General features: G+C 26.0%; 3 protein-coding genes across 3 annotated transcripts in view; 2 read left to right on the plus strand and 1 right to left on the minus strand.

Annotated features, from left to right (window-relative positions):
- Positions 1–666: 666 nt before the first annotated feature.
- Positions 667–13,913, plus strand: LOC145836023 (akirin-2-like). The gene is made up of 4 exons (XM_082943811.1): positions 667–799; positions 1,479–1,637; positions 7,721–7,923; positions 12,548–13,913. The coding sequence occupies exons 1-4, from the start codon at positions 679–681 to the stop codon at positions 12,794–12,796; spliced, it is 732 nt and encodes a 243-aa protein (XP_082799937.1). The 5' UTR covers positions 667–678; the 3' UTR covers positions 12,797–13,913.
- A 5,361-nt stretch (positions 13,914–19,274) lies between these two features.
- On the minus strand, positions 19,275–45,619 carry LOC145835959 (uridine diphosphate glucose pyrophosphatase NUDT14-like). The gene is made up of 7 exons (XM_082943730.1): positions 45,501–45,619; positions 39,052–39,095; positions 32,884–32,948; positions 32,301–32,345; positions 22,350–22,506; positions 21,564–21,627; positions 19,275–19,738 (listed from the first exon to the last, which is right to left on the minus strand). Exons 1-7 carry the CDS (start codon positions 45,579–45,581, stop codon positions 19,556–19,558), a joined length of 639 nt encoding a protein of 212 aa, XP_082799856.1. The 5' UTR covers positions 45,582–45,619; the 3' UTR covers positions 19,275–19,555.
- A 14,375-nt stretch (positions 45,620–59,994) lies between these two features.
- The window catches only part of LOC145835677 (claudin-1-like), a 15,105-nt gene continuing 3,010 nt past the window's right edge, over positions 59,995–72,089 (plus strand). Inside the window, exons 1-3 of the mRNA XM_082943368.1 lie at positions 59,995–60,160; positions 60,747–60,849; positions 63,135–63,238. Of these exons, the coding sequence (XP_082799494.1) occupies positions 60,029–60,160; positions 60,747–60,849; positions 63,135–63,238 (339 nt within the window). The 5' untranslated portion in view covers positions 59,995–60,028. The remainder of the gene's footprint in view (positions 60,161–60,746; positions 60,850–63,134; positions 63,239–72,089) is intronic.

Consider the following 72,089-nt stretch of genomic DNA (forward strand, 5'->3'; position numbering starts at 1 on the left):
GCTGATTTTAGTTTTCTTACTGGTTTAAAAGTTTGTGAATTTTGAAAAAGTTTTTTGTACAATTTAATTTTTTATTGTTGAGTTTTACCTAAGCTACAAGTTGCTTTTTACAGATTTTCAAAATTCAAAATAGTTTTTAAGATGTAGCTGCTCATAGTCTATAGTACAATAGGTTCCTTATAGGAAGAGAAAACTAAAATGATAAGTAAATAAAATTCATAATATTCATTTTCCTCCTTAGTTTATTAAAAAAAAAAAAGTCTGTTAAAACTGTAAAAGGAATTGTTGAACCTTATAGTTATAAATGTAAATAAAAAACAGTGTTGACTGATATCTTTAAATACCACAGGAACATTTCATAAAGATTAAATGTATATAACTCAAAAAACATAGGAGGAGATAGATTTTTAGTGATTTTTATTTACTCACAGTTTTAATTTTTTCCTTCCATAAGAAACTTATTGTACTCTTTGACTTGAACTGGCTATGTCTCAAATATTAGTTTCAATATTATGAGGGCTGTAAAAAGCAACTAATAGCTTAGTTTAAACTTAATAAATTATATTCAAGTTCTAAAAAATAGATTTACTCATCATTATACTTTAATTTACATTGATAAAAAATCATATTTCCTAATTTTCAAGACTAAACTTTTTTACAGATTAAATAGTTCTAAAAATGGCCACATTGGCAGTAAAACGCCAGTCTGCATTTAAATATGATAGCTCAGATGACATAAATGACTACACTGGAATTCCCATAAAAAAATTTAAGACCATAGAGGGGTGCTATTCTCCTCGTTAGTTCTTTTGGTAAATTTGATATTCTAATTAACATATTTTACTTTTCACTTATGTATTTTCTTGATTAATAGTTAAGGACAAAGCATTATCATAACCTGTACATTTTTATATTATCTACAAATTATTTTTCAGAGTAGTTAAATAAGTTGAAACAATAAATTAAGATACATTTAAAAAACTTGAGTGTTAAACAGTCTCTTAAGAGAAGGAGCTAGCTAAAAAGATAAAAAAAAGCAGTACAAAAAACAAAGATAAATTTATCTTCTAAAGATACCAAATTTAACATCTTACAAACTATTTAGTTCTTTTTTTTGAATGCAGATGTAAAGACTTTTGTTTTGTAAAAATAATCTTGAAAAACAATAGTTTTTATGTATTTGTGCACATAAAAGGTTTAATTCCTATTGTTTCTAAAGCTATAATAAGTTATTTAGATAAAACCTATTCTATAAAGTTTAATTATCTAACTTTAAATAGGTATAAAGAGTGATGATACTTTTAGTTGAATTTAAAAAAATTCAAGTACAAAATATAGCTAATAATATTTAAAAAATCAGTCAAACTTGTTTTTTTCTTTTAATGTAGTAACTTGTGAAATAATATTTATAAGTTCTTTCAAATGAAAAAAAAAACATTTTAAAGTCTTAAAGTTAAATTGTGGTTTAAACTAAACAGGAGGAATTGGTGGTGCTAAGATGAATCTTAATTTAGATAAAATGTCTATAGCTTCCAACACACCATCCAAGAAATCACCTGCTCTTTATAGAAAGTATAGAAATGCTACAAGAAAGCTTTCAAATGGTTCAGATTCAGATGTATCTGCTGATAATCCAGGTATATATAAATAATAACCTACTTAAATGAATTTGAGTAAAACTTACAGAATATTTCATTTCAATAACCATTTATAAACTGAGGAATGAGGCCTTAGTCTTAAACTAGCTATTAAAAATTAATTTTCTAAAAAAAACCTCTTAATTATTGTCTTTTAATATTTATTAAAGTCATGAATTAATTGTTTTGTTGTAGACCAAAACTTGAGATTCATAAAAATAGAATTTATTAATTAATTTTTTTTTGCTTAATAAAACCTATATAAAAACGAGTATAAATTTAATTATATCAGTAACAATTTATAATGATTAAGTTCAATGTTTATGGTAATAAAACATAATTGAATTAAGAAAAAAATAGCATCATTTTCCAAATATATTGTTTGAAATTGTATTCGAAATAGTTTTTGAAGCATAATCAGTTCTTTCTCTAGAATATCAAATTTTAAAAATAGGGTTGCCAAAAAACCTGGAATTTGACAATTTAGGCTAAAAAGCCTGGAAAAACCTGGATTTTGAGAAATTTTAGAAAAACCTGGAATTTTGAACAAAAATCAGTAAAAAACCAGGAATTTTAAACATCTTATTCATTTTAAGTAGTAAAATTTCAATTTGACACATAAAGTATATTGTATAGATTAAAAGTTTTTAATCAATTAAAACATTTATTTAAAAATAAATCTACACTGTTCATTGTCTATACTTAAAGGATTTTAAGAACTTGAGATAAAAATGTTGTAGTAAGTAGTTGTATAAAGTATCTTGTTGCAAATCTACACACAAGTTTGGCTACACATTCTCGCATACTTCATTTTAAAATTCTCAAAAGAAATTAATTATGTATGTAAAAATTAAATTATTTGTATGTATTGAATCAACAAGATAGTTTTTTATACTAAATTTCAAATGCTAACTTACCTCTATATCTTTAGACTTGGTGAACTTATGTTCCTTAACCGATTGATTAACATTTCATTTTAGTGTAAATTGTGCTTCAGTGTACCCTAAATATCCCATAATAAACCTATTGAACTCTAAGGCTTTGTCCTATATATCTCAAGTGTCTAAACTCCCTTTTACCTACCCCCCTTCTACATTTTTTACTACTACTCAACTATATAAAATAAGATAAAAACCAAAAAATGGTGTTTACCCCCCTATGCCCTTAATTGTTATTGTATTTAATTATATAAAATGCTCTCAATAGTCATAGTTTCTAATAACGGAAAGTGATTTAAAATGTATTTAATATATATATCAAAATGCAATTGAAATGACATTACGTCAGTAATATCTTTCTGCAAAGCTGACTTAACACATTTTTATTCTCAATCAAAAAAGTAAAATTAAAACGACAGAAGAGTTTGCTTTTTATCTTAGAAAAAAAGTACAATTTTGGAGACAAAATTTGCATATTTGGTGTAATAGTGACGTAATACAAACTAAAGCAGTTAATATGTCTTTAATTTATGCCTATAATTATAAGCTTTCATTTAAGACATAAATTATAAGTCTAGGAGATGTATAAGTGATTTTATTACTTTTAAGTCAAAAAATCGAAAAGTATGTGATTTTTGGGGATATAATTTGTTTTTTTTGGCAGCAGCTTTTTGTTTTTGCAAAGTTATAATTATTTTTTTAAAATTTTTCTTAATGAAGCAAAACATATCTTAATCATATGGATTTGAATGAATATTACAATTTGACCAAAAAAATGTGCTGTACTTCCTACTCCTATACCTTTCAAGACAAGTTTAATCTTGTGTTGGCAAGGAACATATTATACAAAAAGGTACTTCGTATACACATAAATAGTTTTTATTGAAAAACTGTATTTCATCATTGATTTTTGAACGAAATACAACCCTTCAGCCCCAAACTACATTCATATGTACAACTTAACTGAAAACTAGTTAAGTAAACAAATGATTAAAAGTAAGAAAGTACCCTAACTGTTTCTAATCAAATACATTACCAGAAAACAGCCAATATAGTAAATATATCTGCTACCTCTAATTTAATTACGCACTTTTACTGTGACACTTTTACTGTGAATGCAATGTGCTTAGATTAGCAAGAGGTTGTAGTAATTTTTAATATTAAATCAAGTTTAATTTAAGAAAAAATAGAAATTGGTTAAAAAAACAATTTTTTAAGTATGTTTCATAAGTTAAAAAAGAATAAAACATAGCACAAAAATATTGAATACGGATTTTCAATGTAAGCAATTTAGGGGGATCCGAATTATGTTTTATAAAAATAAACATTAGCCTTTTAAAAATAGAAATTTTATTATTTTTTCATATAGTCATTTATGTAAAAGTTGTTCAATACAAATGTATGTTATGGAAGTTTTTTTATGACCAGTTTCTAAGAATTATAAAACAAACTAACTTGTGTAAATTTTTTTACCAATTTTCCTCAAATTTTTTTGAAATGTTCGTTTTATTAGATCATTTTAACAATATATTTTACCAAATTGATTTTAAATTTAATAATAAGATAAAAATTTCATTAAAAAACGAAGTATGTTTGTATATATATTTTGTTCAGAATATATAAATGCAAACAATTTAGAGCAGGGTTTCCCAAACTCATTTACTAAATCGCCCCCTTTTCAGAAATTTGAAAAAAATCGCCCCCAATGATTTTATAAAGAATTTTTTTCTTCTTGAGTTCGCACTTTTGAGCTAAAAAAGTTGCATTCTTGATATAATCTAGTCTGGAACTTCTTATGCACGCACTTTTGTGCTATGCTTAAAGTAATTTACAGGGCTTGAAAAAATAATTTACAGTTGTATGAAACTAATGAAACCTTTAGGTTAGTTGTGGACAAGTTTTGTAGTCACCAAGTCAACTAAAAAGTCCTTTCTAGTGTCGACTTGTTAAAAAAATGTACTTGCGGGCTGCATAATTTTAAAAACTAACATATAAGAAAGTTAAAAAACTCAAGCAAATTTGTAATAAATTGATTTACTAATATTGTGATCTAGGAAGTACAATTGTGAACTGAATACCAAAATGAAAGCGTATTTTAAAGTTTTAAGTATCAAAAAGCTAAATTTTATTTGTTTTGCAAAAGTAGTTTTCAAGGTTCTTAGCGGGCCGAAATTTTACTGGATCTGGACCGTACGTTACCCATCTAAAATCTTAACTGAAACCTGACATTATAGTAGTCTCTTATATAACGAATTTCAGACATTTTGAAGTGAATGCTAAGTAACTTATTCAAATCGCACAATACAGTTAAATTGTTTTATAAATAGGCATATTATATAATTACTTTACCTTAAGTTAAAAAACTACAAAAGAATAAACAGCTTATTTTACACATAATGAAATAAATATTAAAACATCATTGCTGATCTAGTTTTAGGAAGTTTGACCTACTGGTTGATTATCTCAAATGAAAAGTGGTTTTATCAATAGCTTCTTTAATGCGGAAAAATTATTAATTTCAATGCTAAAAGATATTATAAGCAAGTTAGTTGTGAAGTTAAAAACCTAATTTTCAACTTTTTAAACTATATGTTTCGTAGTAGAATACCATAAAACAGTATTTGACTTGGAATAAGCTTTAAAAATCTAAACCTTAATCCTAACACTAATTTATTTTTTTATTTTAATTAAAAAAAGATGAAGGTTTTACAGTTAATTTTGTGAACAGAAAGAAATTTCGTGAAAATTTAGTTTTGTAACTGTAGCAGTCTTTTCGATGGCTTATTTAATTCTGTTCAAAAATGAATTTGTTTTCTAGCTATCAATTTATAATAATTTAACAGAAGAAAATAGTAACAAATTAATAGCTTGGATTGAAATATTAAAAAAACAACATATTTTAATTGTCAAAATTTTTTGAATTTAGACAACTTCATAGCTAAAAGGAAAAGCTATAAACAACAACTTAACTTCCTCCCAAATGATTGGATACTTTTGCCTTAGTTTTTGTTGAGTCCAAAAGCTTTCATAGCTTTCATATCGTTCTTTGGAAACATTTACTTTAAGCTCAAGGTCAGTTTGTAAGTCTGAGAAAGTTTCCTGTAAGTCAACGTCTACTTCAAAAAGATCTGCTTCGAAGGGATCCATAATCCACTTCGGGACGTTTAATTGAAAAACGTTAGTAAACAGCTTATCAATGTCACCTTTAAGCTGTTCCAGATAACATGAAAATACTTCTACTTCACCTTCACTTATTTGAAGTTTTAAGTTTTCCAAACTTGCAATCTGTGAAAACTGATTATTTTTGAAATATTTTCCATACAGTTCAAGTTGGTTTCTGAAACTGGTTGTTTTACTTTTGACTTTAAGAAGATTCAAGTTTTTACCTTGTAAAGTTTTGTTCAGATTGTTGATCTTACCATATAAGTCTGACATGTAAGCAATGTCTATTTTTTTCTTTAAACAAGATTGTCTGCCAATCCCAATACCTTATCCTTTTCAGAAAAAAAATCGGTAACTGAATTAAAAACAGCCAAAAACTTATTTAACAGTTTCCTTTTGATAACCATTTCACTTCTGTATGTATTATCAACATATCAAAAACCTCATCATTGTCATTGCACAGCTGTTAAAAAAGACGACTTTGTAAAGCATGCCTTTGTATTTTGTTGACAGCTTTTATCACAAAGTTTAATGAGTCATTTAGACGGACGCTCAAATTTTTTACAACTAAATGTCTGCGATGAATATCGCAATGAATAGTAAAAATATCAGGGTTTAACTCTTTTCATAATTTTATCACCATAGACGTTGTACCATAAACGGAGCACCATCTGTTGCAATTCCTATAAGAGGTTCTAAAAGTATTTTACATACTTTAAAATATTTTTTAATTTTTCAAACAAAAACCTTACTGTGCTATGCGTTTCCATTAGTTGGGAAAACGCTAGTTCTTCGTATGTTGTATCATCAACTATTAAACACACGCAAACAAGAAAATTAAATTTAATTTCCGGCAAAGTTGACTCGTCAACCTGAATCAAAAAATATTATTGCACATCATTCGAACTAACTTTTGTTCAACACATTCTGACGTTTCATCTGTACGTCTTTTCACAGTGTTTTTGCTTAAACGAATAGAACGAAAAACATTACTGGTGTTTTTATAATGATTGACTCTTTCCAGATCTGTTTTTAAGATAGGAATAAACGTTTTTTTTCTCAAGTGGTGTGAGGCAGTCATTGTTTAGCAACTATGAGAGACAGATAATAAGAAGCTTATTGTCCATCAGCAATACTTTGTGTAGATTTCTTGAACATGCTTGTGATTTTACACTATTTTGTTTTCTCATCTCGACGTTTTCTGAAAAACTCTACATTCTTATCTACATGCTCAGAATAAAATATATACTTTACATGAACAAAATGAACTTTTTTGGTTTTAGTTTTACCTCAGGCTCAAACATTTAATGGCAAGCTAAAATTATTAGAATAATAAGAAAGAAAGTAAAAATGTTATGACAGCCCAAAATTATAAAATTGCCCCCCCCCCCTTTCGCCCCTTTACTAAAATTCGCCCCCCAACTTACTAAAATCGCCCCCAGGGGGGCGATATCGCCCACTTTGGGAAACCCTGATTTAGAGTAACCATTTGAAAATTTTCCCAGTTTAATATTTTTAAAATAGAAATTTTTTTTAGGTATATGTTTATTATTCAAAAGTATATATCTAAATATTTTTTAATTTAAAAAAGGTTAGACTGGGCTAAAATTTTAGAAGTAGATAATATTTTTACTGAAGTAGTCTTTTAAGTAAAAAAATAACAAGAATTGGAATTAGTAACCGCTTTTATACGAGATGATTTTTTTTTGTTAGCAAAAATAATTGTGATAAACTTAATAATCATTTTTATACGTTATTGTTGTACTTACTTAATATTGATTTAAAATGTATTACATATATTTTCGTAAAAAAAAATGTAGTATAATTATTTAGATAAGTGTATTTGTTTATACTACTGATAGTTTTGTATATAGTACTTTTTTATAAATATTAATAATTATTAGTAATTTAAATATAGTTATTTTAAATAACTCATAACTCCATCAGTTTAACCTATTTCTTGAACACTTTTTGTTTTTCTAGAAAACTCAACACCTGTAAATATTCAAAATGTTTTTGAGCCACCAAACAAACCTAAACTGAAATCGTTGATGAAAAAAAGAAAAGCTGAAAATGTCTTGCAACAGGTTTGTCAAGAGTACACAAAATTGAAAAGAAGAAAATTCCAAGACTCTTCAATTAACAAAGATGAAATTGCATCTACTAGCCAAGAAATTTTCAAAAAAGTTATTTTTGTTAAGCAAATATTTAAAAATATTATTTGAAAGTTCGTAGTAAAACAAATTTTGAATTAAAAGATTACAAATCGTTCAACTAACGATTATGATAATAATACTATGCAAATATAATTTTCAGTCCAGGTTGTATTTGCATAAAAAATGTACTCAAATACATTTTACTAATTTTTATATAGAAAGAATAATTCAATATAAATAAAAAAGAATAACTCAATATAAATTTTAAAAATAGAATTTTGCATGTGATAATGATATTGTCAAAAGTTTCTAAAGATTGTTTTATAAAATAAAAACAAATTATACAGTAATCTTCCTTTATTGTACCAACATATGTTTTCTGTGTGTTAACGAATCAACACACTTCAACTGGGTTCTGTAAAAAAATAATACTGTAATGTAAGAATAGAAGCATAGAATAAAGTAGGTGTATACATGTTTTCATTAGAATTAAAATAACATAATTTCTAAAGATTTTTACTGGTTAATAGTTAATAATATGTATAAACCTTAAGTTAAATCCGACTGTTATAAAACTCTATAATATTCATGAATCATTAGGTACAATTTAGTTTATATTTTTAGTTAGGTTTTTACTGATACTTCTAGTTATAGGTCTATTATTATTGTTTTTATTAATTAGATTAAAGCTATCATTACTGTTTATATTAACCATTCTCCTTCTCATTCACCTTTCACATAAACACACACATTCACTTAAAAAATATTAATATAATTATATATCCTAAGTTAAGTATAGTATTATTTATTTACTATATATATATTTACTTCACACATGACACTTTCTATTCTCCGACATTTCATATATTCACTTTATCCTCCGACTATAATTCTTTACATCTTTATCTGTTAAGTTCCAAGTTTAATTGGAAGCCTGTATTCAAATCACAGATAAACCGTGCTTTTTTACTTACTATGCCCAATAGAGCTAGTGACCTTTTAACTGCAGGATTATACTTAGCATATGACCACCTTGTTGTTTTATGTTTTACATTTTAACTTTGATATATAACACAGTTTAATTATTAAATACTTAAAATATCTGTATGGGATCTATAGTTTTATTTAAACACCCGACTGCTACTTTATAAAACAACAATCGATTATTTTAATAACTATTATATAAAATATATATGTAATTTAAGTCATTGTGATTTTATGTATGTCGCTGTAACTAATTAGTGCTTTGTAAGCTTAATAACAAGTTTTTTGTGCTTTGTTTTCTTAAATTTTAAATTTTCAATTTTTACATTTAAACTAAATCTGCTTTCTAATTGTATCTAACTTTGATTTTGTTATAGTTTTAGATTTAATCATTACAAACATTTAATATATAAAACACACGTTATATCAAGTTCCTGTGATTTTTATTGTCTTAACAGTTGTTAAATTTTATTGATTCATTAATTAATGGTTGTTGTTTCATTTTCATTCAAAATAGATTACACGCTACTTTTCATATTAAAGCGCTTTACAGCTTCCCCAAATATAAAGACTAAATTAACTAATTTAATAATATAAATTAAATAACTGTCTTAATCTTCATATATATTGTGACGTAATTATTGGATGTATTTTGCTCAATCATTGATAACAGTAAAATAAATTTGAATTAGTATTTCTTTCCATTAAAGTAAGTAGTTTGTTTATATTATGATTTGTTGTTTTATTGTGTATCTTAGTTTACTTTACTTAGTTTAGACTTATAATTTCAAATATTATATAGTTTTATAACAGTCGGATTTAACTTTAGTATTTTACCTATTATTAACTATTAAACTGTAGAAGTCCGTAGAAATTATTTAATTTTAGAAAACGTGTATACACCTACTTTATTCTATGCTTCTATTCTTACATTACAGTAATTATTTTTTTACAGAACCCGGTTGATTCGTTAACCTACAGAAACATATGTTGGTACAGTTAATGAAAATTACTGTATAATTTGTTTTTATTTATATTCCAGTGAACTTGTTTCACTAGGATCTTTGTTAGCAAACGATTAAATCTATATTTTGAATAGTTAAAGATTGTTTTATTAAGTATATTGTCAAATAAAACATGGATCGGCAGCCTTTTATAAATCGCGGACCAGTTTCCTTATAAAAAGTTGCTGGCGAACGTTTTTTAGAAAAAAGTCTTTGTGTAACTCTGTCTATGTGTAATTTAGACTTGTTATAAGGAAATTTATGAATTAAAAATAATTATATTAATCAACATTAAAATATTAAAATAAATTAAAACTGTGATAAAATAAGCAATGATAGGACACTAATGACGTGTAACAATTAGATTAAGAGCATAATTGTAAGTTTTTACCATAAAAACTGTTCTTTTTATTGATTTAAAAAAGTATGTTTAAGCTGAAAAATAAATCTTTAGCCGCAGTTTCCCAACCTCAGAAATAGTCATTTGTAAAAATTATATTGACAATTATAACTTAGAAAATTGCTAAACTTTGCTTACACCTTGCACTTACAAATCAGATTATATTTGTTCTGTTTTTTCTACAGTTTTATGAAAGTTAATATATTATACCAACTATAAAAAATCTTTTTTAATCTACAATAAATACTGTTCTAAAGTTTAAGTGTAACAGCTTTACGCTTAAAGTGGTTTCATGAGTATTTGGAATGCTTTACATGAAATGATTGGGTTTTAATGAATGCAAAAACACAGTCACAAGATCTACTTTATTTTTTGCTTAACTTAAAAAATAGTTTAAGATAATTGTGTGAAAATATGTAATGTGAATGTTTTAAGTCTAATTTTCATATTAAGTTTTTGATCACTGTCATCATCAGACTACAAAGTTTTATAATAATAAAACCATGATTTTATTTTTATTAGATTTTAACAATCAGTCACAACTTAATCTGTAGTTTTAGCCTTTCAAGACTCTGTTGTTTAAAGCATTGGTCTTCAACCTCTTCGAAAGCAGTCCACACTAGACTAGAAAACATGTAATTATTATTAAAGAACACTTTTTTTAATGTTTTGAATGTCTTAGTATATAACTAAGTGTTCAAAAAATGTTATTTTGTGTTATAATTTATTTTTCCTATAGAAACAGACAAAACAAACATTATCTAAAAAATATTATTTCACATTACAGTGCTTATTCACTTATCCGGACACGTTGGGCAAGATTTTCTTGTAAACATGTTCGGATAACTAAAATTCGGATAAAAAAAAAACATTTTTTCTTATAATAATATAACTGCTGAATATAATATAATGCAATGCATAATAAAAGTTTTATGGTAAAAACAAATACATAGTCATTGTGAGTAATATATAATAAAGTAATAAATAATAAAAACTAAACTTTATGTTAATTATTTTTTTTAAGATAGAAAACATCAGACTTACTAACCCTCTGTAACGATATACGTTTTTTAAGTGAAGCTGGTAAAATTCATCATTTGTAATTCTACCTGTCCTAACTACTAATTTAAAAAAAGAAGATTAGTTTTTGTATAAAAAAAAGAAAATTTGAATTTATTCTTAAAAACAAAAAAAACATAACTCCAAATGAAAAAAATAACTTTTTAATAAAAAAAAAAAAAACAGACATAAAGAAAAACGAAAAAATTTGACTAAGTTTAAAGTCAATTTAACGGAAACATATTACTCCCAACAAATTAGTTTTTATCGGAAATTATACTAAAATAAGAAAGAATAGAAGTTTGTTTTTATAGTTAGTTTAATATTGAAAACTTTTTTAATTTTCTTCTGACCAAAACTAACCGGAAAAGTGAAGTCAGGATAAGTGAATAAGCACTGTACTAAGTTTTCTTTGCATAGTAGAAAAATTTATACACACCATGAAGACCAATGGTATAAAAATAATGTTTGTGTGATTATAATTTATTTAAAAGATTGGAGAGTTTTGCTCATTACAACTAAATTCCTTAACACACTGGACTGCAAACTAAAGATAGAAAGAGTAAATTTAATAATATTCTTAATTTTTCAAAAAATCTCAAAGTTTTATTAAGGAATAGCTTCAAACTAATATTCTGTCTAGCTAGAACTTGTAATAAGACTAAGTAGCAGTAATTCAACATGTTTTTATTAAATAAAAACTATTGCATATTTTATATCTACTAAGCATTTACAGTAAGCTTGAACATAAAAATATTATAAACTCAATGTAAATCTGCTTTATTTTTAGTGTAAATAAATACAATTCGACTATTTTTTTGCGGACATTATCATTGAGCAAAAATTGTTATTGAAGGTTACTAAAAGTTTGACTTAAAGTTCTAAATACAATTTTTTTATTTATTTTGAAGCATTTAATCGGTTGTTAAGGCTACTTGAAAGTTTAATTTTCAAAGGGTTTAAAATAAGGATTTTTTTCCTGCTTACAGTTCAAACTTAATTCTAGTTTATCAGGAATGGTTAAAGTTAATGAGAAAAATCAATTTTGATCTCTTTCAGCTCATTTAAAAAAGTAAAATAATCTTGGTATTGTAATATTCTAGTTTCAACTATTGCTTATTTAAACAATAAGTCTCAAAGTGTTCATAATATGTATTAAATAAATTATTAACACTTTGAAAAAATACTTTTTTTAATTCTTAAACAGGGACTGAGAACAGCACAATTTCTTTCTAAAGACGGAGTTGAGCCGACCATAGAAAATGCGACTTTGACAGTTTCGCAATGCGCTGTGATTTGTAAGTCATTGTTGCAAAAACAAGAAGACAAGTTTTTAATGGAGTATGAACAGTTGTTTCATCAGAAACTTAATGAACAATACGAAACTTACTGCAGGTTTTCACAGGACCAATTGAGGAGCTCCTCTGCTGATTACTCACATTCTTATATATCATAAATACATCTTGTATTAAAAGCCTCGGTGTGTTAGAATTTTTAGTTGTTGGTGTGCTGCTCAAGCAGTCAATTTTTTTGTACAACACCACGTAAGTTTTTTGATACCGAAATAACACAACATTAGCTAAAAATACTATAAAAAAAAGTTTTAACCAAAAGTATAGTTTTTGTGTTATATGAGAGACAAATTTGAGTTTCTGCTTAATAAATTTGATGTTTCCACATTCTTTATAAAGTTTAATTTATCAATATTGAAGTGTTAGTTTTTACTGAAATTTATTCTAGCTGTCAACGTTTTACTTGTATATTATTTAATATACGTTTCTATTTTGGTTGTAAAATTTGTTTAACTTAAAAGCTTTAAATTGTTTATACTTACCGAACGATGTGAGTTTAAATTTCATAATTGAAATTAGACATTCTATAAATTGTTTGTAAATTATACTCCGATTAAAAGTTTGTCCGATTTTATTTCACTATTATTTGCTTTAGAACCTAATGCTACTACCTTTGATTAATTCATTACTATATAGAGTTAGTTTTAAATGTGTGTAAAAAAAGATTCATAGTTTTTGTAAATTGAAAAACCGGTCTTTTTTGTTAATAGTCCGTTTCTAATTATTGCTGGAATAAATAAAGAATGAACTTTTATTAGAATTAAGGTTGTTTAATACTGTTTGAGAGCTGTTAAATTGTCTTGACTTTTTAGTAAAACAAATATAGATTGTTAAGAAATTTATATGTTGTAAAAATCTTATAATTTGACGACTAAAATGAATACATTTACTTATTTCGGTATGTCTTACAGTTGTTGCAAATATAAAAAAAAGTGCCTTATCTTGAAAAACTATTTATTATATCCTTAATGTTTTTATGAAACAATATTATTAGAATACATAATATTGTTTTATGGTTAAGGCTTGATAAGTTGCTTAAAAAGAATAAAAAAATGCTTAGCTGACACTAATTTTTGCGTTTTTAAGCAGATACTGTAAACAATTTTAAACCATCAGCAGACTAATCGTTATAAAAAAAATACGTGTGCATGACTATTTATTTTTTAGTGTACGTTTTGTGTTAAGATTCGCATACTTGTATAAATTTAAAGTTATATGCAATTTATGTTTTTATATATTAGCATGTTTAAATTAAATTTTAAGTTAACAGTTTCAAGTCGAAAAAGGATTAAGTTTAATGGTAGTGTTCAGTTGGTTAAGAAAAACATTGAATCGTCTTTGCTATTTAGTAATACCCAGTATTTATTACGGCTATCATCAGCAAAGTTGAGATGCTTCGCGCCATCAATAACAAATAATGAAGTTTACCACACGACCATTACAACAGTATCCGAGACAACCTACGACCAGTTTTGTCCTTGTTAGGCATCATCAGGCAGGCATAGTCGCGGAAACGGTGCTGAGATCAAAACCAAGCGGGCTTAAATGCACTGAAGCGACCGTTTGTGGGTAAATTCCGAAAAAGTTGACGCAGCCAAATCGTTCACAGCTTAACGTCTCGGACATTGTCAGCTTATTGTAGGATTTTAGTCTGCTCGTTTGTCAGTTTTAACCAGTATTTATTACGGCCATCATCAACAAAGTTGAGATGCTTCGCGCCATCAATAACAAAAAATGATCTTTACCACACGACCATCAACAACAGTATCCGTTCATTATTTGCTAATTAATTATAATAAATTACTTGTTTCATCGCTTAACAAATTTGTAATCTACATTAAATACTGCTAGTTAGTTATAAAACATAAACTTATATAAATATTTAAATTAATATGTAATTTTATCGACGAGAACAAATAAAAATAATAGAACAAAATGCATATTTCGATAGTTAAGTTTTAATTTTGTTACACAATGAATTCTTTAATTTGTAGTAATACAGTTAACATCAATATTTATATACTTCAGTGAATTTGTTTTCTTCGGATCTTAATAGCAAACAATAAATAATAAAGTAACATGCCGCTTAAGTACTCTCTTTCTTAGTACAGGGATGCTACTTTACCTGGATTTTGACAACTCAGGCAAAAAAAAAAAAAAGAAAAAAACCTGGAATTTTAATAATTTTCACATGTTCAGTAGTAAAATTTTGATTTCATCAAAAAATCTATCATATGATAAAAAAAAATTTGTCATCATCAAAATTTTTTTAGTAAAAAACATATTTAAAGTAGCTCCACAGTATCTTTTTTTTCATATTATTTAACACAGTTTCTTACCTTAAACTTAACTTTAAACTAAAAGTAGACTCAAAAATGTGTACTTATAAAAACCTGGAAGAAATAAAAAAAAACGTGAGGCAACTATGTAGCTATCTACTGCCGGTATGATATATTTTTATGATATCTTTTAGACCGAAAAGTGCTATGTTCAAAGTGCAAATTTTTTTACTTCGAAGTTTAAAAAAAATTAGAACAGTGTAAATAAATAAAGTGTATTAAAATTAATTAAAACTAAAGAAACTAGATAAAAATTTAAACTTACAAATTCTATGTCATGCTAATATTTAAAACATACATAATAATATTATTTATTTTTTAACGAAAATAACGAACAGTGTAATTTACATGCCGCATGATCAAAACATGAATAAAAATGTATTTAGAAATAAGAACAGTTTAATTAACATTTATAGACCAAATTATTGAAACATAAGTAAAAAGTGAAATTTAGATAAACGTAAGTAGAGAACATTCAAATGATACTGAACATCGCAAGTACTCCTCCTTAAATCCATTACTGCCAACATTGACTATAGAAACTTTAGTCTACTATAAGCACCGCAGTTTTTACCAAGACAACCCGTTAAAATAGAAAAACTACTTAATTATGAGTAAGCTGGAGTTTACTTTTATTAACCTTAACTACCTTTTTTGAAGAGATACAATTTAATAAAGGCACGATCAATGTTTTCATAAATCTTTATTCAATTTAAAATTGTAATTAATTTATGTACCAAGCAAATTTTAGTGTTACAGGGAAATACAAGATATATTAAACAACTTTGTGGGTTAAATAAAACAAAAAATGTATTCATAAATAAATACTCAAGACTTATAATATACTTTCAACAAGTATGTTTTGTTTTATTGTTGGATTTTTTTTGGGGACTTTCTTTAATAGCTATTTGTAAACTTAGGTGGCTTTTAACATGTTTGTATTAGGCCTAATGTAAGTATTAAAGACCAAAATTCCCTAGGTACGCACTGTCGTTTGGGTACGCAATTTTGCGCGGTGTTCAAAGTGCTTACCTAGGTAGCAGGTTACTATACTGTGTATGAGAAAAAACTAATTACATAAAAAAAAAATAATATAAAACTTACTTTTTACAACTGAATATTAAAAATCTATAATTTATAAGTATACTTAAGATCTCAGAGCAGATATATTAAAAAAAGAAAAAAGGCATTACATAAGAATCTTTCTGAAGTCTAGCGGTACTACATGTTACACTGTTTGTAATTAATTCGTCAATGCTAGAAGCATGTCGATCTAGTGCAGGGGTTGGCCCATTTTAACGGAATGCGACCCGCAAAAGAAAAAATCTTCATGTGGGACGCCTAACACAAATATTTTTTAAGTCTATTTTTTCGGTCTAATGCAAAGTATTAGTCACTGGAAAACGTTTAAGACCCATTAAAAATTTTTACTGCTTAGGCTTAAAAATATGAAAAGATAGATTGACTTTTTTACAGTGCTTTTTCTCAGTTAAGATAATTATTTCCTTCTTTCAACAGCAGCTGGTGAACTAAAAACAAGTTTTAAAAATGCTTCGATTCAGAAATTATTTATGAAATACATGTAAGATAAATTAACTAAATGCGAATGTTTTCTATTTTGTACAAAAGTAATGAACTAAAACTTGATATCTTTAAAACTCAGATGTTTTGTTAGGAATGTTAATTAAACCTAAGTTTTTATAATAGATATTTCCACTTTGTAATATATTGAGTGCACATAGAAACATTTAAAATACTATAATTAAAAGACATTAGATAAAATTGTTTGTTTTTTGATTTTGAGTCGTTTTAATTTTTCCACATAAATTTTCTGTGCTCTTTAAATTTATTACTATGCACACTATAGTGCTTATAAATACGGTGAGTTTCCACTTATTTTTTAGTATTAAATACAACAAAAACACCCTGTGTAAAATTTCAGATGATTTGAAGAAACTTTTATCTTAACGAAATTTGATTTTCTAAAAACCACCCAGATGCAAACTGTACGGGACCCAAAAATGCCACCTTAAATATTTTAGTTTGATTTTTTTTTACATGTGGCAATTATCACATAAATACTTGTACCCAATTTAAGACGAAAAGAAATATACAAAGTGTTCTAATTTGTTCAGGGAAGTTCTTAAAAGCTTATCTTTTTAATGGAATTCATAAAAAACGTTTAATTTGGAGAGTCACAGAAAATGTTTAATTTCTTATTCATTCAAACACTTTATAAATTATAAAAAATATACCAATATGGCTTAATATGAACAAACATTATTTTTAAACTTGATTAATTGAGGATATTTCAATCTTTTTATTTCATTTTAAAATATTTAAAGTAAAAAATCAATTAATAACTAATTTTTATATGTAGTAAAATAGCATACTACTTGGTACTTTTGCTAATACATGGTTTTTAATTTTCTACTACATGTAATATTTCGGGGTTGGTGTCAGAAAAGCACAACGTCACCTTAGCACGGAGTGTTTATTTACCTTTGTAGTAGTCTATATAAAAATTTTATAATACATAGACGAGCACAAAAAAAGTTGCGAGATGTGTGCATGTAGAAATTAGAGGAACTTAATAATCTTTCTGTATGATGATGTTTAAAGCTGTATGTATTTTAAAAATGAGATAAGTAGGTTTTTAACCTTTATATATCTCACCTCTTATTTAAAATTTCGCTTGAAGTTTTAAAGTTAACAAATATTTAAAATTTTGTTTTGTTTTAACTAACTTGTAATTTAGTTAAACTTGTAACTCATTTAAACCTTGTTAACTTTTAAAACATAATAGTACAAATGTTATTTAAGCATCGAAAAAAAATTGCAAACTAATTCTGTGCGAAAGTGTCACTCCGTGCTTTTCTGAACATTAATGTTACTTGAAATTTAGATTTTTTTTTGTGTTTAGAAATTTCATTTTACCACACAGCCATATAAGATTAAACAAAAGTTTACATAAACAATTACGAGCTAAAGTAATAAAAAACTGATACCAAGCAATTTCGTTTAGCTTTAAATTTTTGGATAAAGGTATTACAAATTAGTTAATTTAACTCTTTTCATTTCGATCCCAATAAAAACAGTTAGACACTAGCTAAAAATTTATATATATATATACACGTATTAAAACTAAATATTCCGAAAAATAGTATAACTAATTTTAAAACTTTTTTTTTCGTTTATGCTTTTTTTAATTTAGTACCAAACCATATGATTTCAGATAACTTCAAAAAACACTAACATGTCAATTTCAAACAAGACCAGTCTGTAAGGGGTATGTGTAAAATATGCACGAAAGGACACTTTTGGATGGGTGAAATTAATATTCTAAACTATTACTGTTATTCTTAGTCAACAAAAACATCGGCCAAAGTCTGCAGAGCAGAAGCCTGGACTTTCGTATGCCTTGAGACAAGCTCAATTTTAACAAAAAGTTATCGAATTGGTATAATCAACCCTTTTGTTATCCTTGGTCGATAACTTTGTTTTCTTATTATATTTATTTTTTACTATCACTGTTACCTCTAACCCTTAGTCGGTATATATAATTCTTTTTTATTAACTATATTTTCTTATACTATCACTGTTACCCGTAACTCTTACCTTAGTCAGTAGTTTTTTTTAACTTTATTATTATTTTTTAATCTCGAGTAAAATGACCTTTCGTGCAAAAGTGACCCCTCGTGCAAATATGTCTTCATGCATATTTGATCCGTGCCCGTCTCTAAGGTCTGTTGTTAATGGGTCATGCGATAGGCCTAAAATTTTGCATGGATAAGTATGTTTTAGAAATATGTAGCTTATTAAAACGAGAACCTCTTTTAAAAAACAGTTGTTAATAAGTTTTAAATAAAAATATTTATAAATTATATAAAATTTTTCTGTTAAGACTTCGGTGCTTATAGACTTATTACTGATAAAATAATGATTATCTTTAATATACGTTACAAAAAAGTGTTTAAAGCTTTTTCAAGTTTAAGAATCACTGTTAAAATCATAATGTAGTTTTTAAAAAAATTTTAATTGCTTGAATTTTTTAACAACTGTATAATAATGTACGTACTAGGAAGCATAAAAATAATGCTAGTTCTGTAATGCAGTCAATGAATCAATTAGCCTTATAGAAAAACTATTTAAAAAATAAATATTTTATTTAAAAATAAGATAAACAGTAAATTAGTTAAAGAAGGTATTAAATTAAAATAACTTAACCTAATGTTTTTTTTTAATAACTTCGAATTTTACTCTTTACCAAAACTGAAAAAAGCCAGCCAAGTAATATCAACGAGTATATAATGTTTTAAAAGCTTCTATAGAACCTTGAAAACCTTTGATACAAAAATAAAAAGGAAGAGCACAGTAACTAAGATTTATTATAGAATAAACTTATATTACACTTGAACTAAGAATTAAGACTAATTTCATAATGAATTAACAATTTGTAAACAGTTTGACATAATTACAAAGACTAATAACTTAAAACTATTTAAAAGAAAACCAAAAACTGTATTAACAGGTAGATTTTAACAAATCTTTCATTTTTCCGTGAATGAACCAGGTAAGAGCAAAGAGCGCCCCTGCTGGTCTGTTTTCAACAGATGTGTCATTAGTAAATTGCACTAGCTGGTTAAGCGGTATCATGTGCAAGTCTATCAATTCACCTTCATCTGCAATACCCCCACCTTCTGACATCTATTTAATTCAGGAAAAGTAAATAAAGAAAATAAAAAATATTTACATTTGTAAGTTTTTTATTTAACTGAGCAGGAATTTTTATAAAATAGAAAATAGATAACTAATTGTCCTTTTACAAGTATAAATATTTAAGTTTTTATTGTTAATAAAGCACAATTATATGGAGAAACAAATAAAGACGATTGCAAGCACAACAGCTTCGAATCAAAATTCCGACAATTCATTACTTTAGCATTTCGTACTAAAAAATTGAAACTTTTTAGTCTAAATTGCGACAGCTCAAACTGAGATAAACCAATTTAGAATTACTAAAACTTTTATATTTAAAATTAAAACAATTCAAATAAAGATATTGCAACCTGTGACAAGTCTTCACAGCTATTTATTATACGACAATTTAAATTCCTAAAATCATTGGTACCACAATTAAGTTTACGTCATTTTAAAAATAAATAAAAAAAAATTTTGAAACTTCAAAGTTAAGACGACTCAAGCTACAACAACTCAATTTCCTATAATTAAAAGATCGACATTTTAAAATCCGACAATTCAAACTAAAAAAAATAATTTTTTGACTATTCAAACTAAACGACATTTTAAATTATGACGATTAGCTGTGATAACTCAAGTTCTAACTTTTAAAACTATGACAACTGAAACTGCACCAATTCAAATTCCGACAACTTGAATAACAAAAACTCAGTTACAACGACTCAAGTTACGACATTTAAAAATACGACAATTGAGATTCAAGTATGTCAAAATTTTAAATTAGGTTCAAGTTCTAGTATTTAAACTAAAAATATTTGAATACCGAAAAATTTAACAAACATATGGTTGTTATATTGTCGCTTTAATTTATCGGTCTGTTTAACTTAATGTTATTTTAACTATAGTCGGGGTGTTTAAGTTTATTGAAAATTTTCTTTATTTAATGAAATTGAACCTAACCTTCAACCTTAACAGGTTTTTAGCTTAAATTTATATTTAAATTCAAAATTTAATGATTAAAAAAGCCTAAATTTATTACAAAAAAAATCCTTTTTTTTTTTTACATTTAGTCATAATAGAGCATTCAAACTTTAATTTTGTCAGAATTTAAAATTTTGTTTTTGAAACTTGAAATGTTAAATTGTCGTAAGTCGAATAGCAAGATTAAAGATATTTGAAATTAAATAGTAGATCACCTATAAAGGGCAAGTTATAGAACACCATAGTGTGATTAATTACATATTTAGTTATGACTAGTGACAAAAAAATGTGCGTCTTAAACTAACGAAAACAAGTTGTCTAAAATTTCCAACTAAAATAAAAATCTGTTAATTTTTTTTTTGGTAAAACAATCTATGTTTTATTTTATAGCTGAAAAATATTAAAAAATCTAAACCATTAATTTACTGGATCCGGATCCTATATAATTTAAAAATTTATCTGTAATATTTAGTGTTGGTTTCAAAACTTCCTCAAATACGCCTAAAATATTTTTTTAAATCATCCTGTGAAGACAATTGCTTTAAAAATTTCTAACCGATATAATAATAATTGGAAGAAGCTGGAACGAGTAAAGTGAATTGAGTGACATACTAAATCTATAACATTAGGATCTGGGTATCGAAAAAAAAAACCTTGTATACGGATCTTTTTTTTCAAATTAGGATTCGGTAGATCACTACTTTAAAATTGTCGGCAACCATGAGATAAAGTAACAAAAATTATTTACAGTGTTTATATATATTTTTAAATACCAAACACAACATTTTAAAAAGTTACACAAACTTAATTTAACTGAAGTTAAAAAAATATTATATAACATAAAACTTACTTTCATTGTAGGATCGACTTCAGCATAGTAAAGATACTGAGTTGCTCCAGAAACCCCAACTGATCTGTTATATTTATGAATATAATTAAAACTCTGTTAATGAAAAGGTAAATATAAACATTAAATGAGTTTAAATTATATTTATATACACGAAACTACTATAATAAACTACAATTACAGCTATTAAAATTTTGAAATTTCTTATTCTAACTATGCAAATTATAATATTTCAAAAAACAAAAGTTAAAATTCGGACAATTGAAATTGCGACACTTTAAACTTAGATATTTTGATTTGCAACAATTCAAAATATTACATTTCACAATATGATAATTAAAATTTAGCACTTTGAATAACGAACTAAAAAAAAAAGACGTTAAAAGGAGGAAAATACCTAAAACTAAACACGAATTTAAAATTCTACAACATTATATTTATTTAAAAGCTAATGACGTCAACATTACAGAAATACATAATAATCCCTACTAATTTATTGATAACTACTACATTAAATTTACACACTAAAAATAACAATATTAACCAGAATTGAAAATATACTAAGATATTTTTCTGAAACAACGCCTATATGGCCAAAAGACTGTTAACAGTTTTGTTTAAAAAATATCGTAAAATCTTCGAAACAGTACAACATTAGAGTTTATATCTATCGGTATATCTGTATAGTTTACCCTTAACAATTCCCTATAAATCTTTTTGAAATACAACTAGGTAAATTGTAAATAAATTCGTTTTTATGTGAAAATTTTTAAGTAATATAATTGTTACCTGTATTTAGTTATAAACTCAAGGTTTTCTGGGCTAATTTTGTAACCAGTTTCTTCCCATACTTCAGCAGATGCAATATGTGAAGGAGGTTCATCTCTGTCAACAATACCGGCACAAAGTTCATAAGTCACCCCTTCTGATGCTTTCAATGAAGTAGCTGGATTTAAAATAAATACTTATACTAAATCTGATTTGATAGTTCAACGACAAGCACATAAACAGTACTATTTTTAATTATATATATTATACCATCCTAAGTTTTTTTATGAATTTATTTATATTTATTATTTATATTTTATTTCATTAGTGGTTTTGCTTAGTTTCATTTTACAATTAGTTAATTAACTTTCTTTATATTTACTTAACCACGTAATTACATCTACTAATTAATCACTAATTAATTACTTTCTCATCACCTGATCTCATTATATATATTTGTGTGCTCCGTTCATTTTATTGTCACTTAAAGCTCTGAAGATCTTATTAGGAGAAACGGTGTTAGCTTGAGTGACAATCGTTGAATAAAAAATACTTTGATAATTAAGCTCTTATTAATTGAGCACTATATTTAATACACTTTTATAACTTATGTATCTTTAATAACTTTTCAGTAAACTATTACAAATGTAATGTTCAGATACAAATATTTTCATATTTACAGTCTATCAGCTTTGTTGTAACTCAGTACAAGCGTTGTATAGTAGTTGACTAGTCTATTACCATTTTATAGTCTGTAAGCATAAAAACTTGTACAAATTGTTCTACCACTTGCAAAGACCTGTTTAGATAATGGAATTAAAACAAACATTAAACTATTTAGAACAGTTTTGTTTTATTTAGTTGAAAATCATTATTTTTAGATATATACACTTAAACAAATTTGTTAAGTAATGTAACAAGTCAAAGGGTTATCAAATTTCGTCCAGTTAATCTTCGTAAAAACTTTCACTTAAGTTTATATTATATCCAAAATATTTCAATTACGACTTAAATTATTATTTAATTTGATATATTTAGTTTTTTACAATTACATTTACTTTATAAAGAAGAGTTTTTTACGATCTTTTGCTCGTAATTTTATATTACTAATAAGTATTTTTTACTTATATAAAGCTCTTTTTTTCGTTGTTATTTTGTTTGTGCATGTGGTTACGTTTTTTTAACTCTTTTAAATAAAGTAAATAAAAAAATATCAAACTAAGTTTTAATATATTTGTACTTATAACAATTAAAGTCAATTAAATGATAATAGTTTTCATATATAATATAAACTTAAAAATATTTTAAGAAGATTAATTAGACGATATTTCATCATCCTCGCACATGTTGTATAAACCTACAATTCTGATTAGGTGTCATTGATTTTTTTCGCTCTAGGTCTAGGTAGATATTTAACAATGAATAAAAGGTAGACGGTCAGTTGACATTACATCAGGGTTGCCACGCAAAATTTTGTAAATTTAGCCTGACTTTTACCTTCCTCTAAGGTACGCGTATTAAGTACTCACTTCCAATAAAATAGACATTCTGAATACTCATATTTTGATAAGTACGCATCTAGTACGCACTTCTTATTCAGTACTCATTTTTGAAGTAAAATAAAAACTTTCTGTCAGTTTCTTTTTTATTCAGACTAGTAATTCTTAACTTAATTAACTTTCTATTTAGTAGCTGCTGTGTTCAGAATGTGTACTTCAGCGAAATATAACTGTAGTAATAAGTTATTAGAACGCAAAAATAAATAATATAAACTCTATTCAGGGTTGCCACTGGTTTTTTCAAAAATTTTCCAGGTTTTTCAAGTTTCTTCCAGGTTTTTACACATTTTCGGGTCTATTATAGTTTAGAGTTAAGTTAAAGGTAAAAAAAAACTATGTTAAATAGTATAAAAACATTGAAAAGATACTGTAAAGCTACTTTAAATATGTTAAAAAAAATATTTGATTATGACATTTTTTTTTTATTTATATTTTTCAATTATATTAATTATTATTGTATTAATTATAATTATATGTTTAATATATATAATTATAAGATGTAACGTTAAAAGGCGTTAAATCCTGGAGATCCTGATAAGCTAAGCTTATCGGAATAAATACCACAGATGTTCTTGTGCTAAAACTTTATTTCAACTAACGGCGTTTCACTGCTCTCAAATAAATTTAAGAACAGATCTACGGAGTCTATAAAATATTAACTATTACTCGATTCTACTTTAAATAACTCTGTCTACTTATGTACTAATTTATTTCACAACACTCACATTACAATTACATACACTTGCAAGCTTAATACTTCATGTTTTTAAGCTGTATAAATTATTGACCAATTTGTTAAATTTATTATGACGTAATATTTCTGCACAACTCAATTTAATTTTCATTTTAAAAACTTGCCTATTTTTAGAGCTTTTTGAGGTTAGTGCCTACTTTTATTAAATTTGAATTTTTTGTAGACAATTTTATAATTTTATGTTTTTACCCCAAACTTTGTTTTTAAACCATAAAGTTCATTTATAGTTACTACCTACATAAACACTATACATAATTTTACATGCTTTTTTTGCTTTTTTTCTAATGTGTGTTAATATTTTATAGACTCCGTAGATCTGTTCTTAAATTTATTTGAGAGCAGTGAAACGCCGCTAGTTGAAATAAAGTTTAAGCACAAGAACATCTGTGGTATATATAATTATATTAATATTATAATTTCAATAATTATTAGAGCAAAAGCTATGTGGAACAGACTACCTCAGGATATAGAATCTTGTGAGGGGGTTGAACAATTTCGTTTAAAGCTAAAAAGATTTAATTTAAATACAATAAATACCAGTAACATTCACTTATTTTCCACTATAAACAAAAGAAAAAAATATTATTTTCCCTACGCCTCCCTTCTACAAACTATTAGTTTACTTATTTATTTTGTAATTATGAATTTTGTTTTATAAGCGATGATTTTAGACAAACTTCTTTATTGTGTGTACTTAGTAATATATAAGTTTGAATTTTTTGCAATGAATTTTTAATTTAGGTAATTTGTATATCATATTGTGTTTAACTTTGTGTTTTCATTTAAATTATGTTTATATATATATAATTTATCTTAAAGTTTTGAATATAAGTTTATTTTCTTTTTCTCTTTTTGTGTGTCCTGTTTAAGTGGCTCAGGTTTTGATGCCTGAGTCCAACATTGCACAATATAATAATAATAATATGATAAATTTTTTGAGTCAAATCGAAATTTCACTACTGAACATGTGAAAATTCTTAAAATTCCAGGTTTTTACAGTTTTTTTTCAAGATTTCTCAAATTCCAGGTTTTTTGCCTAAATTGTCAAATTCCAGGTTTTTCAAGGTTTCCAGGTAAAGTGGCAACCCTATTAATTATAAAATTTTTTGCACTGAACTAGGTATAGTTATTTTTCACTGTTTACCTCTTTGCAAATAATAAAGTAAACCATACATCTGTTTTATAAAATATTTCCTCTTATTATTTGTTATGAAATCTTTAAAATACAAAAACAAATAACATAATATGCTTTTATTTATTTTCAAAATTTAAATAACTTTGAAAAAATTATATAGCGGTAAACCACACACATAAACTTGTTACATAAAATACTAAACTATGTGCTTTATTATAAAGATCTTAATAACTTACTTAAACAAAAAAACGGTCTGATTCTTAAATTTTGCAAAGTGTAGTTAGTTTTATGTATATATCAAAGTTTCAATATAGAAGTGTCCTTGCCACAGATCATCAATGCTAAAATGATTACATACAACAACTACTTGTTAAAGTAGGGTAACCGTTTAACATGTTTCTATGAAAATGTTGCAATTTTATTCTTAATTTATAAAGGATGTGTTTATTTAATGTTATAATTTGAAGGCTTTGGTATTTGATTATTTTGTAAGTAAATTTCTAGGAACATTTTGCAAATTTAGTCTGACTTTAAATTTTTTTTGTTTATTTTATACCATTTTACGATTTTGAAAACTAAGGAATTTTGTAAATTATAACTGATAAATTCTGACATTTTGACCCCAAAAACTGACTTAGCCTGACTTTTTACAATTTTTCGAAAAAAAAACTGACTTAGTCTGATTTAGCATGACCCGTGGCAACCCTGTTACATGCTTTTTCGGTTTGTTAAATTACATTAATATTTTATATGTTTTATTTATGAATAGATTTTTTAATTGAAAACAAAAATATTCAGGTTCGCCTAACCTTTGTTTTAATTCTATTACCCAAATAGGTCTGTGCAAGTTGTAGAACAAATGTGCTAGTTTTTAAGCTGAAAATGGAAAATAAATGACTATAATGTAGTAATAGATTAGTCAACAACTGTACAACGTTTGCGCTAGACTTACAGCATAGCTTATAGACTGTAATATGACGATTTTCGTATCTGAATATACATTTGTAAATGTTTAACTTTTAAAAAACTATTACGTTCAATGTTAATAAAATTTTAGCTACGTAATTGATAAGAAGAATTTAATTACAATAGATTTATAACAGCTTAATTTTAGAACTTTACAAAGCAGAATTTTTAAAAGTTTTCTAACAGTTTATTAAATACACAAACATTTTAAAATAAGGGAATATTTAAGATATTTTTCTTTACTTAAAATTTCAGCACACATCAGTTTTTTTGTTCAAAAAGTACACTTTTTACAGAATTTAATATCTAAATGATGCAGTTAAAACAAATAACGTTTTTTTTTTCGATTTCAGGTTTACTGGGTCGATAATGAGCCCATAGAAAAAGTAAAACATTTTTGCTATTTTTTAGTCTGGGAGCATATTTCAGAGAATAAAGATAAATTTTATTAACTTTATTTTCAATATTTTCCAGTGTTTCAATTACAATAGTCACTTCAATTTAGTCATTTTTTATATAAACTTATAGTTTTTTGGTATATTGGCCATTTTTGTTTTTTTCAGTTTATTTAAATATTTAGGGTTTTCTTACTTAGTTAAAAAAAATTAAGAAAATCTAATTTCACTAACGAAAAACAATATTTTTGTTAAAATAAAAGGAAAAAAGAAGCTAAATAAAACTTTTTATTTTTAATATTAAGGAAACTAAAAATTACATTTAAAGACCCTTTTAAGGTTCATAGTTTGCGTAGCATATTTAAAAAAATTATTAACATTAAAAAAAAATGTTTAACAAAGATATTTTTATTCTTCAGTGAATTTTGATTAAGATAAAAGTTGTTTAGCAAAAAGACCCTAAATTCTCCTTATTTTAAAATGATTGTCGTGGGTTAAATCTTATACAATCAAAAAGTTAAAATAAAGAAAATAATTTGAATGTAGAACAAATTGAAACTAAATTAATATTAAAAATATATTTTAAGTAGAACAATATAAACACTAAGTTTTGTTTAAGACAGAAAACTTAAATTTCAATAAAAGAACATTTTGTAAAGTTTAGTTCGTTTTAAAGAAAAATTCTGATTAAAGAAATCTTTTTTTTTTACTGATTGAATTATAGATGATCTGGTTAGAAAGGATTGAGTTAGAAATGATCGGCTCCCGGTATTGATAAACAAGCTGCATGACAATTCAAATTATAACAGTTAAACTCTTCAAACAATGCAATAGTTAAGGGGCCATATCACAAATAAGTAAGAATGCACTTGATGTACAAATTATTAAAACTCATGATAGTAGAAAAAATTGTAAGAGAACTAACTAAAATAGATAGTTCATAATAACTGAAATATAAGTTAAGTAAGTTCTAAACTTTTAATATTTAACTTTTGTTTTTAATTAAAAAATAAAACTGTAATGAAAATATAAATTAATAAATATTATGGTATAAAAAATATATTTGATTTTAAAAGTTATAAACAATGAGAGTTTTAATTTTCGTTCATTTCCGTCAACATAAAAAAATTCTTAACTTAGTTTAAAAAAATATTTTGATTTAAACCATAGTAAGTGATTTAATAATATTAAAAATTACTTATTAATTGATATAGCTACTTTTATTCTTAAACTGTATTATAGGTGTGGCCAATTTTTAAGTTGGCGAGCTAAATTTACCAGAAAAAAAACTTTTTGAGGATGGGATTTATCAGGAAAAGTAAGAAAAGTTTCTAAAGGCAAAGTAATTTTGCAACGAAAAAACTATTTAATAAGAACTGTTGTGTTCTAAAAAACATATCAAAAGTACACTTGAAAACATTTGATCAATTTTATTGAATTTAAAAAAGGCTTTTCCAAACTAAAAATACATAGCAGGCCCCAAATTTCTGCTTAATAGACTGGATTCAATCCATAGGCCGTACGCTACACACCATTACCTTAGAGTAAGTTTCCTAAACCAACGTGCAAAAAAATGAGTATATACATACAGGGGTAGGGAGTACAGCACGTTTTTTTGGTCATATTGTAAAATTCATATGTGTCCCTATGATTTGGATGTGTTTTTGCTTCATTAAGAAGAATCTTTAAAAAAAAAATCCAAAAAAAATGTATGCCGCCTAAAAATCTAATATCAACCCCAAAAATCATACATTTTTCGATTTTTTGACTTAAACAGTAATAAAATAACTTATACATGTCGTAGACTATTAATTTATATTTAAAATGAAATCTTTTAATTATAGGCATACATTTAAAAACATTTCAACTGCTTTTGATGTATTATGACGTCATTATTACACAAAATATGCAATTTTTTTTCAATATAAAATGCATTTTCTTCTGTTATTTTTACACTAACTTTTTCGAATGTACAATGTGTGGAGTCACCTAGCCAGAAAGATATTACTGATGTAATGTCATTTCAATTGCATAGTAATGAACTGCTGCAATTACCTACAGTTAAACCATTTTTGCGAGGAAAAATAAGTGTAACTGAGTGTGCAATTTCAACCATATTAAGTTTGGTCAGTCATGAAAAACCAGTGCACAGTACAAATCAAGCAGGTCTCTTTGATTACATTCTAAACAGAGAGAACCAAGTTAATCGCCTTGCAATTTATCACGAACGCAGGTTTACTAAACTTGGGTATTCTGCAGAATCTATTTTGCAAAGCCTTCCGTTTATTCGCATGCTTATAAATAAAACACATCTAAGCAACCTTCATGTGGAAGTCGTCAAACTACTACTTTACTCAGAATTTCAAGTGACTGAACTTAACTTAAGGCACTTTCTTACTTTACTCACAAGGTGACACTACGTTTTTTACACTTTGTTGAGCTTAGTTCTCAAAAAGACTTCCTCAAAGTATTTCCTAAGCTGTATCAAAATCTCATCAATGGAACAATGAACACTTTGGATGCCTATGTGATACATTATCCACATAACAAGGTGTTAAAGCGAACTTCTGAGTTGTGTAATAAAATTTATAACAAGATGTTAAATACCAATTCAGTAAGAAAAACATTCTAAGTTTAAAACTTATTCGCATGACGACGTTTCGACTTTCCATTAGTCATTATCAAAAAAATACTGTGCAAAAATAACTAAAATTAGTGATAAAAAACAAAGTATACAAAAAATTTTTTTAAGTGATACATTATATAAAAATTTATAAATTAAGATTATAAACTATAATAAATTAATATTTTACATAAATACTAACAAATTGTTAAACTAATATATATCAAACAAATCAAAAATTCTTAGTGTATGGGTAATACCCGGTTTAATTAATTGTTTATTTAAAATTGGATTATAACGTTTAATTAGTAGAGCTTCACTTATCAGGGTCTCAAATTTATTTCTACATTCTTTCAAAATTCCAAAATTATTAACAGTTATTTTTTTATTTTTACAAACATTACAATTGCTAATATGGTCCGATACAGATGTTTTGCCTTTTTAATGTTCTTTAATTCTTTCTACTAATGATCGTGAAGTGAATCCAATATACTTGATACTCTTATCATAAGAGCATTTATACTCATAGACCACGTTTGATTTTAATTCATGGGGTGTTTATTTTTTTTTTTAAAGATTTGTCTCAATGCCGCCCAAGTTTTTGATTGCCAAACAGGTAGAGAATATGGATTTAGAAACTTTCGTTTGTCAAATTCACCATGTGCTACTGAGCTCCACTTAACAACTAATAAAAAACTGGCAGAACTCACAACTATTGACTCCAAACCGGAGTCTGAAAGGCACCTTGTCGGATTTGGATGTCGTGCAGCAGTGGCAAAGTTTAGGAACAAACGCTTCATAGCAAAAGGGATAAAAAATGACTGCACAAGTACTTATATCTGATTATTTTCAAACTAAACATGAAAAAAGTTTTAATAAAGTTGTAGAATTTCTGAATGAGATTTCAGAACAAAAAGTTTTAAAGCTTAAACAGATAAAAGAAAAATATAAAAGGGGAAGAAAAGGTATCAATATGTGCAGAAATATCTCAAACTGTGTAAAAGCTGGGGTGAAACTGTACTGAGCGTGGAAGAGCTGCGTACAATTTTAAAGACCCATCCTGATCAAAATGAAGGTATTGTTTGTACGGAATTAATTTATTTTAGAGAGTCACTGCTGCATACCTGAAGTGTTATTCAATCCAGAACTTTTCAAAATAAATGGTAGTACACACAAGGAAAGACTCCTAAACTTATGTACTCTTGTTGTAGAAGATGATGAGTGCTCTCAGTCTCTGTGTTCATTACCAACAAACGCTGATGCAGCATTAATTGTATGGGTTTCTTCCCCCAATATACAGAAAGAAAAACGAAGATATTTGGGTAGGGCATTATTATGCCACATTAATTAGTGAAGGATCATCAGACACATGGTATATTGCTACTTGTGAAGAAAATGATGATGGACCACCTCATGATGATGTACAAGATGGACCACCTCATGATAATGGACCACCTCATGAGAGTTTGACATGAAAAAAATTTGAAGTGGAAACACCCACTTAAACGTGATTTGCATATAGATTCTATTCTTGATTGTAAAATTAAAGGGGAATGGAATGTTTATAATGAAAGATTTATTACTTTTTCACTGAGAAACCATATCCAAATAGATTGTCAGATCCAAATAGATGTCTTTTACAGAAAGTTAAATGATAGTTTTTTTAAATCTTTTTAAGTATTATGTTTACCTAATTATTTCAAACAGATAGTCCATTAGATTATATCAATCATGTGACAGATTTTTATACTAAAATTTTTATAAGTATCAGTCATCTTGCAATAATGTTAAGTTTTAGTACTAAATGATACAATATAATGTTTGTTTTATTTTGCAATGTTCTCTATTTCTTTGTAAAAGTCTTTATTTTGCATTCATTAAGTTAATGTTTAACGCCATAAAACATTATCTTGCCTATAATAAATCATAACTTTTAAATGTTTCGTTAATTTGTTGATATGCTAATTGAATAATTAGAGTTTTTTAAACACTTACAGCTAAATGTAACAAATTGTCAAATAACAATGGACATACAACATCAAACATCCCGCTAATATACATACCACATCACCTAAATTTTTAAAGGTAAGTAAGTATACCTAAAAAGTTTTGTTTTACAACAATTTTTTTTTATTACAATTATAAACAAGCTATGCTTTTTAATTTTTCAAAAGCACCATTTTACAGACAAAATTTGCATATTTAAGGTGATTATGAGGCCACAATACATCAAAAGCCATTAATATATCTTTAAATGTATGCCTTTAATTATAAGCTTTCATTTTAGATATAAATTAATAGTCTATGACATGTATAAGTGATTTTATTACTGTTTAAGTCAAGAAATCCGAAAAAGTTTTTTGGGCGGCATACTTTTTTTTGGAATTTTTAAAAGATTCTTCTTAATGAAGCAACAACGATCCAAATCATATGGACTCAGAAGCCCAGCAAACATCACCCAAGTACTCCCTACTCCTAATATATATTTCTAAACAAACAAAAACTTAAAGATGTAATTTAAGTAACAAAAACAAACAAACTTTCTCCTCTTTCCTTTCTTTCTTCAAGCTTTGTCATGTAGACAGCTGAAAAATAAATTAACTTTGTCCAACAAATAAAAAAAATAAATTAAGAAGTTATTTTTAGCAGCATTTTATTACCAGTTGTAAAGCTGGCAATAAAAATTTACTAATAATAAACCGACTATAATAGTTTTATAGTCAGTTGTTATTACTTCTAAGTTTAGTTTGAACATGCATTTTTGTTTACCAAGCAAAGTATGTTATTATTTTATTAAAAAAAAACTTAAACAAACTAAGTTTTTTTCAAAGAAGATAAAAAAGGCTATGTACCTGACTAATTTTACAATTAAGACATTTATTGTAGTGTTTTTAATAAATTATAACTAGTTTTTAAAGAAAAATATTTTAGTTTTTTTTCATGGTTTTTAATGAGTTTGTCAAAGGATACAAACCAACGTACTTTTTTTTTTTCATTCTAATTAAATATAAGTAGTTAAGTAAAAACAAACTTATATCTTTATTTAATACTTTAAGGTTAAACTTTCTTTTTAAAATTATATATTTTAAAAAGTTGTTAAGAAAACAAACTAAAAAGACACACCAGGTCTGAATTGCTTCACAAGGACAATTGACTCCAACTTGATATCATATATGAGAACTGCAACACTGAAATATTACATTTTAAATTTAAGTATTTATTAAGTTATTTATAGAGTCTATGCTATTTATGCTATAGGGCAGGGGTCGGCAAACTGCGGCCCGCGGGCCAATTGCGGCCCGCGAAGGGTAAATCTGCGGCCCGCGAGCATGTTATTTTTTTGAATGGAATGCGGCCCGCGAAAGAAAATTTTGTGGCCCGCGAGCATGTAAATGTGGCCCGCTGAGCAAAATTATATTTCTAGTTAAATTTTTTTGGTAATTCGACTAAATTTGATTAGTTTGATTTTAATACTCTCTATAACATTTTAAAATAATTTCAAGAAATTACTGCTTTAGTTTAAAAATGTAAAAAAGACAGATTAGCCTTCTAACAGGATATGTTTCTCAGTTTCATAATTACTTCTTTTTTTCAACAGTAGTTATCTGAAAAAGAGTGTCAAGAGTGCTTGGATTTAATAAGTTGGTTATATAATACCTATTTTTTAAATAAACTAAATGCAAATATTTTCCATTTTGTACAAAAATAATGCACAGTAATAAACTAAACTGTCATTTCTTTATAGCTTAGATATTCGTTTTCAATATTTTTTATACCTCAGTTTCTTTTGTAATTTTTTTTATTTGTAAATGTTATATTTTAGTGTGAAAACATTTAAAATAACATAGTAATGAGAAATAAGGTTCATTTGATTTTTGTTTTGATACATTTTAATTTTTTATAAGTTTTCTATGCACACCAACTTAAAAAATGTTCATATTTTAAACCACTTTTTATTTAATACTTTAGTTAGTTTAAGTTTAGTTAATGCATACTTTTCTAACATTGTTATTTATACATGTCATATCTAAATTTGTACAGACACATTTGAAACAATATATATGGCATAAGTTAATATAGTTTTTGTTAGGTATACATTCCATTTTTCAAACGTTGTTTTTTTCAAGCTAAGTTAATTTTTATGCCTTGCATATCAATACACACAATTGCTGTTTTTTTGAGCTACCTATTTAATATAAACTAGATATAGGGATGGTAAATTTATAAAGTTTGTACATTTTTAAATTAAAATAATTGAAATTCAAGTAAATAAACAACTAAACATTGCCACACACTCAGACTATCACTATTTGAAGACTTCAAATCTCAGGCCAATTAAGCCATTTTTTAATTTTTTGGCTAGAATTTCTTTTTGTATACAAAAATATCAGGAATGTAAACAATTTAAAGTAATAAAATTTCGATTTGACTCAAAAAAAATTACCAAATAAATGTTTTTTTATTAAAAAATATATTGTAGTAGCCTAACAGTATTTTTTAATATTGATAAATGTTTTAAGACATTTTTTAAACTTTAATTTAACTTTATACTAAAAATAAAAGAAGGAATTGTACTTCTAAAAACTCCGTATTGGTACATTGCACCTTTACTTGAAAAATTTCACCGGTTGTTGTGTTTTGCGTTGGAACTAAACCAAGCAATTCTACTAAAATGTCAAAGTTAGTAAAAACATCTCTAATAAAAATTCTCAGATGAGCAATAGCTTTTCTATCACTGCTCTCATGTTAACAGTTTGATTAAAGTCCTAATTTGATTTATGCGACTTTATAACCTTAATGCATTTCCTAAACACGACTTCATGTTGCCATTGAAGAAATAAACAAAAGTTTTTCATTACCGCCAACATCAATTCTTTATAAAAGTTTTCAACTATAAACGATATCTCATTTTAGGTAATAAATTTTGCTACTTTATTACTTGTCTTAACAATTTTTTATGATTATTCTGTAGTTACTGAAGATAATAATGTGCTTTGTTGGAAATGACTTTGGTGATTTTTTATTTTTTTTATTGTTTCTCGCAATAACTCCTAACTAACGGTTTTTTTATTCTTGTAGCTCGTCTTCTATTTTACAATTAATATTTTTAAATGCGATATTCTTATTGCAAATAAAGAATTGCTATCATGCTTAATATAAAAAAAAATCTACTTTGTTAATGACTCAATAAAATTTTATACTTTTGTTAAATCACTTAATTGTCCATTCCAGCTGAGTTGTATATTTTCGGCATGTAATTTATTTACTGTTATAACCTTTGTTATTTCTTTATGTAGTGAACTTTATGATAATTGGGTTGCTACACAAACAGGCTATTTTAATAGCTTGAAAACTCAGGTGTATGTGAAGCTTTTATTTCAAACACTTTAAAGAAGTCTTCCAATTCTCAGAAAGGTTTTTATGACTGATGTTTACTAATTGCATTTTTTCTTGTTTTCTTACACTTTGTGTACTTTTTGATAATGATGATATTTTAACTAGGGATTTAAGCTTGATTAAAAACTATTTATCAGCTTTTTCAAATTTTAATAAATTTAAGCTGGTTTGATACATATCAGACATTTTTGCTTTTTAAGTGGCAACCATGTAAAAGTCTAATTACTAATAAAATATTTTTTTAAAATATTTGAGAATTAATTATGTTAAATCATTTGTTTTAGCTTTCTGGAATACAAACAGGTATTAATTTTATTATGTTAACCAATTAATAAATTTCTTAATGAGTGTTAATTATTTAACTCGCAAAAACTTTTTTCGAAGTAAATATTCTTAGAAATATGAATAACTGTTGATGATATAACAAATGTATAAAAGTAACCCATAAATTGTCTTTCAAGTTAGGTTGTAAGTAAAAGTAAAAAAGTATTAAGTTTAACTTATTAAGTGCTTATGAAAGTACATATTTTATTAACAATATTAGTACATTTTATTAAAGTATATTAGTCAATTTAAATCATAATCTAATCAATATTAATTTGAATAGGCATTCTATGTATAGCTAAAAGTCATTATAAATAATAAGGTGAATAAAAGTAAAACTTTTCTCTAGTTTGACTAAAACTAAAACCATAAGATTATTCAAAAGTCACGAAACTAAAACTGCGGCCCGCAAAGACTTTGAAAACATGAAATTTGGCCCGCGACCACCAACTGCCTGCCGACCCCTGCTATAGGGAGATAAACATTGTTTTTTTTTTAAGTTCTTATTTTGTAAAGTTTAATCTTAGCTATAAGACATTTATAACTGCTTAAAAAAATTCAAAGTAACTTTTAAGATATAAGTTTATAATCGAAGTCAGTAAGCTCAATAGGTTCCTTATTGAAAGAGGAAATAAAATGGGGAAAAAATTACTTCACTAAAAATATTTATTTTTCTTTATTTTTTAACCAATCTTCTTCAAATTTTTACAATAAGTTCAAAACTAATATTTAAATCTTTTTAATGCTGGAGTTTTTTTAGTTTAGAAAACTTTTTTATTTTGGAAACTTATTTCAAAACTTAAGAGATTTACTTTTTTTAAGTATAAAATAAGATCAGAATTTTTTTCATTGAAATCTAGTAATAAATTGAATAGTTAATTCGCACTCGTATTATTGTTTAAATTAGCTCTTTACCCAGTAAAATTACTTAGTTTTTTAGTTTTTTTTTAATTGCCAACATTCAAAGTCTTTTAAACTATTAAAGGAATGTCTTTGGCTCAAATGAAGGACAACACACATTTTTAGTGAATTTATAAAACTAAATATTGAAACAAATTTTACAAAGGAATCACAAGATGAAGATCAGTGTATTGAAAATATTTGTTAAAATGTTCAGACAGTTACAGACTTTCACAATTAAAGGATGTTTAAACTGTGATTTAAATAGAAGTTTTGATTGATACAATTTTTTTTGTATATGGCAAGTTTATCGTACCTAATAAAAATTTTGTAATTTTACATTTTAATTTTCTACTTTTTATGATTACTTAACCAATAAACTAAAAGTTTCTAGTGAAAGTCTTCATTCTTAATTTTTTTAAACTTAAAAACAAAGTATATCTATATATATTCGTTCAAGAATCGCTACACAAAGCACAAGTACAGCTTCAAACACAAAAAATATAAAAATACGACAACTTTATCGCAGTACATTTGGAAACTAAAAAATAACGAATTTAATTCTAAAATTCAGTGGGAAATATTAACAAGAATGAAAAATAAATACAGTTTAAAAACGGATGTAAATTGTGCAATGAGGAAAAAATTGAAATTTTAAAAGTTAAAAAATCTGAATCTCTAAAAAAAAAGAAACAAGTTACAAACTGGCTGCACACATTATCGTAAACAATTTATCTAAAAACTCTGTTAATAACTTTGTCTAATATCAACTTACTATTCTATTATTACATAGTACCTAATTTTGTATTATTTTATTGCTGTACTTACAAGTTTGCTTTTCATTGAATAAAACTAACTTGGTTGAAAACGCATATTAAACGCAGAAACAGCTGTCCCAAGCAAAAGTTTATTTTGTGTATTTTATATATATATATTTATAATTTATTGAAATGGCGATTTTAAAAATTCTGGTACATATGTTTCATAAAGCTTTAATTTTTCATAAAGCTTTAATCATCAGCCAGTTAAATTCAAAATAAAAAGTACTGTACTAAACAAAGATACATATAAACAAAGATAAACATTTAAAAGCCCTTCAAGTGGGCTCAGTAGAAGGTGTTTCAGTTTGAACATTAACCTTATTATATATATATATATATATAAAATTTATATAATTATCTTTAAATATTTTATATTTAAAGATGCAAAACTCAAAGGACTCGAGTCAGACCAAAATTTTACTACTGAACATGTCAAAATTCTTAAAAATTCCAGGTTTTTTGTTCAAAATTCCTGTTCCAGGTTATTTTTTGATGTTCCAGGTTATTTTTGCTTAAATTGTCAAATTCCAGGTTTTTCCAGGATTCCAGGTAAAGTGGCAACCCTGTTGAAGGCTTTGGAAAACAAGGAATTTTGTAAATTTGATTTGACAAAATCTGACGTTTTTTCAAATTTTGTCAAATTTCCAGACATTTGTCATTGTTTTAGTTATTCCTGACTTTTCCTGATTTTGTGGCAGCCCTGTATATAAAATATATACTCCTATTTTTTTTATGGAAGGGGCTTTTTAAGGGCATAGGGGGGGGGGGGGGTAAACACCCTTTTTTGGTTTTTGATCTTATTTTATATAGTTTTTACTAAGCTACAAGATGCTTTTTACAGATTTAAAAAAATCAAAATAGTTTTTGAGATATAGCCGGTCAACGTCAAAGCCGACAATAGGATCCTTATGGGAGGCGCAAACTAAAACGGCAAAAATAGACTATTTCACTAAAAATCTATCTTCTCCTACGTTTTTTGAGATAACTACCTCAAACTTTCAGGAAATGTTCCTTGATATATTTAGAAAATTCTGTCGGAAGAAATTTTTTTTAAAATAAAAATTTTATATAAAAAATAAACAAAAAAAACAGTTTTTTTTTTGTTTTCTTATTATAAAATTTTTATTTTTTAATTTTTTTAAATTCTGTTTCGACAGAATTTTCTAAATACTGCAAGGAACATATCCTGAAAATTTGAGGTAGTTATCTTAAAAAACGTAGGAGAAGATAGATTTTTTGTGATTTCTAGTTATTTGACGTTTTAGTTTGCGCCTTCCATAAGGATCCTATTGTTGCCTCTGACTTTGACCGGCTATATCTCAAAAATTATTTTGAATATTTTAAATCTGTAAAATGCATCTTGTAGCTTAGTAAAAACTTTATAAAATAAGATCAAAAACCAAAAAAGGGTGTTTATTATAAAATCAAACTGACCTTACATTTAAATTACTTAAAACCAAATTAGAAATAACTGTAAAAACTGTCTTTGAAAGCAGATCAAAAACATTTTTATTAAAAATGTTTACCATTACAAAGTAACCTTTATAGGTCTTATTTGATTCTTTATATCTAAAAATCCCCTTAATCTTGCTAACTTGTATAAACTAGTTTTAACTTCATTAATGAACTACTAAGTATATTGTCCATCAAAAAAAAAGTAAGATCCTCAAATCATTATTAAATTTAAAAAAATAATAAACAAACAAGATTATTGTAAGAAAAATTACACTAGTTTTATAAATAAAAGCATTTACAGAAAAAAATGTGTAAATTTTATCTCACTAGCTTTGTAAAGTTTGAGTAAGTTATCTCGAAAATAAATTTCAATGAGTAAAATTTTAATGCAAACCTATCATGTTGTCGATAATAGTCCCAGGTTCTGACATTTTCATTCTGAAATATTTTTTTAGTAATTCTAAACATATTAAGGTAAAGAATTTGTAACACATGCAATGCAGTAATTTGATACTTTTTAGTATAAAAACCATTATGAATTTTCTGATGTAAAAATTTACCAAATTTTTGTTTGTATGGTCCAATAAAATAATCACAAATATATTGGCTATATTAAACTATTTTGCTGACAAAAGTATATTCTTTTAAATTATTTTAACTTATAGAATTACAAAATTTTGTAAAGTAAAGCAGCATAAAAAACTTTCTATATTATAAACAGCTCGTAGCAATAAAAAATTAGTACAAAAAAAAAAAAAATCAAAAGTTTTTACACAGAAACTAATAAAAACCTACGACAAGAATTTATTTATTTGTTTAATGAATTGTATTAGAATTTATTTTCACTTGCTTTTTTTTTTTTGCAAAAAAGACAGTTTTTATACGGGTGCATACACAAAGTTTTACAATTTCAGACTGACATGCTTCAAATTAGGCTGATATTTTTCCTAATCTTTGTTAGTTGGCGCCCAGTTAGATTTATAACAGATGAAGCAATATAGACTACTTGTTTAGTTGTAACTGTTAAGCCTGTAAGGGATTAAGACTGGAAGGGACCGTTTGTGGGTAAAGTTGAAATACAATTTACGTATGACGTAATAATGTTTTAAAAGAATTATGCAAAAATAAACGCTAAAGTTTTTCATTTAAATAAGCTTTATCCAAAGATTTTGTAGAAGTTAAACTTTTGTTTTGTGTTAATTTTACTTTAGTTTTACCAACGTAGCTTAACTTGCTTTTTAGCTCTACTTTGTTTCATAAACATAAAATTCCTTTCATTTTATAGTAATCATGTATACTATCTATTCAAATGCAAAAAATAGAAAATAAATTGAGTATTATTCAATCAAAATGTTTATAAACAAATAAAGTCAGAGTTGTTCAGCATAAAATGTTTGAAATTTTTCGCCTAAAAAATTACAAAAACTTAAAAGGCTTTTTAAAAACTCACTTAAAATTTATCTCCTCCTTTATTTTTTGAGCTAGAGACCTAAAATTTTCAGGAAATATTCATTTTATAGCTTCAAAGACTTTGAATGTTGGAATAAAAAAAAAATTTAAATAAGAATTTTATACACAAAAAACGGAAAAAAGAGGTAGTTTTTTGACAATAATTTTTTTCTACTCAAAATTAGAAAAATTCCTGCATTCAATCTCTTTAAAAATTAAAAATACACACTTTGTGAAAATTTGAGAAAGATTACTCTAAAATGAAGGAGGAGATAGATTTTTAGTGAAAAAGTTTTTTTTTGTATTTTTAGTTTGTGCCTTCTATAAGGAACCTGTAGAAGTCCCTAACTTTGATCACTTATATCTCAAAAGTTACTTTGATTTTTGTTAAGCAGTAAAAAATGTCTAACAGCTAAAATAAAACACTACAAAATAAGATCAACTTGTAAAAATCAAGGTGGATGCCTCCCCATACCCTTAAACACAAATGGTATAATTCTTAATTAAAAAAGTTTGGAAATATAAACTTTATTAAATTTTTTAATGACTTAACTTTGCTAAAAATGCAGGTACTGAACTACTTAAGCTGCAATACTTAATTTAAGACATGTTTAGTTGCTTAATAATTTAAAATCTTACACCTACTTATTTTTAAAATGTGGTTTTATAACACATTTCTACAGTTAGCTGAATATTTGCATCCTTACATTGTTATATTTTTTATCTTGTGCTTCAAGCCTACAGTTTACGTTATATTGTTTGAATACTTTGTATATGTATTCTTAGTTGTCTAAACAGTAAGTTAAAGCTTCAAATAAAATAAACCATTATTGACGCTATAATTGACACATTAATTTTCAACTAAATTTTATTACTAACTAGCTTGATTATTATACTATTCTTAAAATTAAAGCCGCTAAACTTTTTCATTATACATTTTTAGGTCTTTACCTATTGTTGCACTATTTTTGAATAAAAATACTAACTTTTTTAGTAGAATGACAAGAAATATTAAAATATCTAACAGATTATTTTTTTGTTCTGAGCTATATAATCACAATGACTGCAATAATATTTTTGGAATTTTAGGGCATCAAAAGTAGTATTTGCAAATGCTGCATGCATTCGTGTTTAGAACTGTAAAGTTTTTTTTAAATATTTTTCTTATATTGTTGTAATTTGTTTTAAATTAAACAATTTAAAGTTCTCGACTTAAATGTCTTTAAGGAAATTTTTATCAAATATATATAATCCTTTATGCAAGTATAGGGGTGAAACATTGTTTTGTTAGTAATAAACTGTTAAAATAAACATTGGATTTTTCTTATATGAAAAATACAATCTTAATAGTTACTTAATTTATTTAAGTGTTAATAAATCTTGAAAACCTTATAAAAATTAGTTTTACCTCCATCCTTGTCGCTACATCTAATCTTTTCAAACGGTTTTACTTACAACCTGTTTTTATCTTTTTTTTTGGAAAACTTGTATAGCTTGATAATATTTGCTCTACAACCTTAATAATGACATGTAGTACGCAGCTAATAATACCTGTTTGTCAGTTATGGATTATTCTTATAACTTTTCACTGACTAACTTGTTCTAAAAATTGACTTTTTCTTTAAATTGTAAAAAGAAAAGTGTCATCCCAGACTTTAATATAAAATATACTAACATTACTAAATGAAGTAAAACTCAAAAAAAACTTTCTATAATTATTGCCAATAATTTTGAAACTTAATGTTATCTATAATTTTTTTGCCTTCATCTTCTTCTTCATATTTGTTATGCAAGGCATCAAATATATACACATTCTTTTTGATAATAAACTAAAAATTTTATTCAGTTGAAATTATCCTAGAAATAAAACTATAACTTTCTGTTTTTAATTTTAAAACACTTTGATTTTTAATTTCAATACACAAAGCTGTTATTTAAACAGTATTCGAACTTATGAAAACACATTATGAAGTGAGAACTTTCTATACTAATTACTCTGTACCACTGGTTTTTATATGTCTGTTCTTAATTTTAATTTCATCATTAGTTTAACTAGATTTCCCATTGACTGATTTTATATTATTCAATACTCAACTAAATGGAAAATAGTGAAACTGGTTTTCCATTACAATGCCACAGGTTTAGGAAATCAAATTACCTTCTTCTGTTCTGATCTAGTAGAAGTCTACAATATAATACAACAAGATTGATTTTTTACAAGGTGCACATTTTAACAAGTCCTCAATATGATTGACTAATAAAGATCCTAAGTTTATTGAGACTTACCTGATTAAGCCTAAAAGATACAATTAAATTATTACATAAATTTGTTATGCAAAATACAAAACGTTTTTACCATAAATCTAGCTTATTTATGTTTAAATTATAACAAAGGGATTTAAATTTAAGATTTTTTTACAGATTTTATACTATAGGTAAGCTTTAAAGTTGCAATATTTTCATTATATGTTTACATCAGCTTGTAAAATTTTATTTACCTGTTGTAGGGAAATTTTAGAAACTTAAGCTGCCAACCTTAAAAAAGTTTATAATTGATTTATATTTTTACGTGATGAAACATGATAATCAAAATTTATTATTATTATTATTTAATTTAAAAGCTTTATAGCAAATACATAATGAAACTTCCTTCATTGTTATAATTGTAAAACTTCTTACTGCAAGTTATACACTATAGAGTTATTTATGTTTAAGTTAAAATTTAAATAAGTTGATAAATACAACTTTAAGAAAATATACCAATAAAATATAATAAATAAAATATATGAAATAATTACTAAAAATTACAAAATTTATTTTTTAATAATTAAAGTTCTGCTAAAAAAACACATCAACAACATTTTAAATATTCGTATTACTTTAATCAGTGCTTTAAATATAAATGTAAAATAATTTTCTTTTCTAGTTAAACAGCCACAAATAAACCATACAAGTGTTGAGATAGAAGTTTTATTATTGTTTAAATAAAAATAAAATAAAAACATGTATTATTTAAAAAATTTTAGAGAGAGTGAAAACAAATAAATTTTTTATTGAAAATAAACATGATTAACATTGTTAAGAGTTGGTTAAGCAAAAATTCAATGATAAAAACACTACTGTTTAGTACAAATAGTTTAATGAATTAATAATTAGTACTAAATTGATTAAGAAGATATTTTATAACATTCAAAGCATATTCAGTTTGTATATTAGTTGTTAGTTTTGGGGTAGAATGTTCTTTTTTGACAGAGTTACTTAACACATATTTAATATAATTTGTAAACTTACCTTTGAAATCCTTTTCTTCTTTTGAAAACGACTTTACAATGTACTTAGTACTACCATTTAGGTATAATAAAGTTTAAAAAAGTTTGGTTCTAGTTTTAATTTAGTACAATAAACTTGAATTGAAATAAAACAACTTCAACTCTATCAACTGTGAATCAATAATACAATGACACAATTTTTTTTGATAAAAGTTTTCTTAGGTTTATAAAAGCATATAAAAACTAAAGATTTTTACAGGAGCTATATTCGTTTTCCAACTATAGATATCTAATTTACCTCTAGTTTTTTTAAGTTGAAAAACATTCAATTACTACAGATACAAATATAATGAAATATTTGTACTTTGCTAAAACAACTGTAAATAAGTTTTAAACTCTATGTACAGGGTTCGCACTAAAATTTCAAAAAAATTTAAAGGGAAATCCATAAAGTATAGCAAGTTTATAGTAAGATTCATCAAAAGAAAAAAACACTGGATTTCAAATGTTACAAACATACTTTTAAAGTAAATTATGTCATTAACGGTTTATAAAAGCCTTAATAAGAAATTTAGAAAGTTAGAGTGTTTTTGAGCTCTAGTTATAGTTAAATAATCTAACTTTAGACATATTGTATTTAATATAAATAAAAAATTATCTGCTAGGTAGCCCAATATAGTCACAGTTTTGTTTTGAGATTGCAAAGACTTTTATATAAAAAAATGTGTTTTTTCACCTTGCGGTGCTGCTGTTTTAGCTTTCAAATTTCAATCACCAACAAAAATACGCTATTTATAAGGATTTTTACTTATTTTTTAATTTTTTCTTGGAATTTATTTTGATTTTTCAGAATATTGCAAATTTATAGGGATTTACAGGGAATTATAGGGATCTATAGAGAAGTGGAAACTCTGTATGTGAACTTTATACTAGATTCAGGGTTGCCACTTGTTTTTTCAAAATTTTTTCCAGGTTTTTCAAATTCCATCCAGGTTTTTAAAAGTACTCATTTTTGGGTCTATTTTTAGTTTAATGTTAAATTTAAGGTAAAAAACTGTTTCTAAATAGCATAAAAACATTGAAAAGATACTGTAAAGCTACTTCCAGTGTGTCTAAAAAAAATTTTTGATGATGATATAAAAAAAAATATTTGTATGGTAGATATTTTGAGTCAAGTCAAAATATTTATATTTAACATGAAGGAATTGTTTAAAATTCCAGTTTTTTTTTTTTTTTGAATTCTAGGTTTTTCCAGGTTTAAAAGTTTTTTTGGCAACACTGAGCTTTAAAAACAAACTTACATATGAATAAATAAAAAAAAAACAAGTAATTTTCTTCAGTTTTCTAAAGAAATAAAAATTTTAACAACTACAGGACTACTGTTATTTAAACTAAAACTTAACAAAAAAAACATTATCACATTTTTTATCTTCATGTGTATGACACCAATAATGGTTTAATTTATTTATAACTTTAAATGACTGTTTAGACGACTTATAGAATAAATATATAAAGTATTAAAACGATATAACATAAGCAGGTTTAATGCACAAGATAAAAATAAATATAAGAATGCAAATACTCAGCTAACTTTAGAAACGTTTTAAAAACTACAGTAGGGACACTAAATTTGAATACACTGATGTAAGGCAGCAATGAATCTATTAAATGAGTGAGATCAAAAATTTATAAATTTTTTATTTATGTTAAAAACAAATTAAGTTAAACAAAAAGAAACAGTAACTTAACATGGTATATGGAAAAATGACACAATTTACAAAATGTATAATATATTTCAAAAAGAAACTAGAATAGAGCGTAACTAGAATAAAAGACTAAAACTTGTATCAAAACTGTGAGGTAGTCACTTTGGCCTAGGTTACTTTATCAATGTCCTCACAGTAATTTAACCACTTACTAACTTAACTAACATGTTTTTATTATTGTTTGTTAAACTAAATAATGCGTTTTAAATAAAGTGAAAACTACATACCTAATAACTGAGGAAGTAATAAGTGGCAAATTTTTTTGATGAAAACACTACTTTATTAAGTCATGTTTTAAATAACTATATTCTGATTAAATAAATCAATAAAAATTTATAATAAATATCATATATTCTAACTTGTTTAAAGGTTACTCTTTTAGGACGAATGTATTTTGATTCAGTAATGTTACTAATATCCAAAACTTCAATATCTTCCATTTCTTATCTATATGCTCATTAATTATATATGAGGCAATTACTGCTCATTTTGATGTAATGTTACAGATAAGTTTTAAATTTAAATAAAATCCCCTAATAAACAACAAATTTACTGTTACTGTTGTAGAAATCGGCTGTACTAGTAAGGTTTTAGAAAACTTAGTGATAACACAGCAGTATATTAAGCACATCTATACCCTTATCCCTAACCCACCTTACCAAAAATTTTATTATCGAAACCCTAACCCCTAACCCAAATATTTAAACAATTAATCAAAAAAAACTGTTTTATCAACTAAAACTTAAAATATGCAGAATATTTTAGTAATGTATCTAGTTTTCAAATTTTAAATACTTTTAAAATTTTTTGTAATCCATAATGGTGCTGTAGTCTTAAAACGAATATAACATCATGGATATTTTTCTTTAAATAGCGAATCAAACAAAAAAACAAACATTTTAGTTCAGCAAAGTTTTAATACAATATGGAAAACATTTTCCAATAACTAGAAAAAAAACAACTTAGGCTCATTTCATACTAATCGATCATATGTGCGACTTTTATTTGATAAAAAAGATATTTGGTTTTCAGGTAATAATTATTATCTTCTAATTATTATATAGCTAGATTCTAGCAGCTTAAAACTTTTGAAATAAGTGTAGTTGTCATTATACGTTTTGCACTGCACTCTCATTTTTATAGTACATTTTTTGTTGGATTCTGAGTTCTGACACCTGATAACCCAAAAAAGACTTTTAATTGAAATATCAGTTTAACAAAAAAACAACTTGAGAAATTAATTTAGTTTTTGCTCTAAAATGCATTCAGCTTATATTTAGTAGAAAAATATTATCAATTTTTGACATAAACGACTACTAAAACCTGGCTCTTTTGAAATAAAAGCATTTTATAACATTTAATTTACCAAGGGTACAAGGCGTATATTGCCATTTGATAACTATGAATTAAAATACACAGTTTTGAATCGTATCAAATGTATTTTATCATTAACGACCATTTATTAAAACTTTATAAAGTTTAAATTACACTTGGAAATTATCTTAATTATTCGTTTTTTACTTAATATAGCTATTATCTTTGTAATAACGTTTTTTAACCATCAATGAGATGTATTTCTGCATTAAAATAAACTGCAGGATAAAAATTAACAAAACTAATGTGGACAAAACCAGGTTGTAGAATGTTAGACGGATTGCTGTTGATGATGTTGCGGCTCAGTTTAGTTACTTGTTACAGGAGTAAAAAGCTTTTCAACTGATGATGGGCCATAATTACCAGAAAAGCTTTTTGCGAGTCGAACAAGTTAGAAAATAGTACTCGGTAAGCCGCTTAATTCGGGAAATATTACAACAACTTTTTTTATGCAAAATTATATTAAAAAAAAAAATGTCTACTACTATATAAAAAAAACTAATTCAACAGCACATTGTTATACAAAGCTTAATGTTATTTCTGCTTTGTGTGTCAGGTCTAGCCCGTAGGCTGTATATTGCACATCTTTTATCTATTTTTTCTGGCTAATAAGTAAACTAAGTTAGATAAAACACTTTTTGAGTTATTGTTTTTAAGCTCAATAAACTTTAATTATATTAATAATATACATAGATTAAATATGGACAATATACGGCCTGCAAGTAGAATCAAGGTTACGAATAAACAATTAATGATAAAAATTGCAATTAATAAAATACCTATTTTATCATTAAACATCTTTTGATTTAAGCATAAAGCTTACAAAAAAACACTAAAATCAGCTATTCGGATATGTAAATACTGCTCTATTCTTGTAAAATTTTACTAATTTATAATAAAAAACTATGCGCAAAATTTTTTTTTAAATCTATTTTATATACCTATTGGGAACTACCATGAAGCTTGAGGTTATTGTGAATTGGTTTTATTATTTTTGCTAAGCAACTTAAATGAATTTCTGGCCGAAGTAATTTTTTGGATATACTGAAATAATTGACGTTTATAATTAAAAAATATTGACGCAATTAAAAAGCTCAGAAACCGTTTAAAAACTGCTTTCTCTGAAAAGAGCCTAAAGATTAAAATAGCATTAGACAGCAATATTTTGCAAAAACTTATCATTTGATTTGAAAGACAGTCTATATCATCCATTTTCTAAAGAGAGCGATAAAGAAAACATTCTATCCAGAGCAAGAAATTCTTACCATCTCTCAGTTCTAGAGTAATTGTTTATCAGAACTCGCGAGCAAAAAATCTGTAAACAACGAGATTTCTACAACTCAAAACTTTATAAATAGCGTGTTTTTAGTATTATTAATGTCGTTTTTTGTCATATTTTGTAATGTACTTTTTGATTTAGTTTAAAGTAGAAATTCTACTACCTTATGTGTCTTTATTTTAACAATTTTATCTTATAAACAACTTCAAATCAGCAACGTATAACTTAACTCTAATTTAAACCTTTTAAACAGACTTTTAAGCCGGTAGGACTTTTTATGGGTAATTTTAAATATTGGGTACTTTTGATTGCACCAATTTTGAAAAAAAAGTACCCAATATTTTGATGACGTCACTAACTTTACTTTGGGTAGTTTTGAAGCTTAAACTTTGTAAACAAAGCAAAATTGCTGTCTAGGCCTATGATAATATCACTTTGTTTATTTTTTTTAATATGTTTATGATTATAACTGAATAAAAACAATAAAATAGTACAAAACATTTCCCTTTGTTATTAAAGTTATAGAAGTATAATTTTTAACTCTGATATTTATTGTGTAAGTTACAATTTCAAACTCAAAAACAAATTAAGCTATTATTTTTTTAAATTTTTCCTTTATAGTTTATTGTTGATGACTTGAAGTCGTAGAAAAAAATTAAACTAGTTATACATAAGTTTGTAATTCAATAAAACTTAGCATTTTTTAGTTGAAATAAAGCTAAAAGGGTGGTCATCAAACCTAGATGTTTATTAGAATTTTGGAATGTTGTATAAAATCCTACAATAACTTGAAATTCTGATCACTTTTTTTTTTCTAGAAAAGTAAACAAGACTTGTAATTAAAAAAAATATGTTTTATTTAGAATAATTTGAAGGAAAAAAAAAACTTAGTGTTGTTAGAAGAAGGATGTACATCACTTTTATTACAACTTGATGTTATTTTACAAATTTTTAAGTAAACTTGAAGTAGCCTTATACAGATTTTTAATACTAAAACAAATTTTTGGGACATATCATTATAGTAGAAGAGAACAGTAGGTTTTTATTGTCATCTTTGATTTTATTTTCTATCTTTTTATAAATATTGGAATATATATTTCCTTAAAACTTGAGCAGGGTTGCCAAAACACTTGGAATCCAGGAAGTTGACAGTTTAAACAAAAACTGGAAAAACCTTGAGTTTGTGAAGTTAAAAAAAAGAAAAAATATGGTATTTCAAACAAAAATTACCAAAAAGTATGTGATTTTTAAACTATTTCTGCATGTAATAAGTTTATCATATATATATATGAGTTTTTGTTTGTATTAAAAAAATTGTTTAACTAAAATCACATTTTAAGTATTTTTACAGTATCTTTTTAGTGTTGTTATACTATTTAAGATAGTTATTTACCTTAAACTTATTAGTTTATGCTGTAAATAGATCAATATACTTGTTTCCTTAAGAACTTATAAAAAGAAGAAGTTCTGAAAACATAGAGAAAATTTTCAAAAAGTCTGTTTGTGGTATTGATCTCAAAAACGTAGGAAGAAAAAGATTTTTAGTAGTTTTAGATTACCCCTACCATAAGGAACCTATTGTATTCTCCGACTTAAACAGGCTATTTCTCACAAAACTTCTTTGATATAAAATTTCTGTAAAAAGCAACTCAAAGCTTAGTTGAAATTCAACAAAGTAAAATCAAGTTAAACCAAAAAGACTAACCCCACCCTCCCCAAGCTCTTAAGTATTTTTTATTATTTTTAAATTAAGTTTAATGTTTTACAAACAGGTATATTTGTAGTGTTAAGTTACTAAAGAAGCAAAGGAAGCATTTAATTTCATCCAAAAGTGGAAATACTTAGGTGAAAAAGAGTTTACAGAGATTTTTTTAAAAGAAGTACCTAAGTTTGGTTTAGATCCACTTGACCCATATCAAGAAAATGTACATTTTGGATCACCTCATAAAGTTGATGATGTTGCAGTCAAACTACAATTGGTATTACCCACAGACTGCATACCAATCCAAAACTCAGGGGCTGGGGATTGTTTGTTTAAGGCTATTTCACAGACCCTGTATGGCGTTGAAGACTATCATAGAGAAATTCGATTAAAAGTATTTGTTTGGGTGGGTAAATATAAAGATGCAGTCGTACAAATAAGAGAAAAGTACATACACTTTACATTTGACTCCGTATTTTCTTTAACAATGCAAGTGGGAACACCACAAACGTGGATGGGAGTTGCCCACATTGCATGCATTGCAATGGCACTTGATATACATATCAAAACATTCTACCCGTATGTAAATGGTCTACTAATATGGTATGACGTCATCAAAATATTAAAGCTTTTTTTAGCATAATTGCTGCAATTATACACATGAAAAAGTACCCAATATTGCTCGAAAAAAAACTACCCATAAAAAGTCCTACCCCTTTTAATCTTAATTCTTTATGACGTAACTATTTTTAGCTAGAAACATTTTAAAATCATTGTATATGTATAACTAAATTTACACTATACTCTTATCAGTTTTTAGCAAGATTATTTTGATGACGCGCTAAAGGAAATTGACTAATAATAAACTTTTTTTTGAATTAGTGACTTATGTTTAACTTTTTTAGTTAAAACCAATACTAAAACTAAACTATTTTTAATTAAATTAATTATTAAGTAAAATTCATTCAATTTCAAAATAAAATAGAAATTTGACTAAAAATGTTTATCTCTTTATTTTTCATTTACCTTAGAAGTGGATTCAATCAATTCATCAATTATCAACTCTAGTCTTGTCACGAAAACAATCGTGTATTTTTTATTTATTACAGCTCGTTAGAGAACATAATTACAAAAAGCTCTTGTAGCTGTATAATAAAACTGAAATCTCTACTAGTTATCTTGAAGTTGAAATTTTCCGTAATTAAATGATAGCATCACAACTCAACAACTGAGACATTATTACTTTGAAAAAAGTAACAATTAAGCTCTAGTACAGGGTTTCCCAACCAAGGGTGCTCGCACCCCTTGGTGGTGCAAGGCAGCATTCAAGGGGGTGCGAGATGGCTTTTTAGTTTTGTTTGTTAAAAAGAAAATTTTTCTTTAACTTAATACTGTAAGCCGAAATATTTTTATTTTGTTTGATTAAAAGGTAATTAATTTTCCTAAAAACAATTTAAAGATAGGGAAGGTAGATAAAAAATAAGTGAGCTCGAAACTCACTTGCTTGAAGTTCAGAAAGTGCTTATCGTTGCAAAGGAGGAGAGCGAATCTTATATTTTCTACTTTAGAAAAAATAACTAACACTTGTTTAAATTCAGTTTTTTTTTAATTTTGTTAATATAGTACACTGCAGTGGCGTCGCGTGGTATTTTTCTTAGATGCTGTAATTAAAAAATCCGAATTGCCGGTGCTCGAATTTTCAGTGATCGATTTGCCCTACTTGAGTTGTCCCTGCTCAAGTTGCTTCTGCTCGAGTTGCCTCTGCTCGAGTTGCTTCTGCTCGACTTGCTTCTACTCGAATCGCCTCTTCTTGTGTTGGCTTTGCTCAAATTGCCTGTGCTCGAGTTGCCGGTGATCGAGTTGCCTCTGCTCGAGTCGCCCCTACTTTGCTTAGCTTTGTTTTTATTGTTTGTTTACAATACCTTGTGGAAAGGTACTTAAGCTTGGACTGTTTTAGGAATTTTTAAACTTAGCTTACTTACCGTAAGATATTGATTTTGCGGTAATTCTTAAAGAAATTTTGCTTTTTTAAGTTCATTTGTGGTAATCAGCTAAGAGTTTGCGGCAGTGTAGTGAGCAAAATGGTCGTTTTCTAAATTGGAGTTTTATAAGAGAATTTGTTCTAAAAAATAACGAAAACGTTATAAACACTTAATTTTTTCTTACAAAATTTTAAGGTGGTGCAATAACCCCACGCGACGCCCCTGGTACACTTGTAACAAAATATGCATTTTATTGTATTTTAAATGACCGCCAGGGGGCGTTAGACGATTTTATATCAAATTACACTATAAAACTTTAAAAATGTTTGTGTTAATGCTCATTAGGCCCTAGCTTGCGCACTACGCGCAGTTCGATATGTTGTTCGTTATTTTTGTTTTTGGCTCAGTTAGCCATAAGATCGTGCAAAAAGCACACTAATTTTAAGAACTTAAGACACTGATTGAATTTAAGAACTTTGTTATGATTGTCATTTTAAAAGAACTTTATCTTTATTTGTATAACTGTATAAGACCGTGCGAGAGGCACACGAACTTATTATAAGAACTATTTTATTATTTTCGTTTTATAAGATCTTGAAGCTTGTTTGCTTTATCGTATTATATTGTTCTTAGTTTAGCCATCGTTGTGCATGAAGCACGACATATATTAAGACTCTGTATTATTAGTAGTATTTTTAGTAAGACCTATTTTGTGTTTAAGATTGTGTCATTCAGACACTTTAAGAACATTATTAAGACATTTTAAGTTGAAGGTTTTGGTGTTTTCTTGTTGTGTTTATATTCGCAGTTTTATTCTACTGATAAATTAGCTGCTTTATTATTTCTACTTCCTAATTTTCACATTAACATCACGTTTTTAATAAACTCACTACATTAAAGAAATTATATATATTAAGTTTATTACATACTTATTAATTACTTAGTTAAACCTAATGAGTAAGGTAAATTCAGTAAAAACCTTAAAAGCTAAACGCGCTAAGCGTTTAGCACAAAAAAAGGGGACTTCCCCTAATTAAAGGTAGTTCCTACCACAGGCCCTGGAGGACTACAAATGGTGACCCTGTGTTTAATAAGACTACCCAACCTTCTGATACTACTTAAGTAGGAAAACTAAACTTTTTAAAATTAAGAAATTTATTCTGAAAAGTATTAATCTCTAGTGCTCCATTATGGTAAATAGAATTTTTATCAGGCAAGCAACCTTAAAATCTTTTTAAATCTATAAAAAAACTTTTAGAAAAACAGGATGTAAATTTCAGGAAAAACTCATTAGAACGTTTGACTAAATTTCATTAAAATCAATTAAACAATACTCTATATAAATATAAACAAGTGATATAGCAGCAAATTTTTTGGTTGTGACAACAACTTGTATTAAAATTTTGTTGTATTTTTAAATTTTTAAGTTTTTAGACGTATATCAAGTAAAATGTAGTTTTTCATTAATTTCTGTTACTTAAATTTTTTTCTTAACCTTCATAAGTTCAATGTTATTAAATTTTAAAAACTTTCAGAAAACAATTTCGAAATTAAAAATCAATTATAAATATTTAAAATATTTTTACACATCTATACTAAGAAAAACATTATCAATTAAAATTAAAATTAAGTTTTGTTAAAAATTTTTTTAAATTTAATTTATTTTTAAGAAACTATGTAAACCTTAAAGCTTTTTAATTAATATTTTAAGATTTTATGGCAATAAGTTTTATAACTTCTTGTAGTGAGAAGTTTTAAAGAGTTTTAGTTATGAACTTTGTATGTATTTGAGCAAGTTTATTTTTGAAAAGAACGTTAAAAAAACAATGTATGAAGTCAGTTTTAAATTTTGTTGTAACAAAAAAGTTTATTAACGCTTAAAGTGCGAGTAACAATGCAGCTGATAAAAAGTTTTCAAAAAATTTTCCACTAAGATTTAAAAAAAATAGCAACTCGGTTTGAAAAGTAAAACGGCTTGTGAAAATATGTTTTAAGTGTAATATGGGTCAAATTTTACGACCATAAATGAAAAACTTTTTTAAGCTATTTTAAGAACCAAATTAAGTTCAATAGTGTGTTTTTCTTAAAAATTTACATCTTTTACCTAACTAAACTTTAGCCGTTTAATTTTTTAGGTCAATTACTACAACTTTGAATAAAAAACATGTGTAAAAATTTTTTAAAAACTAATTTAATCTGTTCTCTTAAGCCAATATCTTTTTGACCTATAAAACTTAAAATAATTTAAAACAAGTTCAAACTTGGTTGCTCAAAATTTAACTTGCTCAGAAAGAACTTGCTCAAAATTGTTTCGTAAAGTATTACTTTAAAAACTAATTTTTAAAGCTTATTGATATTTTTTGCTTCGCGAACTTGGAAGACTTGAAAGTTTTACAGTTGGCTAATCACGTACTTTAAATTCGGGTAATTAAACTCAATTAGTAGCAAAGTTTTACAAAAAGCATGAAAACATATGCGATTTAAAAAATAATGTTGTTTATTTTGCATTAAGCATGGAGATTAAAGTTATTAACTTTGCCACAACAGGAATTTAATTGCTTTCTCATATTGCTATTATCTTGTTATTATTAAAATCGTTTGTTTCAAGCAATATTTTTAAGAGGTTAACTGTGTTATGTTCTAATAAAAAGAATTAAATAACTTTATTTTTTGACAATTAAAATTTTAGTAACAATGTTTTTGAGCAAAGCTATTAGAAATTAAAAAATTTAATATTTTTTTTTTTCAAATTGACCCTAAACGACATTTGAAATATTAACAATTAACATTTTTATCGATATCACTATTAATGTTCTTTAGTTGCTTGCCTTGTCCATTTATAACAAGTAATTTTGTACTAAATTTTTTAAAGTTAATGGTTGAGCATGCAAAAAACTGTTTTATACAAAAGACAGAAATACTTGCTCTTGTGCACAGCCTAACGGAAAAAATACCACATACGTCATCAGATGATTGAAAAGACGCGAAGCAATGTTTCTGACGTTCGAAGTCACTAGTAGCTATTATACATCATAGCTGATGTTACAAAGAGATCAAACCGAGTTGAAGAGAGGTATTCAATGGACAGAGGTGCTTAGGGCCTAAAACTGGTCAGATTGGACAGACGGGCAGAAAAATCAGCAGCTGATGGCCGCCGATGGAGTGAACACTTATTAAAACTTCTGACAGACAGTATTATCTACTTTTAACTATTGTATAAGCACTTATAAGAACCATTTTGAACTTAAAAATAATACTATCTAACAATGATGTACATTTTGAAAATTAATATTCAAAAATTTTGCATTAACATTTTGTAAGAAACACTTAAAAATGTTGCAAGACCCCACCAAAAGACTTCAATTGAAGACTTTTAGGTGGGGAAATGTAACAAAATATGCATTTTATTGTATTTTAAATGACCGCCAGGGGGCGTTAGACGATTTTATATCAAATTACACTATAAAACTTTAAAAATGTTTGTGATAATGCTCATTAGGCCCTAGCTTGCGCACTACGCGCAGTTCGATATGTTGTTCGTTATTTTTGTTTTTGGCTCAGTTAGCCATAAGATCGTGCAAAAAGCACACTAATTTTAAGAACTTAAGACACTGATTGAATTTAAGAACTTTGTTATGATTGTCATTTTAAAAGAACTTTATCTTTATTTGTATAACTGTATAAGACCGTGCGAGAGGCACACGAACTTATTATAAGAACTATTTTATTATTTTCGTTTTATAAGATCTTGAAGCTTGTTTGCTTTATCGTATTATATTGTGCTTAGTTTAGCCATAGTTGTGCATGAAGCACGACATATATTAAGACTCTGTATTATTAGTAGTATTTTTAGTAAGACCTATTTTTAAGATTGTTTAAGATTGTGTCATTCAGACACTTTAAGAACATTATTAAGACATTTTAAGTTGAAGGTTTTGGTGTTTTCTTGTTGTGTTTATATTCGCAGTTTTATTCTACTGATAAATTAGCTGCTTTATTATTTCTACTTCCTAATTTTCACATTAACATCACGTTTTTAATAAACTCACTACATTAAAGAAATTATATATATTAAGTTTATTACATACTTATTAATTACTTAGTTAAACCTAATGAGTAAGGTAAATTCAGTAAAAACCTTAAAAGCTAAACGCGCTAAGCGTTTAGCACAAAAAAAGGGGACTTCCCCTAATTAAAGGTAGTTCCTACCACAGGCCCTGGAGGACTACACACTGTCAAAAAAATTGATATACTAATTTACATCGTCCCTTTAAAAATGTTCTTAAATAAATCATTGTATGAAAAGCAAGGGGTGCAAGAACAAACTAAAATATTTTAGGGTAGCAGGGCATCAAAAAGGTTGGGAAACACTGCTCTAGTACATATTTTGACAACCTGAAATTATTAGTACACTTTTGTTCTATCCGTTACAAAGAAAAAGTCTTTTTTTGCCGTTTTATAACTAACGCTAGATCGTACCGCACGACTGGCATACATTTGGAAATACATTTATTTTTTTTTTCATTTAACATTTTTATGGCGTAAAGCTTAAAATTAATATAAGTAAAGTTTTAACCAATCACAGTAACCTTCCGCTTGAGTAAAAACTTTGAATACAGCGCAAAAGTGCGTTTTCAGGAGATCGTTAGTTATCGTTTTCTTCAAATTCGATACAAAAAAGTTTATTTTAATGTTTAACTTTTTGTTACAACTTTCAGGCTATTCTCTTAATTTATATGTAAAAACAGGCATTTCAAATACAGCGGTTTCAGTCAAAAAGTGCGTACTCATACCGTAAGTTACTGTACTTGATCAGAAACATAAGTTCATAAGATTCTTTTTAATTTAATTTTTTTATCGATCTATACATATATTAACATTGGATTGAATTAATCTAATACTACACATACAGATTTTCCTTAAATAATTAAGAGTTAATATAATTTTTTCAATCAAATGAGTAAAAAATGTTAAGGGTTTTAGATAATTTGAAAACACAGTTTATGTTTGTTTGATATACTTAACACTAGTTAAAAAAATTTCCATACATTTAGAATTATAAATAAGGAAACTTTAACAGCTTTAATTCACATGTGTAAAATAGAATATTTAAATCTAACCTAATAGTATTAACTAGTGGCTAATAAAAATAGCAGGTCAAAAGTTACTAATAATAACTAATAAAGTTATTCTATATCTTCTGAGGATGGGCGACGAACGAATCCCAAGTCTCTATTGTATAGCAAGTTGGTTATTTGCAAACGCAACCGCGGTCGTCAAAATAGTTAGCGCACAGTATTGTTTAAAAAAATATTTTACCGTTTTTAATTTAGTTGTTTTAAGCTACTATTGTTGTAAATGACTTATTAACTTATATTTGTTGGTTTTCCGAAGGTTTATAAACTAAATGTTTTAGAAAAGTTGTTCATTTTTTGATCCTAGTGAAATACTTTTAGTCAAATATAAATTTCTGAACAAATATACCTTATAAATACTTTACGATTATTCGAAAACTTTATGATGAAAACAAACTAATATATAACTGATTATAGACAGATTGTTAAAATATTTTTTAAAGATATTTTTTCTTTAATTTTATTGTTTTTAATAATATTGAACTAAGTTATATGGGTAGCTGTCAAATTGCACGAGCGTACAAAATTGCACGAGGGGACAAAATTGCACGACGAGTGCACAAAATTGCACAAAGATACTTTTGCACGAAGACACTTTTGCACGAGCAGACAATTTTGCACGGATTAGATTTTTTATTTATTTTTATTAAACTTTTTTACTGATTTTAATTGTTTTTTTAAATTTTTTATTTGTTTTTTACTATCACTGTTACCCCTAACCCTTACCCTCGGTCGATTACTTATATACATTTTTTATTTATTTTTTATTATCACTGTTACCCCTAACCCTTACCCTCGTCGGGTAATTTTTTTTGTTGATTTTTTTAATAATAATTTTGTTAATAATTTTTATTTTTAATTTATTTTTACTATAATTATTTATACTATATTTATTTTTACTATGTTTATTTTTATTGTTACTCCTAACCCTTGCTCAGGAACTTTTTATTTATTTATTTTTTTCTGTTTTCTTTTTATCGTGCAAAAATGTAACTCGTGCAAAATTGACCCTTGGTGCAAAATTTTCTTCGTGCAATATATTAACCTCGTGCAATTTTGTCTTCGTGCAACTTTGACCCTTTCCCAAGTTATATATGTACTGTACAGTACACTACAGTAGTTTGAACTAAGGACTTTTACTTTGTAAATTCTTTTTGTTAGAAAATAGTTTGAACGAAACATCCGGTTTACTTTATAGAACAAACTCTTCCAAATACTTATTTATGATAAAAATAGCTATAAAAGCCTAATTCTTCTTTTAAGTAACATATTAAGAATGTACTATATTTATTTGTTCTCAATTATTCTATTAAGTTAGGGTAGCGCTTAAATAGTTTTGTCTTTTATATCTATTGCTTCAAATTTTTACTAAAGTACATAAAAACATAACATAGCTTTTAGAACTAAAAAGAAGAAAACTTATACATTACTTATTTTAGAAAAAATGAGTAGACAACCACTTAATTGTAAAAAACGTGTACAACATAAAAAGCAAAAAATAAAAATAGAGAGCTTGAGAAATAGCCTAAATATGAACAACCTTTGTTTTTTCTAAACAATCATAAAAAAAACTATAGACAGTTAAATGTTTTGTACTTATACTCGTAGCTTATTATTCTTAAAAAACTAAAATATAAAATCATATAACGAAGTCAGAACATAAAAGAAACAAAACAAAAGCTCTGAAATAAAACTTTTAAATGTCCTTAGGCTAAATTAACTTTTTAAAAACAAACTGAAATTCTTTATTTGTTAACGCCTATAAGTTAATTTCTATCATACTTATAATTCAGAAATCAACTTAATATATTGTTACCTTTTCTACTCAATATTTTATATCAGTGCAAAAAAAAACCAATAACTGTTTATTTTTAAAGTTGTAGGAGAAAAAAAAGTTAAGCCTATATTAAATCTAAATTCAGTTGAGTTTCGCACTTGAAATAAACAAGTAGTAGTATAGTGAAACAGAAGTTTAAGATTTGTTGTTTTAAGGTAGTGTCAAACAACTAAACCATATTATTTGAAAAAGTAAATATTAATGTAGTTTCTACTAATTTCTATATATTTTATTATACAAAAATAGCTTACTATCATTTATTATACTTAAGATTTGTACTCAAAGTATTTAATACTAAAAGGTAGCAAAATTACAGTAAAGTTAGCAAAAAAATTTGTTCTTTAGTTATTTTTTTTTGAAAGTTTATTACAATTAAGATTAGGCAGATTGATAATAAATAGTAGTATAAATTTTAAAGTATTTATAGTTGTGATTTTATACGTTGTTTTATAATAAAAACTTAACAAAAAAACTTAAAAAAAATAAAAAAAAAACAATCTAACAAAACTTGTCTAATTACCTGTTTAAATATCAATGAAGTGAGAACATCATTGATAATATATTTTAGCTATGAATAATTTAAACGAATACAGATGGATTTAAAAGTTTGTTTATAAAAATGTTTGCGTTTTATGGTTTCATGAGAACTTTTTTACAAAAAACCAATTTTTTTTTTGAATATTTAGCAATACATCAAAAACATTTACTTTTTTAACTGAAGTAAGTTTATTTTGTTGTCTGAAGTTATATTTAAAAACTTAAAGAAAACCAAAAACTTCTAGTATTTTTAACAGAGGTTACTGAAACAAAAGAAAACAATTCAAAAAACTTCGTTTCATTAAATTGATAATGTAATGGAAACAAACAAAGCTTATAAAAGAAAACAACTAAAAATACCATCTATCAGAACCTAACTACTTATTACTTTAAAAGTTTTTTTTTTCACTACCATCATCTAAAAAAACTTGTTATATGCTTTGTGTAAATTACTTTGATGTATTCTAATAGAAGTAAAAAACTACTATTTTAAGAAAATTAAAATAACACTTTTTATTTCGGAAAAGTGCAAAGCTACTATATCTAAATATTTTTTAAAGTTAAAAAACCAGAGTTTTAAATCTCTGTAAGTTTAAAAATTAAGATTATAACTTTTGAAAATAATAAAATTTTAGATGATAGTTTTTTGTAAAGTATGTATTATTTATTGATTAAACGGCGCCATTGTACTAATTATCAAACTATAACATGTCGGATATTAAGAAAAGAGTATTTAACAAAAACTACTCGGTTAATTTTTTTTTCTGTTTCTAAAAGCTTTTAATGATGAAGTGGTTAAAAAGTAATTATAACCTAGAGAGAAATAATAAGTAAGTTTATCATCATAGAGATCAGTAATTGACTTTAACTATAAATTACGCACTAAAAATTAGCAAAATCAAGTTTGAAAAACTGTTGCAATAATCGATTTATTATAGTACTGTTGTGCTCAAGTATGGAATAATTTATAATATTTTCATTAATTCCATAATAATATTTTCAGTAATTCCTAAAAAAATTAAAATTAAAACATAAATAATAATGTCGCAGTCATTGCAGACCGTTGCGTTATGCCTGATGTTATTAGGTTTAGCTTTGACGTTGGTTAGTATAACTATGCCACAGTGGAGTAAAAACGATCCTTTCGATACAACAAGAGATTCAATACAGACTGTAAGTAGACTTGATAAAAGTTTGTTATGTTTTTTAAAACCGTGATTAACATCTTCATTGTAAATTTCGTTTGATTATTTTATGTTTTTAGTTTTGCTTTTAAAATGTAAAAGTTGTAGATAACAAAAATACCTACATAAAATATACACTTTATGTACAGTTGAAATTTGTTAAATAAATTACTATACTGGTCTTACAATAGTTTAAGTAGTTTGATGAAGCTAATTGTTTTTATATATTAAAAAAAAAACATTAAACTATAAAATAATGACTTAAATTTACATTATAACTTAATAAAGCAGTTTAAATACTTTCTAAAAAAGATACAGTTAAATATCAATTAATCAAAAAAATTATATAAGTCTACTTTTTTATTTTGCATAAGGTTTTTTAGTATGTATACCTGCTACTTTTTAGTTTGTTAATTAATCGATCAAAGTAAATTTCTTACCATCGTTTTAGAAATAAGGACACTACGTTAAGATTAAAATATACAAGAAAACTTTTAGAAATAATAATAGCAAACTAGCTGTACTAAACTACTATTCATCAAACAAAATACCAGTAAAACTGCAAAAAACAACAGATCAAAGGATTGTGGAAACAATGTACAACATTTGCTGCAGGAAACTGGGACTGTGATGACTATGATCGCCTCTTTTTAGGTTTACCTGCCAAACTACAAGCAGGTACGATGTTTTTAAGTTAACTACCTTATGACTGTGCTAGTTTTTTGACTAAACAACTACTTTAAAAAGTTTCTGTTTATGCTGAAATGAAAACTATTAAGTAAAATAATTTATTTTTTTAGTACGGTAAACACCAAATTATAATTAAAAAGAGAAATAGAGCTAAAAATTTATGCACAAGTTGTTTGCTTATGCAAATTTCTGTTCTTTATCAGAAGAAATATAAATATAATAACAAAAAATTATTTATAAGTATTTACAAAAAATTCGTAAAAATACTACTTGAATACATGGGCGGTTTTAGAAATTTTCATGTGGGGGATAGTACAGGTTTCACTTGCTTTGTAAAAATGAATTTAGTTACTTTTATAAGAACACTTATTAAGATAAAAAAAAAGTTTACTTTTTAAAATATTGTTTACTATATTATACACATAAACAGGTATTATTTTAATTATAAGAACAATACTAATCATAGTTATTCATTGTAAAAAATTTAATAAAAAATAAAAATAAACTTATTAATTCAATATGATTTTAACTATTTACAACTTATAAACACTACTATAGTGACATTTAAAATTTGTCTTTGAACTTTAAGTACTAAATTTCTATACTTTTAGACACATTTATTTATAAAGTTGTTTTAAATTTTTATTCAGTTAATAAAGTTAAAATTACTTAATAATAAATTTAAACGGTTTTTGCACTAGTAGTTTTATAACATCTTTAAAACACAAAGCAATATTTACTTTTACTTAGATACCAAGTTCAGAAAAAACATTTAAATATTTATTAATTTAGTAAAGTCGTGAACTATTGGTTAAAATGACATGGTAAGTTTTTAATGAACTATAAGAACCAAAACTTAAAGCACAAAAAAAAAAAATAAGTATAAAAAAGAAAACATTATACTAAATAGTATAATATCAAACTGTTTTCAAATAACATTTTTAAAAACTATATGAAAGTTTAAATAAAAATATATAAACTAAATAACGCTACAAATAAGTTATTTTCACCAATAAATTAAAGTAAATCAACTTTAGGAACATGATAAACCAATTTTAATCAAAGTTGCTGTATGTAGTTTATAAATGGTCTAGAAATAAACTTATTTACACATACTAACTTTAAATTGAAAATCGTCAGGGTAGGATTGCTTTTTCCGAAGTGACTCTCATTTATTATAAACTGATAATGATATCATAAAAATTTAAAACTTAAATCTACTGCATAGGTGTTCACAACATGCCCGTTCTATTTTTCTTCAAGTTCTTACATTTACAAACTTAACATTCAAAGTTTAAAAAAGTAGTTCAAAAACACAATAAATTTATTTTCATATGTGAATGTTTTAGTTCAAAACGTTTTCAAAGGAAATCAAAACTTTCTTTTGTTTATATCTCTTTTAAAGGGGTACAAAAAAAGACTCCAAAAAACTATTTTTAAGTCGTACGTGACGACTGGTGAGATGTGTTTAAAACAACTATAACTAAGATATAAAACACAAATAAAACTTCTAAATACTAGAAGAATGTTTTATACTAAAACTCATGATCATCAAACTGAACTATCGAATTTTTAACAATTATCAAACTATCCACCTGTAATTTTTAAAGTAACTGGGTACAAAAGTTAGTTTCAAACATTTATACCTAAAGTTTAATATAAAGCTTTAAATAGAAGCTGCATCTTTATGTTAGTGATCTATAAGACCCAGTTTTTGGGATCCGCATGTGGAAGCGGTTGTATCTTAGTTTTGTAGATCAGGAAGATCACAAATTTTTAGAAATGAATCAAAAAGAAAAAGTACTACACTAAGTATTTTTGAGTTTTTAATAAACAACAAAACAAAAAGGCCTTAGGCATTTCGCGTGGAGTTGTAAACTAACACTAAATATTCCAGCAAAGTTTTTAAATGTTTACTAGGTATTCTTGTGAAATTGAAAGTAATTGAAGCATTCAGATCCGGCCGGGTCTTGATTTAAAATTTAGTTCCGGATCCGGCCAAACACTACTTTAAACATATAGTTTTTTTTTTTTGATGTGTTTATCTATACTGAAGTAATGTAATAATTTTATTCTAATTTGTTTTAAAACGGCTACATGTTACAGAAACATTTGTATAATAACTATCTGTGTTAATATACAAACTATTAGATTGTTGAGAAATTAAAACAGTTTAAACAAGAAAGGTAAATTATAAAACAACTATTTAAGAAAAATTGAATTAGAGTAATTTTGAAAAGCTTGACAACTAATTTAATCAAAACCTAAACTAGGTCGACTACTTGCTATAGGGTCAGTAGCTTGTGGAGTAATCGGGTTTATTCTTGGTATAGTTGGATTGGACTGCATACCTGCTATTAGTGAAGCTGCTACTAAAGTTTGTAATTTAATAAAAAACTAATACTTTTTTGATTTTACAAATTTGTATATTAATATAACATTTAAACTGGGTTTAATTATAACAGTAAAAACTACAAAACTACATAGTCTTAATGGAAACTTAAAATAGTTCTTTTTTAAGTTAGCTTGAATTTATTTTATCCAAAAATAGGATTGAGAAAACTTGAGAAAAATTTTTTTAAGCTTAGGTAGCTATTGCTTGTAATTTTGCAAATAAAAGTTTAAAACTAGATTGCTTAAAAACAAGTTTGGATATAAAGTCATATAAACTGAAAAAAAAAAGTTTAATTAGTTAATCGAAAAAAAAATTCTGCCTTATTATAAAAATCATAATTTAAAGCTAACCAAGCCATGTTCTTATTACTATTAAAGTACAAAGTTTTTTTTTAATCTTGAATTAAATTTATTAGACTTAATAGCGTATTATTTTTTATAATATAATAACTTTTTTTTTTTTTATAAAGTATTATATTTTGGCATTGCCATTAAAAACAAACTTTTTAAGCATTTTTGTTGGCAACCGTTCATTTCTAACCAGCGATCAAATCGGAGAACCGCTTACCGACCAAGGGTAAAGGGTTAAAGTGGTAATAAAAAAAAAAAAAGTAAAACAAAAATGTGAAAAAATAAAGGAATAATTTAAAATAAAAAAAACTGGGTGGGAATTGTGTGCGGATGGGATTTGTTCAAGTGAGAAATGATCGCGGGTGGGAATTGTCAGTATACCATTTTGTTACATGATGTTCTCGACTAAAATAAAGTCTTTGAGATGTAAAAACAATTAATAAGAATGTAAATTACAACAAATTTAATTAAACTATAATAATTTAATTACATTTGTTGTAATTCACATTCTTATTAATTGTTTTTTTCCTTTTATCAATTTTTTATCTAGGAAATGGCCAAGGCAAATGACAGTGTAATATACATGATTTTGTTTTGGGGCCAAATCGTAAAAGATATTAACATTATTTATAAAATAGCTATTTAAGAGTTTAAATAACATGCAAACTAAGGGAAATGAAAAAAAAAATGAAAAAAAAAAAATATTTTTGGTTATAAAGCAATTTTAATAGAAAAAACAAAAAAAAAATCTTTACTTTTGGAGGGATCCCATGAAATAATTCAAACCCCAAACCAAATTTTTTTTTTCTTAAATTAAAGACAAAGGTGCGTTCTCTAAGATAAAAAAAAAATTTTTTAGATAGCTTTTAAGATAAGGAAAATAATTGACATTAAAGTTTTATGTTTTTTGAAAAATTTATAAATTTGCCCATAATATGCTCGTATGTACGACCTATGTATTCATTCTGCAATGTATGAAGAACTTTTCTAAACAAAATTTCTTAAAACTTTGTAAAGTATTCTCTTTTTGTTTTACACAACTTGTGAAAAATACCGGTTTCGATGTACTGTACATTAGTCATTTTGAAATTAAAAACTTAAATAAATAAGTAAAAATGTATCAGAACTAAAAGTACAAATTGTTATAACAAGTATAGTGTAACAATTATACTAACTAAAAAAGCATTACACTAACTAAATAATAATTAGAGTTTATATAAAAAGTATACACAACTAAGCACAATGGTTACAAAACAAAATAACTAAACAAAATTTCTTAGTAAGTGGGTAATACCCGGTTTAATTAATTGTTTATTCAAGTTGAATTGCATTTTTGAATAAACAATATTTTTAATGATTAAAAACAAAAACATTCCAATTTTATTTTTTTGATACAGGTATACTATGTTTTGCATCTTTGAATAGATATTAAGTTTGATAACTTTCAGAGTTTAAATTAACAAACTTTTTTAATTAATAATTTTATATAAACCAGGGGAAACAAACTACCGTTTTAGACGTTAAGATCAAATTTACAGAATTTAGTATTTTAACTGTGTCTAAACTTCATGTCTTTTTGTCAATGCCATTTAATAGACAACTGTGTCTAATCTACCTCAAACGAAGTCAAGCTATATGGTAAAAGTATAAATGCGAAAATAGGGTAAAGTGGGTTAAGGATATATGTGTAAGTAACTTAACAACTACAAGAATAAACTTAAGTTGATTTTTGAAATAAATTAAAGATTGCTGTGAAAAACTTTAAAAACGAAAAAAGCATGATCATTTAAATTGAAAATAAACAAAGTTTTAAACCATACTAAATTGTAATCGTACAGTTTTGTCACTTTATTACATAGACTATTGCTTTATAAACTTTCAGATTTTCAATCGCAAAATTTATTAAATTCACCTAAATTATCTTTTTTACAATTTATGGCTTTTTTATAATTAAGTTAAATTAAGTTGAACTTAAAAGCAAGCAACATAAATTTTAGCTATTTTAGACTTAAATAACAAAGAAATACTATTTAAATATATTTTTATCTGTTGTTTTAATAATTATAAAATTAAAAATAAGTTCTTTTTAAAGTTTTATCTAAATGTGTTTTTTAGTTTAACTTAAAATATAAAAAAATAGTTAGACTAAACTTAACTATAAAAAATTAGTAATTTTAAATCATCGTGAAAAATATATATTTTTATGCTTAAACTATTCATCCTTTTATTTAAAAAATCTAAATTAACAAATAACCTTAGATTTTATAAATCACAAATGATTTAAATAGCAAAACAAAATGCTTAATTAAGTAAGTTAAGCAAACCACATTATTCAAAAATTAGTTTTTCTAAATACAATTTCTAATTTGATAAAATTAAATGAGTATTTTATTATAAAGGGAGATAGAACAACTACAAATTAAAAGTTTCTTAGACAGTTAAATACTGACTCCTTATCTTCTGTACTTGTTAGTGAGTTTTCTTTAATAGTGGTATAATTCATTAGTGTAAACCTTGTTTTAGTTTTCAACTGTAATTTACGGGGGAGTGCCCCGTAGTGGTGGACACAATAGTGACCATGCTAACCGTAGGGAAAGTTTTCTAGAAGGTAGCTTTGCTACATCTAGACTAGAGGGAGGTTTATAACTAAGGTCCACGTTAAGTATACTTTTGAGTCAACTAATAAGAAAAATCAAGACAAGGCAATGTAAAATAATGAATATATTAAACTTTAAAATCAATACAATTAGATACAAATCTAGAAAATTGGCAAGTTAGTTAAATATAAGAACTTAGCAGTGAACAGTTTAAATTAGTATCAGCCCTAATTAAATTGTACAAACTCGCAAGTTAGTTAAATATAAAAAACTTAGCAGTTAATAGTTTAAACTAGTATCAGCCCTACTAAATTTGTAGAAATCAGCAGTTAGAAATGTTATGTTATTTAATTTTGAACTGGAAACTAACTGATGAGTTCCAATTTAGCTGTTCAAATCCAAATACAGAACTTGTGTTCTAACAAGCAACTAATTCAAATCAAACTAGCTGTAAGTGATCTGATTTCACTACTCAAATCCAAATACAGAATTTGTATTCCAATAAGCAACAAGTTCAAATCATATTAGCTATAAGTGAACTGATTTCACTACTCAAAGCCAAATAAAGACCTTGTGAACTGACAACACTGAAGTGACTGCAAGCCAGTTTATAAAAACAATGAATTTGTTTTTCTTTAAGTTGCATCATGACACTGCAGTTTTATACATAAATATAAGTGATTTGCAGTTAGCAATTTGTTGACTATGATTGGCCGTACAGTTTTATTTTGATATTCAAAACTTAATATTAGGGATGCATTACCAAAGCATTATATTTTCCTTACTTACTGTTTTTTTTTTGTTTTGAATAAATGTAACAACATTTCAATACTCATTATTAAAGTAACCCAGAACAGTGGACTTTAGTTTTACTAAGTCAAAAGCAAAAACTTTTGTTAGTAGGCTCATAACTGTATTCACTGGCTTCTGAAAAATCATAATAAGCTGAGTCTTGTTCATAACCTTTAATTTTTCTACTTGACATTTTAAGGTTCTGCTTATGTTTAAATACTTTTCTGTGCCTCTGCTGCTTCTTAAACTGCTTTTGATAGGTAAGCCAACTTTTTATAATTAATGTTGAACTAAGATGCTTGCCAAGTATTTGTGCTTGATCAATATTTTTTTACTTAAGACTTTGCTCGATGTCGAATTAATAGGCTTGCCAAATATTTGTGCTTGATCAATATTTTTTGGCCTTAAGACTTTGCTCGATGTCGAAGTAATATGCTTGCCAAATACTTGTGCTTGGTGAACAATATTTTTTGGCTTTAAAGCTTTGGTCGATGTCGAACTAATAGGCTTGTCAAGTACTTGTGCATGATAACAAAAACTGCTTGTCCAAAAGTCTGTGCTTAATTTTTTATACTTATACCGTTGAAGACATTTGCCTTTGGAAGCTATTATGTTTGCAGCTTCAGGCAAATTTTTCTACCTAACACCATATCAAAATTAACTACATTACCATATGTCATAGACTTCAGGAACTTTTGTACTTTTTCATAATGGCAGACTAGTGAAAAAAATATCATTCTACCGATTGTCACAATGAATAAAACCATAGTCTTTGTGAATATTGAAATAAATTACTTGACTAAAGCCATTGTTTTCTTTGTGGCTATAAACTTTCGCTTGGTTTTTTTCTGACACCTTTATACAACCTTTAATTTCACCAGATGGAATTTGGTAGCTAGAAAAACACACCACTTTTTTTTTTCTGGTGATATAATTGACTGGTTTTCAATGTGTAGTTCTGTGACCTTTTGATCAACAGGCTTAGTAAGAGGTATGATCCACTCATCTTCTACCCCTCTCAATTTGTTGAAGATAGGGGTAAGCTTTTTGGCTCATAAGGTTCAAATGTATCAGCCATGTTACAATCCTTAGGTCGATTACCATTAAACGTTTTTTCTTTTTAGCTTTGATGTGCTGGGAAGATTTTTCTATGCGATGAATCACCTAAAGTTTTATTGACTTTGTCATCATTGTTGAATTTATTGTAATTACCATTGTTATGATTATGCTTTACATTAGCATGATGCATTCTATGCTCATAATCATGATTTTGGGTATTTGTTTGATAGTATCTATATTGATTATTTCTCTTTTTTTGCCATAAAAACCTTCGAAATGCTTCCCCAATAATTAAAGTTATTACCCTCGTCCCTTTCTTGCTGTTGTTTAACATCACAAATGTTTTTACAGCAAATCTTGAAATTTTCTACATCTAGGCACGATTTTATTCTCATTTTAGTTTTTAACTTTTTTGGTGCTAAATGTAAGTAAACTAAAGTAAGGAACTTAGTAAGGTTACTACCTTTTTTGAGCTCGTTCTCCCTTTTTTACCTCAATGTCCAATTCTAGACCACTCACTGATGTCCATTTCGGAATCGGCCTAAATACTCTCCTAAAATGGCCATCTTTGGGGAGTAAAAACTCTTTTAAAGATTCATATGGTTAGTTCTTCCCCTCAGTTACAGTCCAATAGTTTTTGATGTCTTTTGCAGGCCATATTGCAGTTGATATTTTATACTTGTTGTTTTGGTTGTGAATGTCATTATCGTTACACATGACTCTTCAGAAAAATTGAGCTCGTCTCTTGGTTCATTTGTTTCGTCTTTTTTTTATTATTCTTTGGCTCAGGAATTTTCTGGTTCATATAATGCTTGTTTGACTTAATTTGCCCATAAACTGGTGGACATTCCACATTCCATTTTACAGTGTTTAATGAGTTACTGTTCAAATTACTATTATACTCACTCTTAATTCCCAATTTTATGTTAGTGTATCCAATATAGTCTGTTGCTCTATTAACTGTTTAAGATGCCTTTGTTGAAGTTCAATCTCATGTTATATTGCAGACATTTCATTTGTTGGCACTTCTTTATAAATATTTTTTACAACAGGCATTCCTGACTGACTCAAATTTAGCTCATTTTACCCTTAACTTATATTTGGCTGTCAATGAAGGTCAGCTCTTCGTGTGGGCCAAGGATGCCATGTAATTTACGGGGGAGTGTCCCGTAGCATTGGACACATAAGTGGCCATTACAAACCGTGGGGAAAGTTTTCTAGAGGGTAGATTTGCTACATCTAGATTAGAGGGAGGTTTATAACTAGGGTCCATTTAAGGTATACTTTTGAGTCAATTAATGATAAAAATCAAGACAAGGCAATGTAAATTAATGAGTATATTAAACTTTAAAATCAATACAATTAAATGCAAATCTAGAAAACTGGCAAGTTAGTTGAATGTAAAAACTTAGCAGTAAATAGTTTAAATTAGTATCAGCCCTAATTAAATTGTATAAATCAGCAGTTAAATATGTTATTTTGAACTGGAAACTAACTGCTGAGTTTAAATTTCACTACTCAAAGCCAATTACCGAGTTTCTTTTCCAATAAGCAACAAATTTAAACCAAATTAGCTGTAAGTGAACTGATTTCACTACTCAAAGCCAAATACACACCTTGTGAACTGACAACACTGAAGTAAATGTAAGCCAGTTTTTAAAAACAATGAGTTTATTTATCCCTAAGTTGCATAATGATAATGCAGTTTTATACATAGTTTAAGTGATTTGCAATTAGCAATTTGTTGACTATGATTGGCCGTACCATTTTATTTTGATATTCAAAACTTAATAATAGGTATGCATTACCAATGCATGACACAGCTTTTATTCTATACAAACTTACGAGCGTGAACTTAGCTTGAGAGAGTTTTTTAGGAATTTTGTAAAAATGTCCAACTTAAGACCCAACTATTTTTCTTATCTTAATAGCTAATTAAAAACTTTTTTTTTTTATTCTCGAGAACGGTCCTATGTCTTTAATTAAAGAAAATCCATTGAATTGGGGTTTGACTTTTTGAGTGGGGCCCATTAAAAAAATTTGTGTTTTTTTCTACTTTTTTATTTATACAACCTTTTATCCAAAAAAAAAATAATTCATAATTTTTTGTTTAAACATACTTATTAAAATAAGTTTAATGATGTTGTGAACTTTTTTTTTTCAATCTTTTATTTCATTTTTTTTTAATATCTTTATTATCATTCTTTAAACTTTTTCAGAAAAATTCCAATTTTGGACGAATTTCGTTTTTCAGATATACAACCTTTTATGCAAAAAAAAAAAAAAGTTATGCTTTTTATTTTTAACAGATTTGTATAGTTATGTTTTATCGTGTTGTGATATTTTTTTCCCAGTTTTTTATTGCTTTTGAAATATATGACCCATACAAGTTTTACCTAAACTCTTAGCACTTGACCCCTAAAATAGCGTTGCTAAAAATTTAGGTAAAACTTGTATGGGTCATATATTTTAAAAGCAATAATAATCTGGGAAAAAAATATCACAACATCATAAAAAACATAACTATACAAATCTGTTAAAAACAAAAAATATTAAAAAGTTATTTAATTTTTGCATAAAAGGACGTTTATCTAAAAAACGAAATTCGTGCAAAATTGGAATTTTTCTGAAAAATTTATTTAGGCTTATGGTATAAAAAAAAATGAAAAAAAAAATTAAAAAAATATTTCACAACATAATTAAACCTATTTTAATAAGTATGTTTAAATAATTTTTTTATTTTTTATTTTTGGATAAAAGGTTCTACAAATAAAAAAGTAGAAAAAACACAAAATTTTTAAATGGGCCCCACTCAAAAAATCAAACCTTAGTTCAATGGAGTTTTTTAAATTAAAGACAAAGGACCGTTCTCTAGAATTAAAAAACAAATTTCAATTAGCTATTAAGATAAGGAAAATAATTGGGTCTTAAGTCAGACATTTTTATAAAATTCCTAAAAAACGCTCTCAAGCTAAGTTCACGCTCGTTACAAACTTTTGTATAAAAAAAGCTGAAAATAAATGAATTACACGTTTAAAATCTATGCTTTAAAAGTATATTGAAGTATCAAGCCGCAAAGAAAGATCTAAATTAAAAAAGTCAATACTAAATATTTACATGTTAAATCTTACTTTTTAAAGAACTTTTTAAAATCTTTAGCAATACTTTTTTTATATAAAGTTGTTCGAGAATATGATGCTAACTAAACTGCTAGATTTTTTAATAATTAATAGTAACAAATTATACAGTACCCTATCTTTATTACACTAACACATGTTTCTGTGTAATAACAAGTTACCACACTTCAACGGAGCTCTGTAAAAAATTAAATACTGTAAGAAAAGTGTAGAAGATAAAGTAGGAGTATACATGTGTCTATTAAAAGTAAAAGAAAAAAAATAATTGCTATAGTTTTTTATAGGTTAATAGCTAATAATAGATTAACATTTAGATTACTTTAGCTTCTATTCTTTCCTTAAAGTATTTATTTTTTACAGAGCTCCGTTGAAGTGTGGTAACTTGTTATTACACAGAAACATGTGTTAGTGTAATAAAGAAATGATACTGTATAATTTGTTATTATTATATATTCCAGTGAACTTGTTTCGCTAGGATCCTTTGTTAACTAACGCTTAAATTTATATTTATGAATAGTTAGATTTGTTAATATTAGTATAGTTTTGTTTAAATGCCTTATGGAGACAAATCCTTTGCTAACTTTGCAAATATTTCGATTCAAGCGGATCCGGATGTATACTTTTTAATTAGGACTCGGCTATATCCAATAAATTAATAAAAAAACAAAGTTTAATTGTCTGTATGAAAAAAAAGAAACATTCTTAAGATTTTTTTTACATAGAGTGCATTAACTAAAATATGCCCGGAAGAAAACTAAAGTTAACTATCAAATAAGTTAATTTAATTGTTTTTTTCAATAACCCATCTACAATACTAAAAGTAGTTAATACTTTAATAGTAAAACTTTTATGTAACACCTTATTTTTTCAAAAATAAATTATATTTATGCAAACCATA

Source organism: Thalia democratica, chromosome 5 (genome assembly GCF_965202585.1).
Source record: "Thalia democratica chromosome 5, ktThaDemo2.hap1.1, whole genome shotgun sequence".
In the NCBI taxonomy this organism is placed as follows: Eukaryota; Metazoa; Chordata; class Thaliacea; order Salpida; family Salpidae; genus Thalia; species Thalia democratica.

What these genes read in the sequence shown, in the direction of transcription:
- LOC145836023 (XM_082943811.1), top strand. Translation starts at nt 679, where the DNA reads ATGGCCACATTGGCAGTAAAACGCCAGTCTGCATTTAAATATGATAGC. An exon ending in AGAGGGGTGCTATTCTCCTC is followed by an intron (nt 800 to 1,478) that starts GTTAGTTCTTTT and finishes TAAACTAAACAG; the next exon opens with GAGGAATTGGTGGTGCTAAG. An exon ending in TGTATCTGCTGATAATCCAG is followed by an intron (nt 1,638 to 7,720) that starts GTATATATAAAT and finishes TTGTTTTTCTAG; the next exon opens with AAAACTCAACACCTGTAAAT.
- LOC145835959 (XM_082943730.1), bottom strand. Translation starts at nt 45,581, where the DNA reads ATGGAAGATATTGAAGTTTTGGATATTAGTAACATTACTGAATCAAAA. An exon ending in TATTATCGACAACATGATAG is followed by an intron (nt 32,949 to 39,051) that starts GTTTGCATTAAA and finishes GTAATATTTCAG; the next exon opens with TGTTGCAGTTCTCATATATG. An exon ending in AAGAAAGGAAAGAGGAGAAA is followed by an intron (nt 22,507 to 32,300) that starts GTTTGTTTGTTT and finishes TTTTAAATCCAG; the next exon opens with CTACTTCATTGAAAGCATCA.